Source organism: Pseudophryne corroboree, chromosome 10 (assembly GCF_028390025.1).
Source record: "Pseudophryne corroboree isolate aPseCor3 chromosome 10, aPseCor3.hap2, whole genome shotgun sequence".
In the NCBI taxonomy this organism is placed as follows: domain Eukaryota; kingdom Metazoa; phylum Chordata; class Amphibia; order Anura; family Myobatrachidae; genus Pseudophryne; species Pseudophryne corroboree.
In genome coordinates, this window is record NC_086453.1 from 362,323,913 (window position 1) to 362,396,001 (window position 72,089).

Below are 72,089 nucleotides of genomic sequence, written 5' to 3' on the forward strand. Positions count from 1 at the left end.
AGTATAATCAGTGCTCAGTATAATCAGTGCTCAGTATAATCAGTGCTCTGTTAGACGTGCACCCGTTATCCGCCATTAGTGCAGTGGGATTTAGACAATTGATAGCGAGATTTTGCCAATTAATTCCAGTGATTTGGACGTATGCATTACAGTGATTTTACCAATTAATATCAGTGATTTATAATTATTAATTACAGTGATCTTGCCAAATAATTCCAGTGATTTTGGACATATAATTGTTTGTGTCGCTTGGCTTAGTCATACAGCTACCTCATTGCACCTCTTTGACATCTTTGCATGAGGTGCTGTTTGGAGCCTAGTTTTTGAAAAGTGCCATCCTGTGTGACACTGCCGTATGAGTCCAGGGGTACTGCTGTATTAGTCCTGGGGTACTGCCGTATAAGTCCACCAATTGCATATATTTTTTTAAAGTGACTGGAGCATGCTGGAGATGCTGTCAGTGGACCGAACAATTGCGGCCCACTCTTGACATTCAGCCACTGCTTGAGACTACTTGATGGGTCAGGTGGTTGTGTCGTTTAGCTTAGGCCTACAGCAACCTTGGTGCACCTTTTTTTCGTCTTTGCATCATGTGCTGTTAGGGGTCATTTTTTTATATCTGCCCTCCTGTCTGCCACTGCAGTGCCACTCCTAGATGGGCCAGGTGTTTGTGCTGACCTCTTGGGTCGCTTAGCATAGTCATCCAGTGACCTTGTGCAACATTTTGGCCTAAAAACAATATTGTGAGGTGTGGGGTGTTCAGAATAGACTGGAAATGAGTGGAAAATATGGTTATTGAGGTTAATAATATTATAGGATCAAAATTACCTCCAAATTCTATGATTGAAGCTGTTTTTGAGGGTTTTTTTAAAAAAAACACCCGAATCAAAAACGCACCCGAATCCTACAAAAAATCTTAAGGGAGGTTTTGCCAAAATGTGTCCGAATACAAAACACGACCGCGGAACCGAATCCAAAACCAAAACACAAAACACAAAAAATGCCCGCTGCACATCTATAGTTGTATTATGGCCCACAGAACTATATCTCAAGGAAGCCTAACATCAATTAGAGGACAAACTGTGTTACCGACACATTACCTTTAACACCACTGAGAATTTCTCCATCCTTTATTATCAGATCATCAATAAGACCAAAGCAGTCGGCATTATAACAAACCTGAAAATGTATTTCTCCATGTAGCCCACCCCAAGATACCCACGTTTTACCTCCTGCTAAAGATGTATAAATATCTCACTGGCCCACCGGGTAGGACAATTGTGTCTGGCATACAGGGACTCTCAAAACAGGTGAGCATCCTTGTGGATACACATTTAAGGCATCATGTAACCACCTTACCATTTATGCCCAGGATACTGCAGACTTTCTAAAGAGGATAAAAAAAACCCATACTGAACAATGAACTCATGCTAGCCAGTATAGACATCAAATCCCTCTACACCATCAGCAATCATCTACAGGGAATGGAAGCCATCAATTATTTTCAGGATAGAGAAAAGACATCGGACTTCAATAATTTAATTCTGGATTTAATGGAATTCATAGTAAACAGGAATTATTTTGTTTTCAATAACAATTTTTTTCCTCCAAACTAGGGCATTGCATGCTCACCCACTTATGCAAATATGTTCATATGGTGGTAGGAACATGTTTATGTCTTCATTGATGACAGTGATGAATTTACCACACTTATACCAATGTGGATACATTACATAAATGACATTTTAATGATTTGGAATGGAACAGAACAGAAATTCCATGACTTCATGATGAAGCGCAACAGGAAATTCATCTATGCCATTCATTTTCTAGACATTTTACTTAATATTTATGAAGAGGGCAATCCCTTTTTTTACCAAACAGGAAGCCAACTGCAACAACAGCCTTCTACACTACAAAAGACATCACTTTCCACCACCAACACAAAATGTCATGAAGGGTGAGTTTATAAGATTATGGAGAAATTGCTCCAATGATCTCACCTTTAAAATGAAAAGCAAGATATTATACAAGAGGGGGTACCATAATATACTGATCAAAAAAGCCCAATACATGGTTACCAAAACATCAGAGTACTCACTTATCTTCACTTATAAAAAAAGAATGCTGAGAAACAAAATGAAGGTTTATTGATAACTACTGTAACAAGTGGAGAAGTTCACAGTGATCTCTTATGGGTTTTTTTTATTATATTATTTGAATATGCCCTTACTCTTTTTGTTTTTTCTTTTCTATAATTTCTTTCTTTTTTATCTTACTTCTCTTTTTCTTCTTTTTGCATTTCCCACCTGTTCCCACTCTTTCTCACAATTATATCCTGATTGGCATATATCTATTATTAGTATTCTACTTTCACTGTTCAAACTATTTTTTAAACACATGACTATGGCTTTGAATTTTGATTCCACAATGACAGGCCCATTATCTGTATACAGTATGATTTTGCACTAGAAATATTTAAATTAAATTGCTTAAATATTTTACAAGATTTAAATATAAATTGAAAAATAATTAGTATGATGATTTATTCTGCTTTAGGAGATGATCACACTGTCACCTGCATTCCCATGACATCTCCTGAGGCTGATACCCCATCATGTGATAACACGGATATCCTGGTTACTGATGAATATACATAACTGGATCCTAGTGAATATAAACAGAATTCCTGAGCCAGTAAATTAATAAACGTGAGCATCAGACAGACTGTGACACAGTAATACAAGATGGATTCCAGCGCCCATAAATTTTATTTTGTACACGGCATTGATTCTAGAGAACATCTGGAAACATATTTCTCTAACAAACCAGACATGGTCTTTGGAGAAGATATCATTAAATTTCCAATGGAATGTTTACACCATGTATTCAGTGAGGGTATGTATGTTATACTGACAGTATGTATACTATACTGACCAACTTACCCCTACTGTGAGTGATTGCATGTGTACATGATTGTGTGTTGGGGAATTTAGACTGTATTCTCTAATGGAGCAGGGACTGATGTGCATGACAAATATATTCTTTGTACAGCGCTGTATAAAATGCTTGGACTATATAAATAACTTGTAATAATGATACTTTATGATGGGTCTAAAATTATATATTTCTATGAATTTGTTAAAGTGAAGAATTACTTTTTTAATTTGCTAAATGCAATGTCTATGACTCTTTCTATGATGACGGAACATGACTGTGTACAGTACATACTGATTGCCATTGAGTGTTAGGAATATGCATCACATCATTATATCTGTCCACTGACATGTCTATGTAACATACAGTACTGTACAGTAAAGTAGTTCTTGCGCTATAGTGTATTTCAATGGAGACCTCTCGCATGTGCAATGGTGATTCTTGCACTATAGTATTTTATTGGACACCTCATACATGCGCAACAGTGATTTTTAAAAGCAAAATCTGGTGGATGATCACTAGTATTACACTCGCCAGTAATGTAATACGCCAAACGCCAGAGACGGATAGATGATTGAGGCTCCATCTGTATGTATTACATCATTAGATCTGCCCATTTACATACTGTAGTTACAGTGTATTGAGTGAGGATTGAAGAACCCTGTGTAATCACAATGTCAGATGACAAGGACTAGAATTGAGCACTTGAAATGGCCTCAGAAAAGATCAACTAAAAATAAGGTGGGGTTGACCAGGAACAAAACTAGGATTTTTGTCACCCAGGGCAAGGCAGCAATTTGACACCCTCATACCTTTTCTGACATAAAATTATTATCCATCCCCCTCCCTACCACACTTTCTAAAGGACAGAGCACAATGCAAAAAGAGGGAATGTGTGGTGGGAGGATCCCTGACAACGATGATACCCCCTGGTCTTACAGCAGTGTGGGAGGATCCCTCGCAGTGATGATTCCCCCTGGTCTTTCAAAAGGGTGGGAGGATCTCTGGCAGCCACGACGATCCCAGATCTTACTTAAAAGTAGGTCGGGTTGACCAGGGCCAAAACTAGGATTTTTGTCACCCAGGAAAAGGCAGCAATTTGGCACTTCCCCTTTCTGACATAAAATTAATATAACTCCCAATCCCTACCACACTTTATAAAGGACAGAATGTACTGCAAAAAGAGGGATTGTGTGATGGGAGGATCCCTGGCAGCGATGATACCCCCAGGTCTTACAGTAGGGTGGGAGGATCCCTGGCAGCCATGACAATCCCAGAACTTACCCCAGGGTCACAGGATCCCCAGCTGCTCAGCACCAGACCCCAAGACCTGATACAGGATCTCCTCACCTATGTGTAGCCACCAGTCCATGTGCAAGCTACTGTAACTCATCAGCTGGTTCCCTTGTTGGATGTAATTTCTGGTTACACCATCTGGGTCCCCCCTCAGAGCTCAAAGTCAGGGCAGTGGCAGGAACAGGGCCACCATGTTGCTACCAGAGCAGGATGTGGGACTGTACCATCACCAGGGAGTACAGAGTAGAAGATAGTTGAAGTAAAAGAAGGAAAATCACATGAGGGTAGAGGGCCCTGCTCATGAGAGCTTACATTCTAAATGGGATGGGCAGATAGACAAGGGTGACACAGATGGGGTAAATAGTAGGTGTGGGAAAGAAGGCCTAGGAGGAGAGTTTGCTGGGTTTGGTAAAGAAGTAAAGAAACAGGTGCACGATGTACAGTTTTAGCCCCCCTTAAGCTGCGTGGTCCCTATAAAAGAATGAAAAACAATGCTCAAAATTTTCTTACCTAGAGTAGAGCTGAGATAGGAAGGGCTGGCAAAAAATATGTGGGGCCCGGAAGATACAGGGGGTGTGGCCAAATCCTGGGGGTTTGGCCATGAACCTCTAATAAAAATGAATGAGGAACACTATGCATACACTATGGACAGGAGCATTCATCCTTCTCAACAGCTGGCCCAGGTCTCTGCCAGTACCCTCGGACAAGCCTGTGCCCAGATAATGAGTTTCTAAATCTGTTTTTGAAGCGCTACAATGCAGCGGCAACACTTTGTTTCCATGCCAAGTTCTGTTGTGCTTCACATACAGACTCATTTGCACTCAGATATACAGTGTTACAAATTATATTAATCAGCACAGTCTCCTGGTACGGGCTGGGTGCATTGCATTGTAATAGACACTAGCAGAGGGAACTGGTAACTCACGCACATCAGGCATCAGTGATATCGAAGGCTTGTATACAAAACTTTAAGTGATATAGAGACAATTGTGCAAAGCAGGCAGCCCAATAATGTAAATACTAGGAAAAAGTGTTTCTCCAGTACACTTTAAAACAAATCGAAAACAAGCAAGAAGGTATATGTGTCACAGGGTGCCACACCAAACAACAAATGGTACATGGATACAATAATACAAAAGAATAATAAATAAGTAGAAAACCTTAATGATACATCCCTTCTATTGATGTAGAAATTCCTCACGGTATACAGTGCTCTAATCCCATGTAGTCAGCACATAGGGAGAGAACAAATATACACCAGGGTCAGTATTTACTAAAAATCCGAGTTTGTCCTATTTGTGTTTTTTTTTCTAAGTGCCAATCCGGGAATTCACTAAGCACCAATCTCGGCAGTGTTTGCACTATTCCGAATGGTTTGAATGACAACGTTCAGAAATACGCATGAATAGCCCATCGGTCAAACGCGGCTGTTTTTTCATAGAATACGGGCATTCACTATTCATTCGTATTTGGGTGTTAGTTTCTGAGTGCTGAAGTGCGGGTCTGTTTTTTTTCGATTCGTTAAAAAAAGCAGCAAAAAAATAGACCTGTTTTTTCCAGTCGAGTTTGGATAACCATGCACGGATCAGTGAGATCTGTGCATGGTTATCTATGGGAAAGGGTCTGTTTAGTGTAGAAACTGGAAAAAAAAATTGCATGGGGTCCCCCCTCCTAAGCACAACCAGCCTCGGGCTCTTTGAGCCGGTCCTGGTTGAAAAAATATGGTGAAAAAAATGACAGGGGTTCCCCCATATTTAATCAACCAGCACCGGGCTCTGCGCCTGGTCCTGGTTCCAAAAATATGGTGGACAAAAAGCGTAGGGGTCCCCCGTATTTTTGAAACCAGCACCGGGCTCCACTAGCCAGGTACATAATGCCACAGCCGGGGGACACATTTATACTGGTCCCTGCGGCCCTGGCATTACATACCCAACTAGTCACCCCTGGCCGGGGTACCCTGGAGGAGTGGGAACCCCTTAAATCAAGGGGTCCCCCCTCCAGCCACCCAAGGGCCAGGGGTGAAGCCTGAGGCTGCCCCCCCCCCCCCCATCCACGGGCGGCGGATGGGGGGGCTGATAGCCTTGTGAAAAAAATGTGAATATTGTTTTTAGTAGCAGTACTACAAGTCCCAGCAAGCCTCCCCTGCAAGCTGGTACTTGGAGAACCACAAGTACCAGCATGCGGTGGGAAACCGGGCCCGCTGGTACCTGTAGTACTACTACTAAAAAAATACCCCCAAAAAAACAGGACACACACCGTGAAAGTATAATTTTATTACACACATGCACACCTCCATACATACATACCGTATTTGCCGGCGTATAAGACGACTGGGCGTATAAGACGACCCCCCAACATTTCCACTCAAAATATAGAGTTTGTTATGTACTCGCCATATAAGACTACCCCCTCTTCCGCACACCTTCCACACACCAAATAAAACGTAAAAGAACATCAGATTTGATTTGATTTCTCAGGAACACAGGCAGGCAGCCCACAACCCAGAGGAACTCTGGCAACACACTGTATTTTGCTATGCTATACTGTACTGTACAATGGTGCAGTACTGTGGTTGGCTGTTGGCTGTATACAAAGCCTGATTGGATTGGTCCCTGCCGTCTCCCTGTCACTAGCAGCTGTCTAGTCCGCCCATGAATCCAAGGTACCTGTAGTACCAGTATTAGTACCAGTATTAACCCACCACATAAAGCTTCCCTGCAGTGCTGCCGCTGTCCCCCCTGCCTAAGCCGCTGTCCCCCCCCCCCCCTTCTTATGCACCGCCTGTCACTGCTGAATGTCGGCTCCTGCTCAGTGACATGAGCCGGGTGCTGCACTGTAACAATACGTGCAGCACCTGGCTCCTGTCCCTGTGTAGGAGCCGGACTTCACACAGCTTCACCCGCCGGCAGCCGTACACTCACCGTACAGATAGAGGCACTTCACGGGGGAAGTGGGGTGGGCAGCCAACATCACCTTCTTAACCCCCTGGATTGCTGAAAACGGCGGTCCGACCTCGAGGCCACGCCCCCTCATGCTAGGCCACGCCCCTGTTTCGCGACTTCCCACAGCGCGACTTCCCGCCCGGCGTATAAGACGACCCCCGGCGTATAAGACGACCCCCCGTTTGGAGGCATGTTTTTCAGGGGTAAAAAGTCGTCTTATACGCCAGCAAATACGGTACATACATACATACATACATACTTACCTATGTTCTCATGAGGCTCGGTCCTCTTCTCCATGTAGAATCCTTGGGGTACCTGTGAAAAAAAATATACTCACATAATCCAGTGTAGAATCAGACCTTTGTATAATCCACGTACTCGGCAAAATAATAAAACGGAAACCCGACCACGCACTGAAAGGGGCCCCATGTTCACACATGGGACCCCTTTCCCCGACTGCCAGGACTGCCCCTGACTCCTGTCAAAGAGGGTCCCTTCAGCCAATCAGGGAGCGCCACGTCGTGGCACTCTCCTGATTGGCTGTGTGCTCCTGTAGTGTCTGTGAGGCAGCACACGGCAGAGATACAATGTAGCGCCTATGCGCTCCATTGTAGCCAATAGTGGGAACTTTGCGGTCAGCGGTTGACCGAAAGTAACCTCACCGCTGACCGCAAAGTTCCCACCATTGACTACAATGGAGCGCATAGGCGCTACATTGTATCTCTGCCGTGTGCTGCCTCACAGACACTACAGGAGCACACAGCCAATCAGGAGAGTGCCACGACAGGAGTCAGGGGGGGTCCTGGCAGTCAGGGAAAGGGGTCCCATGTGTAAACATGGGGCCCCTTACAGTGCGTGGGCGGGTTTCCGTTTTATTATTTTGCAAAGTACGTGGATTATACAGTGGCGCACCCAGGGGGGTTTCCGAGTACCCAGAAACCCCCATCCACTAAAAAAAAAAAAAAAAAAAAAAAAAAAGTTTTTTTCTTTAATAGCTGCATGAGTATTATTAATGGCTGTCTAGCGTCCTCTGCAGCCTGCTGTCTTCCTGGTGGCACTTGTAAGTGCAATAAAAGTTTACTTTATTTTAATTATAGTACATATATATCCATGTGCATACATATATACACATGTATATAAATACATACATATAAACACACACACACACACACACAATATATATATATATACATACATGTGTATATATATGTGTACTGTATGTGTGTGTACACATATATATATATATGTATGCATGTTTAATATGCTATGTATATGTGTATGTGTGTGTGTATGTGTATATATATAAATATATATATGTGTAGATATATATATATATATATATATATATATATATACACACACACACACAGACACACTAGTTTTACGGACCCAGCATATACTGGGTCACCTCAGTCCCCACCCCCGTGATTGGCTCCGCCCAGTTCTGGAAACCCCCCCATGCAAATCCTGCGTTTGCCACTGATTATACAAAAGTCTGATTCTACACTGGATTATGTGAGTATAATTTTTTTCACAGGTACCCCAAGGATTCTACATGGAGAAGAGGACCGAGCCTCGTGGGAACATAGGTAAGTATGTATGTATGGAGGTGTGCATGTATGTAATAAAATTATACTTTCACGGTTTGTGTCCTGTTTTTTGGGGGGTATTTTTTTAGTTGTAGTACTACAGGTACCAGCGGGCCCGGTTTTCCACCGCATGCTGGTACTTGTGGTTCTCCAAGTACCAGCTTGCGGGGGAGGCTTGCTGGGACTTGTAGTACTGCTACTAAAAACAATATTCAATTTTTTTTCACAAGGCTATCAGCCCCCCATCCGCAGCCCTTGGATGGGGGGGACAGCCTCGGGCTTCACCCCTGGCCCTTGGGTGGCTAGAGGGGGGGACCCCTTGATTTAAGGGGTTCCCACTCCTCCAGGGTACCCCGGCCAGGGGTGACTAGTTAGTGATTTAATGCCAGGGCCGCAGGGACCTATATAATAGTGTCCCCCGGCTGTGGCATTATTTCTCTGACTAGTGGAGCCCGGTGCTGGTTTCAAAAATACGGGGGACCCCTACGTTTTTTGTCCCCCGTATTTTTGGCAACAGGACCAGGCGCAGAGCCCAGTGCTGGTTGTTAAAATATGGGGGAACCCCTTTCAATTTTTCCCCCATATTTTTTCAACCAGGACCGGCTCAAAGAGCCCGAGGCTGGTTGTGCTTAGGAGGGGGGACCCCACGCAATTTTTTTCTGTTTTTTAACTCTTTAAACTCTTTTTTTTTAAGGTACAAAATGAAGCCCTGCACGGATCTCACAGATCCGGCCGGGATTCCTTGTGTTTTGTCAGGCAGTGTCTTAGTCATCACTCCCGTAAAACACTGCCTGACATCACGAATCACATCGACATCGGAAAAGACGAATGAGGAAATCTCGGCAGCTTAGTAAATGACCGTATCAGGATTCAAAAAGTTGCAGTAAAATGCACCCGATACCATTCGAGTTCAAACACCCTTAAAAACGGCTAAAACACGAATATTAGTACATTTTGGCCCATGTGTGGCAAAATCACTTTTAATCACACACTAAAATAAAATACAGGGATATATAACATAAAACAACTTTATCCCGAGTTCTGTAGAAATGTGAATGAACTGTACAATTACTAGAAATAAATGAGAACCAGTGGTAAACAGTTCTCAGTAAGAATTCTTATTAATATCACCAAATCGGACCACCCAGGTTGGAAATCTGAGACAAATTCCTGGCACGAGTCCTGTCCTTCACGTCTCCACAGCACTTCCGGGATCCTTTGTCTGAACTGACCAACGCGTTTCAACCCTGTACTTAGGGTCTTTTTCAAGGCAATGAATAATAATCTCTCTCCCCTAACTCCTTATAAAGGTGGCTGTAACCAACCCTAGCTTCTCATCTATTGACCTCTCCTCCCTAACCAATCCAAGATGTCTATGTTGAATCTGGTCCGGGGGGTGTTCCTCATACATGTCTAATCCTAATGTTATTGCTGTGACCACATCTCCGGCACCCCGCGGCATCACTTCTGGAAATCCCTGTGTAACAGGAAGTGCGTCCTCTTATGCTTAACTACTATTCATTTTATATTATTGGGGATTTTATATATGTGCATATTAATTTTGATGGGATGTTATTATTATTATTATTATTATCCTTTTTCTTTATGTGATTGATTTTATAAATATTAAAAGTATCAAAGTATTTGATGTATTGAGTACGTTCATGTCCTGTTGCCTCAAATTGATTGTATTAGTGCAAAGGGAATCTTTTTTTCTTTTTTGCTTTGAAAAAGACCCTAAATACAGGGTTAAAATGTGTTGGCCAGTTCAGACAAATGATCCCGGAAGTGATATCTAAGTGTGCATATTTCCTAAGAGGCTACACTATGGCACATTATGGCAGTGGTGCAAGTAGAAAAAATGTCTTACAGGTACTGTGTGCACGTGCCTAAGGCACGCGCACCCCCAAAAAATGGGTGTGGTCAAATGCCACATGGGGTGTGGCCAATGAAAATGGGGGCATGATGCACATATGGGGGGCAGATACACATATGACCCCAATAGTGCCATATATATATTGCCCCACAGTGCCAGATATATATTGCCCCACAGTGCCAGATTTACATTGCCCCACAGTGCCAGATACACATTGCCCCACAGTGCCAGATACACATTGCCCCACAGTGACAGATACACATTGCCCCGCAGTGCCATATACACATTGCCCCACAGTGACAAATACACATTGCCCCACAGTGCCAGATACACATTGCCCCACAGTGACAGATACACATTGCCCCACAGTGACAGATACACATTGCCCCACAGTGACAGATACACATTGCCCCACAGTGCCAGATACACATTGCCCCACAGTGCCAGATACACATTGCCCCACAGTGACAGATACACATTGCCCCACAATGCCAGATACACATTGCCCCCAGAGTGCCAGATATACATTGCCCCACAGTACCAGAAACAGAAATGCCTCCACAGTGCCAGACATGCCCCCAGTGCCAGATACATATATGTCCCCAGTGCCAGCTATGCCCCCAGTGCCAAATACAGAAATGCCCCCACGCTGCTGCTGTCCTGTTCCTGTGTGTGAGGGGAGGAGAGTGCAATGTGCACCTCTCCTGCCCCTCAGTCTCCGGTGGTGGTGTGGGTGTCAATCAAAGATTACGGTCCGGCAGCCAATCAAGAACCTTGGCTGCTGGTTCGCAAGCTCGAATTGGCTCACGGGCCGGCGCAAAATCGAAGGTAGACACTGAGAGACAGAAGAGGCGCACTCTGCGCTCTAATCCCCTCAAGCAGCAGCGGCGCGGTAAGCAGCAGCAATGGAGGGAGCGGCAACCTGGCAGTGGTGGGTATGGCGTACCAACGGCTAAATTTTTAAGGGTACGCCATACCCATGCATACCCGCTCACTTGAACCGCTGCATTATGGACACTTCTGAGCAGGGCCAGTGCTAGGGTGTTCGCGTGAACCCCTGCAAACTAGAAATTTGCACCCTCCCATAAGGTCTCACAAGGAAGCAGCGGTGCCACACAATAATACTCCTATTTGAAATTACGCCACACAGAAGCACAATCTTATTCACATTACCCCGCGCATAGAAGTGCTGTTTATACACATAATAGCCCCTGTAATAGTGCCACTTATACACATAATAGCCCGTGTAGTAGTGGAGCTTATACACATAATAGCCCCTGTAGTAGCACCGCTTATACACATAATAGCCCCTGTAGTAGCACTGCTTATACACATAATAGCCCCTGTAGTAGCACTGCTTATACACATAATAGCCCCTGTAGTAGTGCAGCTTATACACATAATAGCCCCTGTAGTAGCACCACTTATACACATAATAGCCCCTGTAGAAGCACTGCTTATGCACATAATAGCACCTGTAGTAGCACTGCTTATACACATAATAGCCCCTGTAGTAGCACCACTTATACACATAATAGCCCCTGTAGTAGCACCGCTTATACACATAATAGCCCCTGTAGTAGCACTGCTTATACACATAATAGCCCCTGTAGTAACACTGCTTATACACATAATAGCCCTTGTAGTAGCACTGCTTATACACATAATAGCCCCTGTAGTAGTGCAGCTTATACACATAATAGCCCCTGTAGTAGCACCACTTATACACATAATAGCCCCTGTAGTAGCATCGCTTATACACATAACAGCCCCTGTGGTAGCACTGCTTATACACATAATAGCCCCTGTAGTAGCATCGCTTATACACATAACAGCCCATGTAGTAGCACTGCTTATACACATAACAGCCCATGTAGTAGCACTGCTTATACACATAACAGCCCATGTAGTAGCACTGCTTATACACATAATAGCCCCTGTAGTAGCACTGCTTATACACATAATAGCCCCTGTAGTAGTGCCGCTTATTCACACAATAGCACCTGTAGTAGTGCAGCTTATACACATAATAGCCCCTGTAGTAGCTTTGGTTACATATAATGCCCTCAGAAGTGCCATTAATACAAATTATGCCCCCCCCCCCCTCCCTCACACACACACACACATAGATAGATACACACACACACTCATGGCCGGATTAAGGGAGGGGTGACAGCGGCAGCTGTTCAGGGGCCCCAACACACAGCACATTTGGAATTAGAGGAGTTTCCTTCCACTTGTCCCAGTGTCCCGCTTGTCTTATAAGAGTCCTGTGTAGAGGAGAGTGCCATCCCTGGCTGCCTGCCTGCTCCCTCTATATCAGTGTATCCTGCTGCAGCAGCGGTGGCTTCTCCCTGGCAGCAGTGACAGCAGCGCCGCTCATCTCACTCTCCTGCTGCTGCATGCTCTGGCACTGAGCGCTCCCACCTCTCTCGGCAATAAGGATCTGGCAGGGTTGGTACCTTCACACTCAGGGTAGGATGTACTGTGCTAAAGGAAAAATGCAATAAATCCTCCGTTTTCGGATATACTAACATCCGGCCGCCATGTTTTTGCCCATGAGGGTATCGCCATCTTTGGAAGGCGATACCCCTTAATAGCCTATGGGCTTCTTTTCGACACCCACCCACTCTGCCACCTCCCTTCCACTGACGCCGACCCCCCTCCCCCTGGCATACCTACCTCCAGGAAGCCTGGACCTGCAAGGTAAACTCCTCCTCCCCCAGCAACGCAGCCATAGGTACTTCCGGCTGCAGGGAGGAGGTTCCGGGGACAGCCTACTGCTGCTTTACAGCTAGGGAGGAGTGTACAGAGCCCTGGAAGGTGATGGAGACCTCCCGCACACCACCTCACAGGTATCGCCTCTGTCACAGCATTGAGATGTTGATCACATGTTAGTACATATGCTATCAACATCGCTGCAAAGGGTGGCAAAAGGCAGCGATGTAGGTTAATACATCCCGCCCTCACACAGAAGCACCTGCTGTGCACAGAATAGGGGGACTTATCTACTAGTGGATGAGGCGCCTTCCCTACCCGTCCCTCCAGATCATCAGGGGCACCACCTACCATTAAGACTCACTGGCAAAATGTGGAGAAGACTTTTATGGGGTCATGGCAGGAATAATAGAAGGGGGCACATATTGAGGATTAGTTGGGGGCTAGAGGCTTTGCCAGCAATAGTGAGGGCACCCACAACCTTCATTGTCCTGTGCCCCCATCTGCATAATCCAGCCATACACACACACACACACACATAGATACACACATATACACATACACGCGCACACACACATACACTTTCTCAGCCACTCTCTCCCTCAACATACTATGTGGCTGGCCGTATCTGTAGTAGCACTGCCACTAGCAGTTTATATCCTCATCTGCACTGCAGTCTGGTCCCATGTAGCTCCGACCATTGGCACAGTGTAGCTCCGCCTCCTTTTCAGACAACACACTGTGGTGGGGGAGTAGGAGGAGGCTTCAAGCTGGTGGCACCGCTGTGTGTTAAACGGTGTGACAGGCAGCGCAGTCAGTAGCAGCAGGGTCTCAGGCGCAGCACAAGGATGTAAAGCAGGGAGAGCGCCTCTCCTGCCATGCACCTACCTGCTCTGCATCCCTTTGCTAAGCGGGTAGCACCAAGTCTGCTTCTGAGGTGTGTAAATGTCTGTGTGTATATGCAGGAAAAGTGGCCTCAGTTACTGGAAATGCTGATCAAAGAAATACTTACATACCTCATACATTACAGTGAAGCAGCAACAGGTGTGTTGTGAGGAAGTGGCTTACCTGTATCTAGGGATGTGCGGGTTCTCACTTGTTTTAGATAACTAATAAGATAAATCTGGATAAATCCGAATGTGAAATAAATTTGGCAAAAAAAAAAAAAAGTACATCCGATTCCGCAGATCTCTACCTGTAATGTTATGTTACAGAATGATGTATAGAGTAGATGCTATATATTATATTACACTCTGTAATCACTGGGATCTTTCCCTGCAGGTCACATTAAGGGAGATCTTTTGATTGACATCAGTCCTGGATCCTTCATCCATCATCTGTATACAGCCAGTGGATATTTCAAACAGATCCTTGTGCTGAAGGTCTCTGAGCAATGTATTATGGAGCTGAACAAATGGATTAACACACGTACCGGAGCGTTTGATTGGTCTCACGTAATGGAATATATTAAATGCACAAAAGGAAACAGGTAAGAAAACATATTTTCCAAAACATCTATCAAGTGTAAACCCAGTGTCAGTACTCAGTAACCTATTCCAAATGCTTTACACTGGGTGTCATTTATCCTGTTGTACAGCTCATGCCATTGGGGGGAATTCAGATCTGATCGCTGCTGTGTATTTTCGCACAGCGGGTGTTCAAATCCTAACTGTGCATGCGCATCAGACAACAACAACGGGGATCGTCGATCAGTGACGGGATTGTGCGAAAAATCCATTTGCATGGGCATACGCAAGGTGATTGACAGGAGGAAGCAGTTTGTGGGTGATAACTGACCATTTACAGGAAAACGTAGGCATTCCCAAACATTTTCAGGGAGGGTGTCTGCCGTCAGCTCTTGCCCTAATCCGCCTGATTCAATTGCACTGGAAGAGTAAGTCCTGGGCTGCGCAGAGACGGCACACACATAATTTTATCAGCTCGGCGTACACATAGCATCGCACACATCCACAGCAAAAATACTCTCCCCTGTAGGTGGTGACAATCTGATCACAGGACAGCAAAAAATGCAGCCCAGTGATCAGATATGAATAACCTCCATGGTCTCCTGTTATATGTATTTCACCAGACTTAGCTAATATTACTACACCCATTACTGTTTAACTCATTTGAAATATACAACTTGCCTAAATCCCTGGGTTTCAATTTCATTAATCGCCTAAATCCATATGGATTCTTCTTCTCTTCTCTCCTGAAGGAGAGCAATAGTCAAAAATAAAAAAAACCTTTACTGAGGGACATTACAGTAAGTTGCTCTTTGCAGAATATAGACATGAATTAAAAGGAGCCTTAAAGCACAAACCAATCACAAGTCTGGCTGCAGTATGGGAAACCATACTGTTGGCTGTACATTATTGACCTCTTGTGGTCAATGAATGAGCATATTATTAAGTGAGATCAATTAAAGTACTGGCATCTACTTTTATAGGTGTGATGCAGCCAGTGGTGGGCTGGGATGGGGGGCATGGTGCCATCTGCCGTCTTAGCTCCTGGGCTACCTGCAGCCATGCTCTGCTTGCACATGGCCAGCTGTGGGAGGCAGGAAGGAGGTAGGCAGGGAGGATGCTCCATGCCTGGCTGCTCTGCACTATAACACAATAAGAGAACCTGGCCGGCAGCTCTACCTCCCTGAGCTCCTCTCTCACTGACAGTCAGGTGTGACTACACATGTGCATCAGGCTGCTGTGTGCTGCTGCTGGGCAGCTTGCCATCATCGGACAAGAAGAGCTGAGCAGCCATGTTAATAAATGGACCTCTAAATGAGGCAGCTATGGAGGGGACAGTCAGGAAAATATGTGGTACCCCACCAAAATAACACTTTCCATTTTCATAGTCACCATGGGATGTCTTATTAGTACTCATATATTTGTCTTATGTGCTGTTGTGGTATATTCAATTATTAATTTCTACAAATATACAGAGTGCCCCTCGTACATTGTAGACAGTGGACAGGAGAGCACAGTGCTGAAAGTAGGGTGGTCCTGGAAAAGTGGGCCCTGAAGGCGCGCTCAGCCTCAAAACTTTATATAATCAGACTATAAATATATTTTCAGACCCCTCAACACACAAAATTAGCAGCCTTACACATAATGCCCACAGTAGTGAACTTTAAACATAATGTCTCTAGTGTAGTGTGCAGTGCCAGGTACACACACGCCCCCGTAGTGCCAAGAACACATCCACCCCCAGTAGTTCCAGATAGACATTATATACTCCCACCAGTGGCAGATACACATATGTCCCAAGGAGTACAGTGCCAGATAAACTTACAGATATGTCCACATTTATCTTGACCTTTAATTGGATTAATTGAGACTGGCCAGTCAGACTTAATCCCCTGCTGTAATGACTTAATCCCCTGCTGTATTGTTCTCTGTATTGTATTGCAGTTGAGAACAATAGATGAAGGGTTTATGCTAATAAATCATGTTGTGCCTAGGTGCAGAAAACTTGTCAAGATAACCGTGGACCCATCTGTATATGCCCCCAGCAGTGCCAGATACACATTGCATGCCCCCAGCAGTGCCAGATACACAGTATACGCCCCCAGTAGTGCCAGATAAATATTATATGCCCCCACAGTGCCAAATACACTTTATATGCTCCCACATTGCCAGGTACACGTGCCCACCACAGTGCCAGATATACGTGCTCCCAGAGTGCCAGATACATGTGCCCCAGAGTGCCAGAAACACTTGTCCCAAGAGTGCCAGATACACTTGCCCCTGGAGTGCCAGATACACTTAACCCCGGAGTGCCAGATACACTTACACCCAGAGTGCCAGATACACAATGCCCCCACATGTGTTCGGCCATGGAACAGCTGCACTGAGTCTGCAGCAGCATCCATCCCACAGCCCGCTACTATCAGTGGCTGTGTGTACCAATGAGGGGGAGTGCTGTAGGTGGACTAAGGCAAAACTACTCTATGCGTGCTGTGCGGTCCCGGCATCTGACACAGACACAGCCAGTGCAGTGCTGCAGGACCTGTCCAGCTCCTGGCTCCAGGTAGGTTCCATTATGGCATCGCTAGCATTCGGCACCCTTTAAGAGAACATGGAACATGCTCTAATGGAACATGCTTGGAGCCAGCCCTGCATTGAAGGTAGATGCTGTGAGGTGGACATTAAAAGGGTTAGGGAGTGATGTGAGATGGACATTGTAGGGGGTGCTGTGTTGGGTGGATAGTGAAGGGGAAGTTCTGTGATAGATGGACAAAAAAAGGGGAAGGGTGCTTCGACGTGGACATGGAAGGAAGGTGAGTTCCGGGTGGTGTGCATTGAAGATGAAGGGGGCCAGTGAGGTTGTTATTAAAGGTGGGCAGTGCATATCCCATGTCCATCCCAGACAGTAAAGGCCCCAATGCGACAACTGTGAGTTGGATATTTATGGGGCCAGAGTGCTGTGGGGTGGTTGTTAGGAGGGACAGGGAAAGTGGGGGGGGGGGCAGCGGGGTGCAGAGAAGAAAACACCCCTTTTCACAATATTGTAGTAAAAATAATGTTAATAAATTGACCTCTAAATTAGGCAGCTACGGAGGGGTGAGTCGGGGTGTATATGTGGCACCCCACCAAAAGAACACTTTCCCTTCTCATATTCACTGTGGAAAGTCTTATTTGTACTCATATATTTGTCTTATGTGATGATGTGGTATATTTATTTATTAATTTCTACAAAATGTATAGATGCCCACTGTATATTGGTGACAGTGGACAGGAGTGTGCAGAGCTGAAAATAGGGTGGTACAGGGTAGTACGGAGTACCATTAAGAAATATGGTGGTGGTAATCAGTGCTACCAGCCCACATCTGCGGCATAATTTATAAGGGGCATTTTTGTGTGTGGGAAAAAAGTGGTGTCAGTGGCATAACTGTGGGTTGCATAATATGTAATAGGCATTATGGTGTGTGGTATAATGTGGCTATACAGTGTGTGGCATAATGTTTAATGGGCATTACAGTGTGTGGCATAATGTGTAATGGGTGTTACAGTGTCTGGCATAATGTGTAATAAGTATTACGGTGTGTGGCATAATGTGTAATGGGCATTACGGTGTGTGGCATAATGTATAATGGGCATAAGTGTTTGGCATAATGTGTAATAAGTATTACGATGTGTGGCATAATGTGTAATGGGCATTACGGTGTGTGGCATAATGTATAATGGGCATAAGTGTTTGGCATAATGTGTAAGGGCATTACGGTATTTGGCATAATGTGGCCATGCCCTATTGTCATGTAGCCACTTTCCTAGTTTTGTGTGACCACACCCCCTCATGACACGTGACCACGCCCATTTTTACTATCAGTACCACTAAGAAAAAAATTCTACTTGCATCACTGGGAGTGTGGCCTGTGTTATATGCACTGTACATTGATGGCAGTGGACAGGAAGGAGCCGGTGCTTGATTGAACCTGGTAGACTATCCACACATGTCGGCCACACCGGAACTCACGGCACCTGAAAAGTCAGTTGGGGGAACTACGCACTTAGCACTGGAATGGGGGAAGGCAGTGAAGGTGTGTTCTCCACCAGCAATGACCAGGCTGGACAAGGTGTGCAGCTCTGTTAACCCCCGGTGTATGGGGTTCATAGCAGCGTGATTTGTGTGACAGAGAGCAGCTCTGGCAGCAGTGAGGAGTGGCTTCCGTGATTGATGGCAGCAGTGAGAAGCTACCCTGGTGATTGGCCAGTGGGGCGGAGAGGAAGTGCAGCTTTCCGGCAGTAGTCACACTAGGAGGCAGTGAAAAGGTGGCGCGCTCTTTGCCTAAGCTATCCCGGATGTGTGTCCCACCAGAGATTGACAGCAGAGGGAGGAGTAAACCTAAGGTACAGCTCATCTCTGTACAGCCGAGGCAGACCGTCAGACTGGGCTGGGAGCTCCATATAAGTGCATTGCTGTCTAAGAAAGAAGTAGTACAATAAGCACCACACTTCACACCTGCACAGCTTAGTGGAGGAGAGAGACAGTGACCTATCACCTATTAATTAAGTTATAAAGCCATCTTATTGAGCACTAGTACTACTGCAGACAGAGGGGGTCATTCTGAGTTGATCGCATGCTGAAACATTTTTCAGCTCGTGCGATTAACTAGACGCCGCCTATGGGGTAGTGTTTTTTTGCATTGCAAGGATGCGATCGCTTGTGCAGCCCTGCTATGCAAAAATGTTTTGTGCAAAACAAGACCAGGGTATGACTTACTTACCCTGTTCAATGATTCCAGTATTGAAGGTCCCGGAATTGACGTCAGACATCCGCCCTCCAAACGCCTTGACACACCTGCGTTCGCCGCACCACTCCAAGAAAAAGGTCAGTTGACGTCCCGGAACGCCTTCCTCCTGTCAATCTTCTTGCGGTCACCGCTGCAACCACTTTCTTCAATAGCATCGTCGCTGCCCATCACCGCCCGTCACTGGGCAACGACGCGACTGCGCAATGTGGCTGCAGCGCATGCGTACTTCCGATCCAATCACCATGCTGCTAAGAACCGCTGCGTGCGATCGGATCGGAATGACCCCCAATGGTTATAATTCATAAATGATCACAGCAGCAAATTTGATAGCAGTTGGGCAAAACCATGTGCACTGCAGGGGGGGGGGGGCAGATATATAATTTACAGAGAGAGTTAGATTTGGGTGGGTTATTTTGTTTCTGTGCAGGGTAAATACTGGCTGCTTTATTTTTACTCCGCAAGTTAGATTTCAGTTTGAACACATCCCACCCAAATCTAATTTTTTTTGCACGTTATATCTGCCCCACCTGCAGTGCACATGGTTTTTCCCAACTACTAACAAATGTGCTGCTGCGATCAACTCTGAATTAGGCTCAATATTGTCAGCTAATAATTAGGCTGTAGTAGAGTGCTACACTATCTCCAGTTCACAATAACAGCACAGAGACAGTAATGGCAGTCAGATTACAGAAGGAGTAATGAACAGACTACAGGCTATAATAGATTTATTGTCTGCAAATTCCCAAACTATTTCCTCAGCAGCCAGCACTAACAGATGTGATTCTCATCTGTCATTTACCCTCAGCTTCTTCATCCATCTGCTTATTTACCTCAAGAGTCAGTCAGGAATATAATGTTGCTGATAATAGGCACTGAACTCTTAATAAAGCATTCATCTTCAAATACTCCTGTGAGGAGCAGCACTTACCGGTGTTAGTCAGGAGACCGCTACTTTACTATTCCCTTTTCTACTCTCTCAGTGAAAAGGCAGAGATAGAGCAGGGTTATATTCCTACATCTGCTATTATTGATAGAGTGCATTAACCCCTTCAATCTCTGTGGATTTATACAAGTAAAGAGAGATTGGGGCAGCCTAGTTAGTGTTGTTTAACCCTCTGGAGAGTTGTAACCGGGAACTATTTCAGAGGAGAACAAGACTCATTTAAAAAAGACATAGGCCCTCATTCCGAGTTGTTCGCTCGCAAGCTGCTTTTAGCAGCTTTGCACACGCTAAGCCGCCGCCTACTGGGGTGGTCATTCCGAGTTGTTCGCTCGGTAAATTTCTTCGCATCGCAGCGATTTTCCGCTTAGTGCGCATGCGCAATGTCCGCACTGCGACTGCGCCAAGTAAATTTGCTATGGAGTTAGGTATTTTACTCACGGCATTACGAGGTTTTTTCTTCGTTCTGGTGATCATAATGTGATTGACAGGAAATGGGTGTTTCTGGGCGGAAACCTGTCGTTTTATGGGCGTGTGGGAAAAAACGCTACCGTTTCTGGGAAAAACACGGGAGTGGCTGGAGAAACGGAGGAGTGTCTGGGCGAACGCTGGGTGTGTTTGTGACGTCAAACCAGGAACAACAAGCACTGAACTGATCGCACTGGCAGAGTAAGTGTGTAGCTACTCAGAAACTGCACAGAGATGTTTTTTCGCAATATTACGAATCTTTCGTTCGCAATTTTGCTAAGGTAAGATTCACTCCCAGTAGGTGGCGGCTTAGCGTGTGCAAAGCTGCTAAAAGCAGCTTGCGAGCGAACAACTCGGAATGAGGGCCTGGGAGTGAATCTTAGCTTAGCAAAATTGCGAACGAAAGATTCGCAATATTGCGAAAAGACATCTCTGTGCAGTTTCTGAGTAGCTCGAGACTTACTCTTCCAGTGCGATCAGTTCAGTGCTTGTCGTTCCTGGTTTGACGTCACAAACACACCCAGCGTTCGCCCAGACACTCCTCCGTTTCTCCAGCCACTTCCGCGTTTTTCCCAGAAACGGCAGCGTTTTTTCCCACACGCCCATAAAACGACCAGTTTCCGCCCAGAAACACCCATTTCCTGTCAATCACATTACGATCACCAGAACGAAGAAAAAACCTTGTAATGCCGTGAGTAAAATACCTAACTGCATAGCAAATTTACTAGGCGCAGTCGCAGTGCGGACATTGCGCATGCGCACTAAGCGGAAAATCGCTGCGATGCGAAGAAATTTACCGAGCGAACAACTCGTGATGACCACCATAAGCAAGCTTTATTACCTTTCCAAAGGATTCTTCACATGTGCACCAATGAGGGAGAAGGGGTACCCCGATAGACTTTGATATTGGTATTGTACTGTGAAGTTGATAAATTATCGCATACTCAGCTAAATAAGAGTTAATTGTTGTGGTGTATTTTGTTAATATAAAAGATACTGCACTAACCCTTTATGCCTGAGATACTCTAGCGGAACCGGGTAAAAGAAGACACAGTGACAAAGAGTTCAGGAACAATAGAACTCATTTATTGATTTTGGATGAGCAAACTTTATTGCATTGTTGTAATTCTGTTTAAATTATATATTGCTATTGCAAGTTTTAAATGTTATGGAGTCCTTGGTGGAGGAATTCAGTTAATAAATACACTGTGTAGCAAAATCTTCCAAGAAGTCCTTATTGTGGAAACCATCCTTGCCCCTCGGTGAAGAGTGGAGTCTTAAAGAAACCTGTAGAGTCAAGAAGAGGCACAGAACTTCTATAGAGACTGAGTACTTACCTGCAACTTATAAAAGCATACTTACATTCCGACAGCTACCTCTGGTACCTACCTGAGTGTGACAGTTCAAATTTGGCGTCACGAGAAAAAGGATCCAGGACCTAGTGTTAAGAACATTTTATATCAGACATGTCACTGGACCAGCAGCCGACAGGAGGTGCATCTAACCTTAGTTCTACCTCCAGGTATTCAGCTAACATTGAAGACAAGACACTCCAGTGATGTCACAACTGAACCATATAACGCTACTCTATGACTTTGGGGCCCCATGGATCTAAACTTACACAGGAGATGATCTAGATTCTGATGGCAACTCTCTGAGAGAGTTCAAGAACAAGATGAAAAGTATGTTTCATCTCTACCCCTTAATGGATGGTCAGCAAGTGGAAATTCTAATTGGACAACTAAAGGCCTCTGCATTATGAGAAGTTACTTCATGGCCACAAGAAGAACGACAGAATATTGATCAAATTCCACCTTTGATATTCATAGCATTTCCATTCTAAAAATGAAATTCTATGCGAGGAAACAGCCAGGGGAATCTCTGCATGGCTATGCTCTAGGCCTACAAGAGACATTACGGAAGATACAAGCGGTGGGCAACACCGAAGTAAGAAATGTTGGCGAAACCTTGATTAATAAAGTCATAAAAGTTGTAGATAGTGAAAATTTACATTTGTTAAGACTAGGGATGAGCAGTTTCAGATCTTCAAGATCCAAACCCCCCGGACTTCAGGATCCAAGCCCAGATCTGAGTCCAGCTCGGGTATTCCCACCATACTCGGATTCCAAAATGAGGTAAAATGTCATCATCCCGCTGTTGGATTATTGTGGGTTTTGGATTCCATATAAGGAGCCGTGTGTCGCTGCTATTTTCACTCCGACCTATGAGAGTGAGGGAGACAGACCTCTGTCTGTCTGTGGTTGGTGGTGTACAGGGGTGCTGCAGTCCTATGCTCTTCTGGGGTGGTGTCCTGCGCTGGTCTACTGTGCTGTTAGGGGTGCTGCTGTTCAGTGCTGTTCTGAGGTGGTATCCTGTGCTGGTGTACTCTGCAGTTAGGAGTGCTGCTGTTCTGGGGTGTTGTAGTGTGCTGTTGTACAGGGTTTCTGTTTTGGGGTGTCCTGTGCTGTTTGAGGTGCTGTACAGGGGTGCTGCAGTCCTGTGCTGTACAGGGGCTCTGTTCTGTGTGCAGTAAAAATAAAGTGGCACTGCTGTGGCCCTGAAAGGTGCAGTAAAAATACAAAGGTGCTGTGGCCCTGTCATGTATGCTGTAAAAATACAGGGGTGCTGTGGCCCTGTCCTGTATGCTGTAAAAATGCAGGGGTGCTGTGAAAATACAGGGGTGCTTTGGCTCTTTTCTGTATGCTGTAAAAATACAGGGGTACTGTGGCAATGTCCTGTATGCTGTAAAAATACAGGGGTGCTGTAAAAATAAAGGAACACTGTGGCCATGTCCTGTATTCTGTTCAAATATAGGGGTGCTGTAAAAATAAAGGAATGCTGTCTCCCTGTCGGGTGCTGTAAAAGTAATGGAACACTGTGGCCCTGTCCTGTATACTTTACAAATATACGGGTGCTGTAAAAATAAAGGAATGCTGTGGCCAAGTCCTGTATGCTGTAAAAATATAGGGTTGCAGCCTACTTGCTGTATAAGTCCAGAGGCACCGCCGTATAATTCCAGGGGTGCTGCTGTACTTTATCCTAGGTTTAAAGTTTAAATTACAGCCTAGTGCAGAATATGAAACAAGCTTCATCATCACAACCAGATTTGTGAAAACATATAGCCGCAAAGGTGGAAATGTAAATTCCAAGTTTGAAGAAGTGTTTTCCAATAAAGTGGGGTGAGACCACATTTGTGGCCAAAGTCAGTCATACTCAGAAGAGTCATAATCCAGTGGAATGTGACATGGCAACATTTTCTTTTGCAACTGCCATATGTCTGCCATATAATTCCAGGGGTGCCCTGTCTATCTCTAGTAGATATTTCTTCTAGTGTGCACTGTGAACCCAGCATCAGAGAGGTTATTCTCAATTATTTAATGTTAGGGACTCAAATGAATGGCTCGAATTAGTCAACCTTAATTTTGATTTATTAATTTTCCATATTTTGGGATTATTTACAAGATGCACATTTGTTGTACAGGGTTCCTTTTCCTTTATTTTGTAAATGTTTTCTCCTTAATAATTGTACAATCTTGTGGTGTTAGATGAACAGAGTTTAAGTCAGTGATTTTCAACCTTTTTTTACTCGCGGCACACCGAACAATATTTTAAAATTGCCAAGGCACACCATCAGTTCCCCACAGAAAAAAACAAAAAACACACACTGGCCCTCACAGTAAAAAAAAAAAACTCCACGCATTCATTGGCCTACACAGAAAAAACAATCACAATGCTCCCCACATAAATGCATAAATCCTATTGCTCCCCACATAAATCAATCACATTGCTCCCCACATTAATCCTATTGCTCCCCACATAAATCAATCACATTGCTCCCCACATAAATCATATTGCTCCCCACATGAATTATTCACATTGTTCCCCCCATAAATCCATAAATCCGTATTCTACCCACATAAATCCTATTGCTCCCCACAGGAGAAATAAAATAACAAATATTAGCTACTACCAGTCAGCTATCCTCCTTCCTGTCCCTCAGCGGCAGGGGTTGTTCCTAGTGGAGTGCTGCGAATACTGAGCAGCGGGCAGTCGGGCAGGTGTGGATGTGGGTGGACAAGGAAAGTTGTGTATGCAGGCAGGAACTGGAAGATGCGTAAGCAAGCGGGTGGGGTGGCTGGGTGGTGAGAAGCGGCGGCTGTGACCTATGATATCACACCGCCACGTCTTCAAGGCATAGGAAAAAAATTCTGTCATTTTAGCTGTGTTTATGTTTTTTTCAAGAAATACAGATCCAAAACTAAAACCCGAAAGGGTGGTTTTGGCAAAACCAATCTAGATCCAAATCACGAACGGAGATCCAGATCCAAAACCAAAATCAAAATACAAAACCCTAAAAAGTGTCCAGTCACATCTTTAGTTAAGACTACAATTTCCTGAGAGTTCCTTCTTGATTTAAAAAGAGGCAGCAATTACCGTATTTTTCGGACCATAAGACGCACCTGACCATAAGATGCACCTAGTTTTTAGAGGAGGAAAACAGGAAAAAAAATATTCTGAACCAAATAGTGTAATATAAGATTTTTCTGGGACAGTGTGTGACAGAGGCAGCCACACAAGCACAGCCATAGTCACAGTACAGAGCAGCTTTTTAAGGCAGATGAGAACCTTTTTACCTCACAACATACAGTATAAGGAACTTAAAAAAAAATCCCCATTCATTATAAATTGAAGCATCAGAAATATTGCTCATCATGGATCTTCACTTACTACCACTGATATACCAGTACTGTATGGTAGTATATGGGTACCTTATTACGGCAAATATTACGCTGCCCAAAGCACTCTGAGGAAGAAGGAGGTGAGGGGGGGGGAGTCACTTTATTGTGGCAAATATTATACATGTACTGTGTATACAAGGTTCCCCGCATCCAGCCTGTCAGTTTACGCTGCCCGAGGACTCGGAGGAGGTGAGGGGAGGGAGCGGGGGAGTCACGTGATGCCGGCGCTCTGCTGCCGCGCTCTCAGATGCCGGGCTCTGAGATGACGGCAAAGCAACAGCAGCAGGACTCGGAGGAGGTGAGGGGAGGGAGCGGGGGAGTCACGTGATGCCGGCGCTCTGCTGCCGCGATCTCAGATGACGGCAAAGCAGCAGCAGCAGACAGGACCCGCCGCTACCCGCACTCGATAACTGCTGCCTCTCCCACCCAGTGCGCTCCCACCCAGCGCATTGAGAGCGCTCCATAAGGTTTTTATTGCTCTGCATATGTATTATTCGGACCATAAGACGCATGTACTTTTCCCCACACATTTTTTGGGAGAAAAAGTGCGTCTTATGGTCCGAAAAATACGGTAAATTGATGGGCTCACAACGGAGTAGCGAAATTACCTTCCCTGAGTTGCCAGGCTTTTAGGAGATGGGCAACGGAAAGTCTTCTCGAACAAAAGGAGTTGTTTCTCAAGGTGAACAGAAGCCATTCCCTGATCCGCTACAAACATTGACGGGGTGAGTAGAGTAACTAAGAGCTGACATGGCAAAAATTTGCAAGGAATTAAAGAATTTTGCTAGACACGCCATGGAACCTCGAGAGGCCAGGTGACAGCCAGAGCGAAGGAGAGTGAACACTGACTGGTGGACTCCTTCATATTCAATGAGGTGTCGACCCACTGACAGATTTGATTCACAGGGGTGCCCAATTCACCGTCGATGCAACCAGAGTAGACACATCGGGAGAAATTGCGGTCAAGCCAGATCTTTAAACTCCTCTGCCCCAAGGATTGAGGACAACCCTTGGAGGAACCAGCAATTACAGACCCGACACCAGAAGGGTGCTGGTAACAGTACATAGGACAGTATCCAATTATAAACATCTTATTGAATGGCATAGAAATACCAGCCATGCTTGATACTGGGTCTAGGTCACCACTATACAGTTACAGACTTGCCTGAAGTATTGTGGAGCCGAACCAGTTCACCTTAAACCACTAACATGGTTACAATTAATCGCCAGTAATGGAATGGGAATATCTTTGCATGGATACTGGAAAGCTGATATTCAAATTGGCAATGTTCAACTGCCTAAGCAAGGATGTATCATTACTAAAGTAGATGATGCCAATGCTACTCCTGTAATAATAGGTATGAACATCCATCAATATTGTTCCAATGAAGTGATAGGGAACTGAAAAATGCATTTACCAAGAAGAGGACTACGGAGCAAAGAGCATTTCAATGCAGAATAAAAATCCTTCAGGTGCACCGGAGATTTGCCAATCAGGAGGTAGAGATAGGATAAGTACGGATATCAGATTACTGGCCTGTGATTTTAGAGTCTAATTCCAAAACAATTGTGTGGGGCAAGGCCCATTGTGGACCCTAGGGCATGAGTTACAAAGCTATAATGGAGCCTAATGAGAATAATTTTCAGGACGACATTGTTGTTGCAAGATCACAAGTTCAAGTGGAAGAAGGACGAGCCCCGTTAAGAATTCTAAATCCTCATTACCAACATATTTGGTTATTTCATAATTGCTCAGTTGCTAAACTGTTAAACACTTTTCAAGACAATATTGACCCAAGCATCAGTGCAAATCAGTGCAGTGTGATGACAAACCCTGATTTGAAGCGAGAAACAGAGGCATGATGGAAGACCATACAGATTGGGGATGAAAGAGTTCTCCTAGTTGTCAAGGAAAAGTTCAAAGCCTTCAGTAAAGACCCTTCAGATTTTGGGAAGGTAACCATCATTCAACACCATGGGGGTCATTCCGAGTTGTTTGCTCGCTACAGATTTTCACAGCACAGAGTTGAGGCTAAAAATCGGCATTTCTGCACATTCACATGAACCGCAATGTGCACGTGCGACATACAGGTACAGAGTCCATTGTGGTTGTGCACAGGTACTAGCGAATCTTTCATTCGCACTGGCGGCTGCAAGAAGATTAACAGGAAAGGTGTCGTTTCTGGGTGTCAACTGACCATTATCAGGGAGTATTTGCAAAAATGCAGGCGTATCTGAAAAAATGCAGGCGTGGCTGGGTGTTCACTGGGCGGGTGTATGACGTCAAATGCAAACACGAATAGGCTGAAGTGATTGCAAGTGCTGAGTAGCTTTTGAGCTACTCTGAAACTGCACAAACTGTTTTTACAGAGCTCGGCTGCACATGCGTTCTTCTGCTAAGCTAAAATACACTTCCCAGTGGGCGTCGGCAAAGCGTTTGCACAGCTGCTAAAAAATGCTAGCAAGCGATCAACTCGGAATGACCCCCCATATTCCCACGGAAGATGCAGTACCGATTAATAAAAAAAAGGCATCAAATCCTTGCACTGGCTCTATACCAACCAGTAAGGCAAATGGCTGAAGGACATGAAGCCCTGTGGGGTCAACAGGGAGAGCCATAGTCTATGGGCAGCTCCAGTAGTCTTGGTAAAAAAAAGGATGTGCATTTAAGGTTCTGCTTGGATTATCGCAAATTAAACAACGTCACACATAAGGATGCATACCCATTGCTGTGGATAGAAGAGTCACAAGGAGCCTTGAAATCAGACCCGTTTTTCTCTACACTTGACTAGTGGCTACTGGCAGATTCAGATGGCTCTTGAAGATAGAGAATACACTGCCTTTACTACTCTAATGGGGCTATTTGAGTTTGAGCGTATGCCCTTTGGGTTATGCAATGCTGTAGGAACCTTCCAGCAAGTAATTCAGTGTTACCTAGGACACATAAAGTTTGAGATGGTCTTATTGTACCTTGATGATATTATTATCTATTTTTAAATCTACCAGGATCACCTTCAACACCTGAGAGAATTTTTCAAGTAGCTAATAAAGTATGGGCTAAAGATAAAGCATTCTAAGAGCTACCTTCTCAAGCCAAAAGTTTCATACCTGGGCCATGTAGTGAGTGCAGATGGAGACACTCCTGATCCACAGAAAAATAGAGTCATGCAGGATTGGCCAACTCCTCAGAACATCAGAGATGTCAGAAGGATTCTAGGCTTTGTGGGATATTATAGGCATTTTATTGAACACTTTGCCAAAATTGCAGCCCCAATCATTAAACTTCTTTGAGGGGTTCCATATGTGGTCATTCAAGGAATATTTCTATTATGTGTACCCCACAGTGCCAGGAGGCATTCACTCAGTTGAATAAGATACTTACAGAAGGTAAGATTCACAGTAGAGGGAGGAGTAAGCCTTAGGGACAGCTCATCTCCATACAGCCGAGAAAGACTATTAGACAGGGCTGGGAGCTCCTTATAAGGACATTGCTGTCTACAGGAGAGGTGGTACAACAACCACCACACATCACACCTGCACAGCTTAGTGGAGGAGAGAGACAGTGATCTATCACCTATTGACTTATAAAGCTATCTTAGTCAGCACTAGTACTATTGCAGAGAAGAGTCTCAGCTAATAACTGAGCTGTAGTAAAGTGATACACTATCTCCAGTTCACAATAACAGCACAGAGACAGTAATGGCAGCCAGATGACAGATGAATACAAAGATGATCAAATATTGCTGGAGCTAGGAACATCAACCAATCAATCCCAGAACAAGCTGCTCACCACTGGCAGGGCGGGCACACCCTGAACAAGGAATATCAAATAATAGCAAAGAAGTGGTAGCGCTGGTGGGGTAAAGTATACCAACTTAATTTAAAAAAGCAGATATGTACAATACCTTTAAAATTGAATAACATGAAAATACAAGCAAATACACAATAATTATTAAAAATATGCAACAATGTAGCATGTATTGGAGACACAAGTGGGTGAACTGATCTACTTCCAAAGTGTTAGACAGGACACATTATTTTGCTACTGTAGCTGCAATATATACAATGAAGCCAGGAAGTGTGTAGTGTCTGATATAACAGCAGCATTTGAAGATCTGAACACTAGCAGTATTACCGGCCATAGTGATCCGTGATTACTGATCAGGACTGCAGCCTGTGATGGTCTTACCCAAAAGGTAATTTGTGATCCTTGAGCCATACAGTGTGTTCTGCTGGGCCCTGCTGTATGGTCTGTTCTAGGAGTAGCAGAGGGGGTTAGACAGTGTTTGCATTCAGTGCGTCTACGGCAAATGTTCAGACCCATCTCATAAGCAGATGATGGCGCGGCAGCGGCTCAAACCCATTAGGGTGTATGTCAGGTGTTACCTCTGTGGGAGATTTAAGCTGTAGATCACAGTTCACTTTGAAATAGGGCACACACTGTGCTTGTGTGTTATCCAAATGAGCCGATTCTCAATGCATTTCTCGGTCTATGTCACTGACCATTTCCTCAGGAGGGTTAGTGAAGAAGATTACAGAAGAAGTAATTAACAGACTACAGGCTATAATAGATATATTGTCTGCAAATTCCAAAACTATTTCCTCAGCAGCCAGCACTAACAGATGTGATTCTCATCTGTCATTTACCCCCAGCTTCTTCTTCCATCTGCTTATTTACCTCAAGAGTCAGTCAGCAATATAAAGTTGCTGATAATAGGCACTGAACTCTTAATAAACCATTCATCTTCAAATACTCCTGTGAGGAGCAGCACTTACCGGTGTTAGTCAGGAGACCGCTACTTTACTGTTCCCTTTTCTACTCTCTCAGTGAACAGGCAGAGATAGAGCAGGGTTATATTGATACATCTGCTATTATTGCTAGAACGCATTATTCCCTTCAATCCCTGTGGATTTATACAAGTAAAGAGAGATTGAGGAAGCCTAGTTAGTGTTGTTTAACAATCTGGAGCCTTGTAAACGGGAACTGTTTCAGAGGAAAACAAGACTCATTTAACAGAGACATACAGTTTATTGCACCGCAGCGATCAGGTTGGATATGCGCATGCGCCGGCACCGCAGTGAGCCGGCGCATGCTGGATGGCCGAAGGCTGTTGTTCACTAGAGATCGCCTCTGCCTGATTCACAGGCAGAGGCGGTCGCTGGGTGGGAGGGGGCAGAATTGCAGCGTTTGGCGGCCGTTATGGGGGCACGGAACGGTCAATGCAGGTGTGGCCGGACCGTGCGGGGGTGGGCTGCAGCGGATGCGTGACATCACATGCAGCCGCTGCGATTAGGGGCAGTGATGAGCAACTCTCGGCCAGCCGCAGGAGCTGCTCTGGCTGCGAGTTACTCAGCAAGTACAAAAGCATCGCAGCTGTGTGATGCTTTTGTACTTGTGCGCGGGGTGAGGGCGGCGGACAGACAGCTACAATCAACTTGGAATGACCCCCCACAACCTCCAAATGATTCTGCACATGTGCTCCAACAAGGGAGAAGGGGTACCTCGATGGACTGTGATATTGGTATTGTACTGTGAACTTGATGAATTATCATATAGTCATCTACTGTAAGTCAGTGATAATTGTCGTGGTAACCAAAGCAAGCATTGTATGATAAATACAGTTGAGGGTTTGGTATTGTGTTAATCTAAAAGATACTGTACCGACCCTTTATGCCTGAGATACTCCAGCAGAACCAGGTAAAAGAAGCCACAGTGACAAAGAGTTCCGGAACAATAAAAATTGTTTCAATAAAACTCTTCTTTTTTTGGGGGTATAATGCAGACCTGATCACTGATGAGCGTTTTCTCACAGGCTGCGATCAGGTCTGAACTGTACATGCGTAGGCACCACAATGCGCAGGTGCGATGGACCACAGCAACGGGGATTGCCGGTCATCGATGGGATGGTACGAAAATTCGGAACGCACTGACGAACGCAAGGAGATTGACAGGAAGATGGTGTTTGTGGGTGGCAACTGAACGTTTACTAGGAGTGTCCGGAAAAACGCAGGAGGGACCCGGTGTTTTGTGGGAGGATTTCTGATGTCAGCTCCGGCCCTGATCATCGCAGCATCTGAGTAAATCCTGGGCTCTGCAGAGACTGTACAAACTACTGTTTGAGCAGCTCTAAAGCAAAAGCGATCACACACCTGCACACACACCATACCCTCCCCCTGTAGGTGGAGACTACCTGATCACAGGGATGTAAAAGATGCACATTAGTGATCAGGTCTGAATTAGGCCCATTGTTGTAATGTAATTCTGTTTAAATGACATATTGATATTGTGAGATCTTTATGTTGTGGAGTCCTTGGTAAATCTTCCAAGAAGTCCATATTGTGGAACCATCCTTGCCCCTCTGGGAAGAGTGGAGTCTTCAAGAGACCTGTAGAGTCAAAAAGAGACAAGGTACTTCTATAGATACTGAGTACTTACCTGCAACTTATAAAAGCATACTTACCTTCCCACACCTACCTCTAGTACCTACCTGAGTGTGACAGATAAGAAGGTAAGGCCTGGTAGGAAAGCAGGGGCCAATTGGTTGCATTTGCCCCCCAGGCTGAGAGTTGACAGCCAGCCCCTGGATGCAGCATTCTGCATTAGTGGGAACCAGTATATGAGGGAATGATATAGGGGCTAATTCAAGTGAACTGAATTTTTACGATGGCCCCGGGGGGCTCATATGCAGTGCCCATCCTGTGCATGTTTCCGCACTTTCTGCGGGGGGGGGGGGGGGGCTCAGAAAATGCAATTGCCTCAGCCTGTCAATCAGGCAGAGGCGGTCATGGGGCGTGGATGGCAACGCTCAATTTTCAGGGAGGAGACGGAGCGTATCGGGGGCGGATCGACGGATGGACTAGTAGGATAACCAGCAATATCAGAGAATCACCCTGTTATGGGTAATGTATACATACTGACACCAGTATAAACAAATCACCATTTATTCTTGACAGCGATCTGGATTTGTGGAATAATAATTGAGGCTGCTTAAAATATTCCTCCTATTAAAGGACAATATGTACCAGTGACTATAGTGATATCTCCAATACAGATTTTCTTGCATGCTACACAAACCCAGGGAGATATTCAAGCCAGCATATATGCAATAAGAAAATCCTTGCATGTTTAAGTGTGTGCTGCATATTCTTGCTAGGTTATTAGAATCTGACACATCTGTGTCAACAACCTATTCAGTATATGAATTTAACTTATGTATGCTTTAATTTAGTAATTATCTCTGGGGTATGCATTGCAACATTTCTGACCTCAACAGTGAGTACTGTCTGAATTAATCAGCAGCCTTTTATATATATATATATATATATATATATATATATCTTTTTCAGAAATCAAATAAGGATATATAGACAGGCATTCAGTATTGGCCTGTGTAAGGCATATATTGTGCTATATTGTTCTATATGGATGATGCCCTTCTTTTGATCTTATGACGTCTCTGCCTGAGATATATATATATTGGAACAATAATAGCAATACTCATACTGATTATTTACCACTGCTTGAGAAGTAATCCAGTGTTTGGATACTGAATGTGGAGGTATTTTCACTGGTCTGGTTAAACTTTTTGTCTTTACGCTACTGTCTGGATGACACATATACACAGATATTGCTATACAAACATTTTTGCCTACTGGTATCAACAGCAGACTAACCACAAAAACCTATGTGGGTATCTAATGAGTGGTTGTATATAAATTATTGTTTTGGGGTACCTATTGTGAAATAATCTTCCAAATATCCAATAACCATCTCACTTAGTTCTTACACCTGTGGTCTATACAAGTCACATTACTTGTAAATACTTACCATTTTTTGTGCTTAAATATTGAGAAATAGTGTGATAATATAGGCGAGCATAAGGTCTGCAGGCATACCCCACTGGAGATGCCCAATCTCATATGATCTTGGAGGCCAAGCAGTGGAGGGCCGGGTCAGTACTTGGATGGGAGACCACCTTGGAACACCCTGGTACTGCAATTATTTGCCCCTATCCGTCACTAATATTGAGCACCACTTTGCACCCCGGTTGTGACCTACTGTATGATTTAGCTATTTGCTAAACAATCTTCCCAATTGGGATACAAGCAGTATCAAATGATGGTCACATTCTTCACAATATAAGGTCATTATTGTAACCACATTATGACTATCAATGAACCGCAGATATACCCACTTCGGCATACAGTATATGATAGTATTTGAACTATGAATTATATGTATATATTTTTCTTTATATTTTCACATTGTTATTGAATAGCATACATCGGCGCTTATTAAACTCCTCAATATTATTTTTAATGAGAATTATTAAAGTATTGTATTTTATCTAGTTATGGGCATTTGACCACAATAGATTATCTGTATTAGAGTGCTCCCCAACAAGAGTCTTCTTCTTTCTTTGTGTTCAACCTGAAGCATGCCAATGCTCAGTCTTGTCAGTACTGTAGACTATATAGAAATCTCTCAGGTACTGTTGTCATATACAGGTTGAGTATCCCTTATCCAAAATGCTTGGGACCAGAGGAATTTTGGATATCGGATTTTTCTGTATTTTGGAATAATTGCATACCATAACGAGATATCATGGTGATGGGACCTAAATCTAAGCACAGAATGCATTTATGTTTCATATACACCTTATACACACAGCCTGAAGGTCATTTTAGCCAATATTTTTTATAACTTTGTGCATTAAACAAAGTGTGTCTACATTCACAGAATTCATTTATGTTTCATATACACCTTATACACACAGTCTGAACTTCATTTAATACAATATTTTTAATAACTTTGAGTATTAAACAAAGTTTGTGTACACTGAGCCATCAAAACACAAAGGTTTCACTATCTCAGTCTCACTCAAAAAAGTCCGTATTTCGGAATATTCCGTATTTCGGAATATTTGGATATGGGATACTCAACCTGTATACAATTTATTGAGGAACGCTGTTTGTTGTGATCTACTGTAAATGCTGACACCTCCTATAATTTCCTGTTTTCTACTTTGAGCAGTTACAGATGTAGCCACACACATTGTGGCTGCACCTAGTCATGGTTGCCACCAAGCTGCTGCGATGCACGTGCACGTCTGTGTGCGTGTGTGTATATTCATGCATGCTATGCATACACATTGCATGGACTTAAGCATGGGTGTGAATAAGTGTAGCCACGCATGGCTAGTCATTGCTATGATGTGTATGCATGTACGTACACATTGCAGCAGTAATGAGCCTGGTTATATCTGTAAATCTCCTAATCCAGTGGTTCACAAACTTTTTTGAATCATGGCGCCCTACAGTACCAGAAATCTTTTCATGGCACCCATAGGCTAAAAGTTTCTTTATAGAGTTATTGAGAAAGAAATAGTAAATGTAGTAAATTGTCTTTATATGTTATACTTAGGTTCAATTGTGTGGTGAGAGGCAAGAGCTGCTTCAGTTTGTCCACATATATTATGATTAGCAGCCACCAGCACTGGTTTTTGCCTGTTACATTTACCATAAATAATTTGAATTAGTTCTGGACCATAAACCAAGGATCCCCTGCAAGTTCCCTGAGGCACACCAGGGAGCCACAGTTTAAGAACCGCTGTCATAATTGTGGAAACATCTCAAACAATGAAATGGACCTGACTTTAGTCTAGTTCTAATGTTTTTGAAAATAAAAACAATTGTAATACCTGCCGGTGCTAATGCTTCATATCTAACTGGTGCAATCTGTATTGACATTTTTCTGACCTGGCGAAAGTCAGACTGGCCCACAGGAGTTTAGGGAAAACCCCCAGTGAGCCCCATTGCGTGTTGGCCCACCTCTTCCTCTAGGGATCATGTTCCAGACTGTGCACTTGAATTTTGTCATGGGCATAAAGGCGCAGCAGACCGAGCCGGCACGTGGCCGTAGGGGACACTATGACACAGTAGTTTGATTAAATTCTCTATTGTATAATACTAGGAATGAGCAGGTTCAGTTCTCAGATAACCGAACCGAACTGAACTTCAACATTCAAGTTTGGTTCCGAGCCAGGCTCAGGTTTTCCCCCTGACACGGAAACCAGAACGAGGCAAAGCATCATCATCCCGCTGTCGGATTCTCGCTGGGTTTGGATTCCATATAAGGAGCCGCGTGTCCCTGCCATTTTTACTCTGGCATTGGAGAGTGTAGAGAGTGGACTTGTCTCTGTTCTCTCTGTGTCCGTGTCTTGTGCTGAATCTGTCCAGTCACAGTGCTTGTGTCCTCTGCTGCCATATGTCCAGAGCTGTCCAGTGGTGCTGTGTTGTGCTGCATCAGTTCAGTGGTGGTGTGTTGTGCTGAATCAGTCACAGTGGTGGTGTCCTCTGCTGCCATATGTCCAGTGCTGTCCAGTGGTGCTGTGTTGTGCTGCATCAGTTCAGTGGTGGTGTGTTGTGCTGAATCAGTCACAGTGGTGGTGTCCTCTGCTGCCATATGTCCAGTGCTGTCCGGAGGTGCTGTATTGTGCTGCATCAGTTCAGTGGTGGTGTGTTGTGCTGCATCAGTCACTGTGGTGATGTCCTCTGCTGCCATATGTCCAGTGCTGTCCAGTGGTGCTGTGTTGTGCTGCATCAGTTTAGTGGTGCTGTGTTGTGCTGCATCAGTTCAGTGGTGGTGTGTTGTGCTGCATCAGTCACAGTGCTTGTGTCCTCTGCTGCCATATGTCCAGTGCTGTCCAGTGGTGCTGTGTTGTGCTGCATCAGTTCAGTGGTGGTGTGTTGTGCTGCATCAGTCACAGTGGTGGTGTCCTCTGCCGCCATATGTCCAGTGCTGCTGTATAATAAGTACCTTACAGTGTTGCTGGGTTATGCCGCATCAGACCAGTGGTAGTGTCCTGGCCATCAGTCATTCCAGTGACCAGGCAGTCACAGTGGTATACGCTGCAGCTATATGTCCACTGCTGCCATATTATAATAATAATAATAATAATAAGAAGAAGAAGAAGAAGAAGAAGAAGAAGAAGAAGGAGAAGAAGAAGAGGAAGAAGAAGATGAACAACAACAACAACAACAAGTCCCTTACAGTTTTGCTGTGTTGTGCTGCATCAGACCAGTGGCATCTTTACATGAGGTGCTGTTTGGTGCCTAGTTTTTGAAAAGTGCCATCCTATCTGACACTACTGTATGAGTCCAGGGGTACTGCTGTATTAGTCCTGGGGTACTGCTGTATAAGTACACCAATTGCAGATTTTTTATAAAATGACAGGGGAGTGCTGGAGATGCTGTCAATGGACTGAACAATTGCTGCCCACTCTCGACATTCAGTCACTTTGTGACACTACTAGATGGGCCAGGTGGTTGTGTCGCTTAGCTTAGTCATACAGAAAACTCGATGCACTTTTTTTTCTTCTTTGCATCATGTGCTGATTGGGAAATATTTTCTTAAAGTGCCATCCTGTCTGACACTTCTGTATATGTCCAGTGGTACTGCCATTTAATTCCAGTGATTTTGCAGTATAATTCCAGTAATTTTGCCATTTAATTCCAGTGATTTGGACGTACAATTCCAGTGATTTGGACATATAATTCCAGTGATTTTGCCGTATTGGACGTATAATTCCAGTGATTTGGACATATAATTCCAGTGATTTTGCCATTTAATTCCAGTGATTTGGACATATAATTCCAATGATTTGGACGTATAATTCCAGTGGGGCCTAGTTTTTGAAAAGTGCCATCCTGTCTGACACTGCAGTGCCATTCCTAGATGTGCCAGGTGTTTGTGCCGCACACTTGTGTCGCTTGGCTTAGTCATACAGCAACCTCGGTACACCTCTTTTTCTTCTTTGGATCATGTGCTATTTGGGGACTAGTTTTTGAATAGTGCCATCTTGTCTGCAACTGCAGTGCCACTCCTAGATGGGCCAGGTGTTTGTGCTGCACACTTGTGTTGCTTAGCTTGGTCATACAGCAACCTCAGTGCAAGTTTTAGGCCTAAAAACAATATTGTGAAGTGTGAGGTGTTCAGAATAGACTGGAAATGAGTGGAAATTAATGTTATTGAGGTTAATAATACCATAGGAGCAGTCTTCTGGTTCCGGGGCATGGGAGAGTGAACAGCTTCTCCTGACAGCTCCGCTCCTTGATTCATCCGATACTGCCGTAGCCCTGTCTGCCAAAGGAAGACACCACTCCCAACCACTGCGCAGGACAGAGGGGACGATGGACAAGTTCCTGGGCACATCCTTTTCTTCTAAGGTGCTCCTTCCACCACAGCCGCCGAGACAAGAGAAGCACCGGGGAGACCACAACATGGCGCCAGACAGCGACAATGCTCTGGGAACGCCAGCGCACAAGAAGCCTATAGCAGACCCTATGTTGGACTCCTCTGTGTCTACAGGTGGTACAGGTACTTTTTCTTCCTCTTATGAGGAAATGGTTATGGCTTTTCAATCCACTATAGCGCTGCTGTTACAAAAGGCAGTATCTGATATCACCTCTCAGTTACAGGCATTATCTAGTCGTGTCTCAGAAGCAGAACAGCATATACGTGATAATATGGATGGTGTTAATGTTTTACAAAAATCTGTCCGAGCTCTGGAGATTGATAATAAATGCCTGGCAGATAAACTTTATAGTTTTGAAAACAGAGCCAGACAGAAAAATCTAAGAATTGCAGGTCTCCCTGAATCACTTAAAGGAGTTCATTTGGAACAATTTGTTCATACTACGCTTCCTAAGCTATTGCAAGTTGAGGCGGAATGTGCTGATATTTCTATAGAGCGAGTTCATAGAGTGCGAGATATTTTAAAATACTCTGCGCAGAGACCGAGAGTGGTTATTTTTAAAACCTTAAATTTCTTACACAAGCAAGCTATATGGAACGCGTCTCGTAAATTTCATCCTCTTCAGTGGGAAGGACATAATATCCGTACCTATCAAGACTTTCTAGATTACGACGTTCCTTTTCTGATGTCTGCACTGCTCTAGTTCAAGCGAATCAGAAATGTATTATGTTATTTCCAGCACGTCTCCGCATATTTACAGGAACGTCTTTCTCTGATTTTACGATTCCGGAAGATGCGGCAGAATTCCTTAAAGAAGAGTCCTTTGGGAAGAATGACGGTGATATTACTGACGTCTTGGAAGAGTGAGAATGAGACTGTCCTGAATAGTCATAATATTATACTTTTATATGATATGTTTTTCTTGCTCAGGGGGTGTTACATTTAATTCCTCGCCTGTGCATTACCCTAGAGGATATTAGGCTATAGTTTTGTTGAAATCCTTTTAGAATATATTTTTGAAGTCTATCTTTGACTAATACCAATTCTTTATTGCGAAATGAAGCAGCAGGACTGTGCCGTTTACTACCTTTGTTGTTGATTTATCATGCTAATAGGTCTACTATTTGTGACCTTAGTGTTGCAGATAGTTGGCAATTGCTGGAAGTCCAGTTTGGTTAGAATTAGCACTGCTCGAAGTAATTTGTTATATATGTTTGTCTATTTTATATTTATTTTTTCATCGTGTTTTCCTTTCCCTTTTTCCCTTTATCTACAATTGTAAACAGTATCATGTGATTTATATACCTTTTTGTGATAATGCCTCTCAGGATAGGATCACTTAATATTAAGGGTATTCATACACCTGCGAAAAGACAGAAACTATTTGTATATCTTAACAAGTTATCAATAGATTTAATATGCCTACAAAAGACCCATTTAAAAACTCCAGAAGCAAATAAGATGAGAATGCTGGGTTGGGATTTACTAGCCTCGGCTTCCTATAATACTAAATCACGAGGTGTAGTTATACTTGCGAAAAAAATTTTGAACAGTCAGCTTTTATCTGTTTTTCTCAGATCCAGAAGGAAGATATGTGGTGCTTACTGTGGATATACAGGGAATCACTTTCTCTATATGTAATGTGTACGCCCCAAACCAGTATAGTAAACTCTTTTTTACCTCATTATTAGCTAAACTTCATACTTATGACCCTGCTTCTTTAATAGTTTGTGGTGATTTTCATCCTCCTTTCTTGACCGCTCCCCTGCTCCGAAGTCTCCAATTACCATTATAAAAATAGGTGTTCCATTTTTTGTTAAAATTCTAAATCTTGTGGATACATGGCGAGCAGTTTTCCCTGTTGAAAGAGAGTTTACATGCTTCTCCATGACTCATAATACCTGTTCTAGGATCGATTATGTTTTAGTTGCGGAACCTTTCTTCTCTAAAATCTCTCCCGTAGTTATTGAACCTCCTATATTGTCAGACCACGGCCTGGTTTGGATTACTTTGAATTTTAAGAAGTCTGTTGATACTAAGCCTTTGCGGAAATTACCCTCGTATCTTACTAAAGCTAAAAGCTTTAAATTACAATTAGAAAATATGTGGAAGAACTATCAATCGCATAATTCTGACTGTGCTGTGTCTAACCCTTCTACTTTTTGGATGGCGGCTAAAGCTGTATTACGCGGAGAACTGATAGAATATTCTTCACGGATCAACCGGCAGCGAAATGCCTCCTACTTGGATTTACAAGCCAAGCTTTCCAATGCTTTTTAAATGTTTAAACAGGCCCCTTATTTAGAGAACAAAATTCGCTATAATACTGCTAAGACCCACTTTTCAGAGCTTTTACAGACAAGTGGCGATAAATATTATTTTAATGTGAACTCCAAATATTAGTTCGGTAATAAAAATGATAGACTTCTTACTAATTTATTACATGGTTCTAGGAAGCAGACAGTGGTTAGGCCTTTATTGAGGTCAGACGGTACTTTTACTGATTATGACTCTCAGGTTGTTGATTTAATGAAATCATTTTATGAAGATCTTTATTCTGTCCCAACACAATCTACAAATGCCTCCTCTATCCCTTGTATCTCGGAAATCACACCTTCTACTTCTGCTTACTTTTCTTCTTATTCTGCCTCCTCTTTTTGGAATTTACTTCAGCTTCCTTAACTCCCAGCTTCCTTTCTTTCTGCTTTGACAGCTCCTGTAACCCCATTAGAGGTAATAGGTGTTATAAAAAAGTTGAAATTGTCTAAATCACCAGGTCCTGATGGATTTTCGAACAAATTTTTTCATATGTTATCTACAAATATTGCTGACCCATTAGCCACTTGCTTCAATTCAATTATAGACCATGGGACTCTCCCTACTCACTTTTCGGATGCCATTATCAAAATTTTGCCTAAAGAATCAGAATCAGAATCAGCTTTATTGGCCAGGTGTACTCACGTACACTAGGAATTCTTTGTGGTACAATGCATCGCCAAGCAGCAACATGGAGGAAAAACGTGGCATACATTACAAACATTACACATATGAGTTCATACTGCACATATGCAACTGTACAGTAGACATATTATACATTTAAGACTAAAAACTAAAGCTGCTTGGCAGAGCAGCACCGAGGCAGCCATCTGCGGCGCCAACTAGAACTCACACAATGCACATAATACAGAATATTTAAGTATTACACCAAAAGATAAACCACACAGACAAAGACACAGAAAGAATAATACATGATTGGTGTAGGCATTTTGAGTAATAACCTCCAGGGGTTGTGTATTCCACCATTACAAGGCACCAGGTGCGGCAGCCATCTTAGGCGCACTGCGTAGGATTACCCAGGGTGGAATAGTCCACCCCTAGAAGAGAACACAAAATGGGGAGATTGTAGAGTCCTTAAGTTCAGAGTAGGGTTCCAATAAAAACATTAGGTCCACGCATTTTTCATCCCATCCACAAGCGCACCAGATAAGGCAACCATGTTGGGCGCACTACAAGGTTACACAGTGGGAGATGATCCATACAGGGGCCAAATGCATGTATGGGAGAACTGACACGTATGTAGGAGTATGCTATACCCTGTATGGAAAGATCCAAATGAAGCACACCCCGCCCACAGAGGAACCATCCGAGGCAGCCATGTGGGGCGCACTGCATAGGTTACTGCTGGCAGGGTGTGCAACCAAAGGAGGTACACGTTACGGGAATAGCACACAGTGGGGTGGAAGTACCGTGTAAGAAGAAAGAAGAGAAAGACACATTTGCAGGAAAACTGTACTAACATGAGAGCAGTGCGGGTGGGTGTGAGAATGTGGGGTGCACACTAATGTCCAATGGAACTGACCCAGCAAAGCCTGGTCCTGATGCGCACGTCCCTCAGTTCCCTGCTGAGCTTGATGGGTAGTCCCGGGGGCAGTCATGATGTTCTTGGACACAGAAGTAGTAGGCATTGGTCCTGGTGTTCTCATGGCAGAGGTGAGGAGAGGACACATAATGTTCCAGATTTCTTTCTTGATGCTGTTCAATGTTTGTTCAACTGTTTTTTTAACTGTTCATTTTCAAACGCTTAGAGAAGGAACACTTTGAGTATTGGAACGCACAGCTGACATGCACAGCTGTGCATGGTTGAAGTTACAGATATACTATGGGAAATTGACCCAACTACAGCTGAGGCAAATGTCCCACTAATCAAAGGTGTTACATTACACAGTGTTTGACTAAACAAACACCAGCCCAGTCAGCCTTAATTAAATATGCGGCACTGACCAAGCTTTGAAACGCAGGTATTTTAAATTACAAACAAAAGCATAAATCACAAAACTGTCTAACAAATGATTTGAACATACATTTGGAATATAGATGATTTGCATAGGTGCAGATAGCAATAGGCAGATTACATGGGGAGATTTGAACATACATTTGGAATATAGATGATTTGCATAGGTGCAGATAGCAATAGGCAGATTACATGGGGATATTTTAACATACATTTTGGAATATAGATGATTTGCATAGGTGCAGATAGCAATAGGCAGATTACATGGGGAGATTTGAACATACATTTGGAATATAGATGATTTGCATAGGTGCAGATAGCAATAGGCAGATTACATGGGGAGATTTGAACATACCTGAGGATGAGAAGAAAAAGGAAGATGGTTAAGTTCAGTCCAATGCAGGAACTGTTTTTTTAACTGTTCATTTTCAAACGCTTAGAGAAGGAACGCTTTGAGTATTAGAACGCACAGCTCACATGCACAGCTGTGCATGGTTGAAGTTACAGATATACTAAGAAGGATGCTATCTTAATCTCCCGGGGTCTTATAGACCAATTTCACTCTTAAATACTGACTATAACATTTTTACAAAAATTTTAGCGGAGAGACTGAAGCCTATCTTTCTGGTTTTGATCCATAAAGATCAAATCGGCTTTATAACAGGAAGGCACTCAGTGGTGAATGTACAGAGAGTTCTCACAGCTATATTTCATGCTACATCTAATCACTCTCTAAGGTTATCCCCACATATGATAGTGACGTTAGATGCAGAAAAAGCGTTTGATTTAGTTTTATGGCCCCATTTATTTCGTACTATGGAGAAATTCAGCTTTCCTAATCACTTTATAAATATATTACGTACTTTATATTCCTCCCCACAGTCACAAAATAGCATGTAATGGGCTTTTATTATCAGCTTTTAGACTAGAGAGGGGTACTCGTCAAGGGTGCCCCTTATCCGCTCTCCTTTTCACCATTACCATAGAGCCCCTCGCTGTAGTTGTACATGCTTCTCATTTGATTCATGGGATTAAAATTGGAGTGGAAGAGCTGAAAATTGAACTGTTTGCTGATGATACCCTTTAATTTCTTTCTAAACCTCAACACTCTTTACCTGCTTTGTTTCATTTACTTGATTCTTTTGGAGGGGTTTCCTGATATAAAATCAATAAATCCAAGTCAGAAATTTTGCTGTTGGTAAATTCTATTCTAGACTTCTTAAAATCTATACATATGCCATATTCAATAGCCCTATATAGATTTAAATATTTAGGGGTTCATATATGCTTGGATCTATCCCAGTTATATTCTGCAAATTTTTCTACTATAATTAGTAAAAATTTCCATGAAACTTGAGTCCTGGAGACTACCTCTCTCTCTATTAGGACGATTAGCTATAATACGGTCTATTATTTTTCCAAAAATATTTTATTGTATGCAACAATTACCAATTGCTATACTTAAATCGGACACCAAATGACTTGATACTTTATTTTCTAAATTTACTTGCCAAAAATAAACGTTCAAGAATTTCAAGGGCTAAATTACTTACGCCCAAAAGTGAAGTTGGACTGGGATATCCTGATTTGGAAGCGTATTCTCAGGCAGCTTTTTTCCGTTATATAAGTGCTTGGATACTTAATAAAGACCAATATATAGATCTATCTTTAGATTTAGCAGTTTTTTGCCCCTACTCCCCAAGTGCGCTCCTACAAACTAAACGGCTTTCTATCCCACTTCATATTCGAATTCATATTTTATTTTCGGATACATATATAGCTTGGATTGGGCTAAATAAACACTGTCATTCCAATCCCTATGTTACCCCCTTTATTCCCCTATGGGGAAATCCGTCATTTCCTCCATCACTCTCGAACTCATTGTTTAATACTTGGAGAACTAAGGGGTTGGATTTATCGTGTAAGGTTTTTGATCTGGGGGCTCCTTGTTTACTTTTCAGGAGCTATGCATTCAATTTTCCCAACCAAGTTCACATAGGTTTATGTATTTTCAAATGCAGCATTTTTTACTTTCTATTAATGCACCTAAACCCCTCACTGGGACTCAAAAGATTACTGTGGCTCAGATTAAATCTATTGATACATTGTTATACTTTCTCCTGGAGAAAAGCTATAAAGTGAAATATGTATACAATGTTATAATCATCTCAGTGGAACATGTACAATGGAAGTTGTTACAGAAATGGAATTATGATATTCCCTTGTTGACAGATATTTATGATTTAACCGGGTTATACTCTTATTCGCTTAAGGTATTAGCGTCAGCTTATTTACAAGAAGTTCATATTCGAACATTACACAGAGCATATATTACTCCATATCAATGAAGGTACATGGTTAAGGATGAGTTAGGGCATTGTATTAAATGTAGAACAGTAGTTGCATATTTTTACCATTGTATTTGGGACTGCTTTAAACTGCGTAAATTTTGGTATAAGATACTGATTTTCCTTAACAAAATGTTTGGTCTCACTTTACAACCTGATCCTATCGCCTGTTTAGGGTTCAGTTTTAAAAACTGGGCATTAGCTGGTAAAAAAAAAAAAAAATTCTCCCATTGTTGATTACAATTATTTCGATATGCAAAAAGTGTATATTATGTCACTGGACCAAGAAATCGGTTCCTAGTCTTATGGAAGTCCGACAAAAATTACTTCAGATACTGTACTATGAGAGAAAATATGCGTGTCCTGATTTATACTTAGGAGCTCAAAAGTTTTATTGTAAATGGGCTCCGTTCATTACTACTTTGGACAGAGAATCACGACTACATATATATAGCTCTTTTGACAATTTTAATTTTGATGTGAATACTCTATCTTTTACTCATTGAGCTTTGACTTGGGTAAATTCTGAGAGTCATTCATTCTATTCACTTTATTTAGGTACCGTTTTAAGTGTATGATGAATATTACTTATTTGTTACTTCCCTTTTCCCTCTTTCCCTTACCTCACTCCCTTGTCTTTGTCGTTTTGTCTTTTTACATTTTTATTTTTATATAGGTATCCCTGTATCACTTTAACTTGTATTTTTTGTATGTGAGACTATGTTGATGTATATTGACGAATGTGTCAGTGATATATGGGATTATTGTATTACTATATATTGGTTTCCCTTTTCTTTTTGCTGTATGTGGAAAATCTCTAATAAACACATTTGAAAAAAAAATACCATAGGAGCAAAATTACCCCCAAATTTTGTGATTTTAACTGTTTTTATGGGGTTTTTTTTTCCAAAAATCATCAAGATCCAAAACTAAAACCAAAACAAAAACATGAAAGGGTGGTTTTCGCAAGTGGGAATAGTCCCTGTTAGCATGCCGGCTGTCGTCCTGTTCAGCGCTTGGGATTCTGACATCGTTATAGTGACCGGCGTTCTCTCATGACCACATCCCAATAGCAGCTATATTATTACACAAGTCTAATGAAGTTCTCTAATGTATAATAATGATAGCTGTGATTAGAATGTATAGACTGCAATAATTAAAAACAGCTGACTAGTATATATTCACTCAATAAAGTTGTTACTGAAATACAGTGAGCTTATACAGTAGTATACTATATATCATCAATAGAAGCTACATTAACTGACTGTGACTATAGATACTCCCAATAAAAGCCACCTTATAGCCTATAATGATATCAGACACTGAGAGATACATTGTGTGATAATAGAACACTTCAGATAGAGTTTGTGTATGAATCTGTCACACCAGAACCAGTTGCAACAATTGTTACCCCTTATGCAAACTGAAGAACATTAATAGGCAGGCCCGGCGCTGACCGCTCAGCAAAAGGATGCAGAGCAGGTAGATGCCAGACATGGAAGGCTCTCTCCCTGCTCTGCATCCCTGTGCTGAGTTCCCCTGCTGCTGCTGCCAGATGCTGCTGCGCCTGTCACCCTACAGACACAAGCAGCTGCGTCGGCAGCTTGAAGAGTCCGTCCTCCTTCTCCTTGTCAAACATTGAAGCAGCAGTGTTGTTGATGAGAAAAGGGGGCAGAGCTAAGTTGGACGGAGGGGTGTAACTACACAGAGCAGGGAGGTGGAGCTACACACCCCAGGCTGCTGTGAGTGAACTGTAAAGAGGGGGAGAATGCTGCTCCTGGTCAGGCCAGACAGATCTCGGACTGGAGTGAGTGAGTGAGTGAGTGTGTGTGTGTGTGTGTGTGTGTGTGTGTGTTTGTGTGTGTGTGTTTGTGTGTGTGTGTTGGGGGGATTGCCAAACTACTGGGGGCAAGCTACAGGAGGCTAACTACTGGGGGCAGACTACAAGCGTGCAAGATACTGGGAGCAAACTACAAGGGAAAAGCTACAGGGGCAAACTACTGTGGACAAGCTACAGGTGGCAAACTACTAGACACAAGCTACAGGGGGCTAAATACTGGGGGCAGACTACAATGGGGGAAGATACTGGGGGAAAACTACTGGGGACAAACTACAGGGGTGCATTACTACTGGGGGGATAACTACAGTCATGCATTACTACTGGGGGCATAACTACAGGGGCGCATTAATACTGGGGTCATTACTACTGGGGGCATTACTACATGGGCATTACTACTGGAGGCTAAGCTACTGAGGGCATTACTACTGGGGGCATAACTACAGAGAGTATTACTACTTGGGGCAAATTACATAGGGCAAACTACATGGGGCTAAACTACAGGGGCTAAACTACTGGGGCATTACTACTGGGTTGCTAAACATGGGACAAACTACATGAGGACTAAACTACAGGTGCTAAACTACAGGGGGCATTACCACTGGGATGCTAAAATAAGGTGGGGGTAAACTATTGGGGTCATAACTGCAGGGGCATTAACACTAGGGGCTAAACTACTGGGGGTATAACTACTGGGGCTAAACTACAGGGTGCTAAATGACTGTGGGCATTACTACAGGTGACATTACTACTGAGGGCATTACCATTAAGGGCATTACTAATGGGGGCACTACTAATGAGGGCATTGTAAAGGGGGCACTTCATAAGGGGCATCACTCCTGGGGACATTAGGGTACTACTACTGGGGCATTGCATAAGGGGCACCATTACTTTGGGCTCTATATAAGGGGCACTACCAGTACAGTGGACATTGCATAAGGGGCACTACAACTGTGGTGATTGTAAAAGGGGTGCTACTGCTGTGGGCATTTTGTATTATGGGATGCTACTACTGTGGCCATTATTACTATTGTGTGACCATGCCCCTTTCTTTTTGAGACCACACCACTTTTTTGGGCGCGTGTTTATTGCATGAGCGCCGGGGGGATGGGGGGTGAGTTCCACCACCTCTCTAGGACCACTTTAAGCACTGCCTCTCAGGATACCGGACCGAGATCAGAACCGGTAAAACCCAGGCTATAACTGGATTATGGTGGTTATTTCTGGGTATAGTGGTGTAATGGATTGAGTAAATCTAAACTAGGATCAGAGTTGCTGAGACAGTCTAAGTGCTGCGAGGTTGAACTGAACTGGGAACTGAGTAATAGGAACTGGAATAGCTTGTATTAATGTGCAGAGTAATACTGGAATAATCAGAGACACAGAGAAACATGAACACAGTACTGAGCAAATAAAGTCCTCTAGTGTGAACTTACTGTAACTGTAAACTTAGATTACTTGCTTACAGAAGTGCAGGATGTAAAGAAGTATCCACTCACATCTAGCCTCCCTGCAAGGTAAACAGCCCTTCTAGTCGGGTGTGGTTCGTTTTATCGACAGTGTCTAGGTCGACAATGTTTAGGTCGACCAGTATAGGTCGACAGTCACTAGGTCGACATGGATGGAAGGTTGACAGGGTTTCTAGGTCGACATGTGCTAGGTTGACAGGTCTAAAGGTCGACATGAGGTTGTTGTTGTTTTTTGTGTTGTTTTCTTCGTAAAGTGACCGGGATCCCAAATTAGTGCACCGCGTCCCCTCGCATGGTGCCTTCGCTCCGCTACCGCTTCGCTCGGCACACTTTACCGTTCCAATCGTAGTCCACGTGGATCGTTAAGTATGAAAAAATAAAAAAATAAAAATGTGAAAAACTCATGTCGACCTTTAGACCTGTCGACCTAGCACATGTCGACCTAGACACCCTGTCGACCTTCCATCCATGTCGACCTAGTGACTGTCGACCTATAGTGGTCGACCTAAACATTGTCGACCTAGACACTGTCGATCTTCAGACCGGATCCCCTTTGCGTGACTCGTAGTTCTGACTGTCTTTATGTGTTACTATTCCATTAAAATGCATCTTATTTAAAACAATGTGAATAGGACAAACAAACATGATTAAAATGATATGCAGCATGCCTATATTCTGTGTGCGACTGCGGCTGTATCTGCACATGAAATGCTACATTACAGTGTTTCCTAGTAAAAACTGTAACATACCATTTTGTATGCAGATACAGCTGCAGACACACACATATCATTCTAATCAGCAGTGTTTGCGAATGCATCATATTCACATTGTGATGCAAAAAAGATGCATTTCAGCAAAAAAGATGCCCGATGCAAACAGAGTTGCACGAGACCTGTCAGAGCACTCATGCCAGGGATCTCCCACTACATGGCATATTGAGGCAAGATGTTTCAGGACATATCTGTAGTTATGGTTAGTGATGAGCGGGTTCGGTTCCTCGGAATCCGAACCCCCCCGAACTTCACCTTTTTACACGGGTCCGAGGCATACTCGGATTCTCCTGTATGGCTCGGTTAACCCGAGCGCGCCCGAACGTCATCATCCCGCTGTCGGATTCTCGTGAGATTCGGATTCTATATAAGGAGCCGCGCGTCGCCGCCATTTTTCACTCGTGCATCGGAAATGATAGTGAGAGGACGTGGCTGGCGTCCTCTCACTTTGTTTCAGGGGGGTGCAGTGCAAATATCTTTATTCTGGGGACCAGCAATATTATAGGAGGAGTACAGTGCAGAGTTTTGCTGACCAGTGACCACCAGTATTATACGTTGTCTGCCTGAAAAATGCTCCATATCTGTGCTCAGTGTGCTGCATATATCTGTGCTCACACTGCTTTATTGTGGGGACTGGGGACCAGCAGTATTATACAGGAGGAGTATAGTGCTGAGTTTTGCTGACCAGTGACCACCAGTATACGTTGTCTGTCTGAAAAACGCCCCATATCTGTGCTCATTGTGCTGCATATATCTGTGCTCACACTGCTTTATTGTGGGAACTGGGGACCAGCAGTATTATATAGGAGGAGTACAGTGCAGAGTTTTGCTGACCAGTGACCACCAGTATACGTTGTCTGCCTGAAAAACACTCCATATCTGTGCTCAGTGTGCTGCATATATCTGTGCTCACACTGCTTTTTTGTGGGGACTGGGGACCAGCAGTATTATATAGGAGGAGTACAGTGCAGAGTTTTAGTGACCAGTGACCACCAGTATTATACATTCTCTGCCTGAAAAACGCTCCAAATCTGTGCTCAGTGTGCTGCATATATCGGTGCTCACACTGTTTTATTGTGGGGACTGGGGACCAGTAGTATTATATAGGAGGAGTACAGAGCAGAGTTTTGCTGACCATTGACTACCAGTATTATACGTTGTCTGCCTGAAAAACGCTCCATATCTGTGCTGCATTGTAGTATATAGTAGGAGTACAGTGCATAATTTTGCTGACCACCAGTATATAATATATAGGAGTACGGTACAGAAGGCCACTGCTCTACCTACCTCTGTGTCGTCAAGTATACTATCCATCCATACCTGTGGTGCATTTCAGTTTTGCAGAGTTTGCTGACCACCAGTATATAATATATAGCAGAACGGTAAAGTAGGCCACTGCTCTACCTACCTCTGTGTCGTCAAGTATACTATCCATCCATACCTGTGGTGCATTTCAGTTTTGCACAGTTTGCTGACCACCAGTATATAATATATAGCAGTACGGTACTGTAGGCCACTGCTCTACCTACCTCTGTGTCGTCAAGTATACTATCCATCCATACCTGTGGTGCATTTCAGTTTTGCACAGTTTGCTGACCACCAGTATATAATATATAGCAGTACGGTACAGTAGGCCACTGCTCTACCTACCTCTGTGTCGTCAAGTATACTATCCATCCATACCTGTGGTGCATTTCAGTTTTGCACAGTTTGCTGACCACCAGTATATAATATATAGCAGTACGGTACAGTAGGCCACTGCTCTACCTACCTCTGTGTTGTCAAGTATACTAATTATCCATACCTGTGGTGCATTTCAGTTTTGCACAGTTTGCTGACCACCAGTATATAATATATAGCAGTGCGGTACAGTAGGCCACTGCTCTACCTACCTCTGTGTTGTCAAGTATACTATCCATCCATACCTGTGGTGCATTTCAGTTTTGCACAGTTTGCTGACCACCAGTATCTAATATATAGCAGTGCGGTAGAGAAGGCCACTGCTCTACCTACCTCTGTGTCGTCAAGTATACTATCCATCCATACCTGTGGTGCATTTCAGTTTTGCACAGTTTGCTGACCACCAGCATATAATATATATCAGTACGGTACAGTAGGCCACTGCTCTACCTACCTCTGTGTCGCTAAGTATACTATCCATCCATACCTGTGATGCATTTCAGTTTTGCACAGTTTGCTGACCACCAGTATCTAATATATAGCGGTATGGTACAGTAGGCCACTGCTCTACCTACCTCTGTGTCGTCAAGTATACTATCCATCCATACCTGTGGTGCATTTCAGTTGTGCGCAGTTTATATAGTAGTAGGCCAATGCTATTGATACTGGCATATAATTCCACACATTAAAAAATGGAGAACAAAAATTTGGAGGGTAAAATAGGGAAAGATCAAGATCCACTTCCACCTCGTGCTGAAGCTGCTGCCACTAGTCATGGCTGAGATGATGAAATGCCATTAACGTCATCTGCCAAGGCCGATTCCCAATGTCATAGTAGAGAGCATGTAAAATACAAAAAACAAAAGTTCAGTAAAATGACCCAAAAATCAAAATTAAAAGCGTCTGAGGAGAAGCGTAAACTTGCCAATATGCCATTTACGACACGGAGTGGCAAGGAACGGCTGAGGCCCTGGCCTATATTCATGGCTAGTGGTTCAGCTTCACATGAGGATGGAAGCACTCATCCTCTCGCTAGAAAAAAGAAAATACTTAAGCTGGCAAAAGCACAGCCAAGAACTGTGCAGTCTTCTAAATCACAAATCCCCAAGGAGAGTCCAATTGTGTCGATTGCGATGCCTGACCTTCTCAACACTGGACGGGAAGAGGTGGTGCCTTCCACCATTTGCACGCCCCCTGCAAGTGCTGGATGGAGCACCCGCAGTCCAGTTCCTGATAGTCAAATTGAAGATGTCACTGTTGAAGTACACCAGGATGAGGATATGGGTGTTGCTGGCGCTGAGGAGGAAATTGACAAAGAGGATTCTGATGGTGAGGTGGTTTGTTTAAGTCAGGCACCCGGGGTGACACCTGTTGTCCGTGGGACGAATATGGCCATTGACAAGCCTGGTCAAATTACAAAAAAAATCACCTCTTCGTTGTGGAATTATTTTAACAGAAATGCGGACAACAGGTGCAAAGCCGTGTGTTGCCTTTGTCAAGCTGTAATAAGTATGGGTAAGGACGTTAACCACCTAGGAACATCCTCCCTTATACGTCACCTGGAGCGCATTCATCAGAAGTCATTAACAAGTTCAAAAACTTTGGGTGACAGCAGAAGCAGTCCACTGACCACTAAATCATTTCCTCTTGTAACCAAGCTCCTGCAAACCACACCACCAACTCCCTCAGTGTCAATTTACTCCTTAGACAGGAACGCGAATAGTCCTGCAGGCCATGTCACTGGCAAGTCTGACAAGTCCTCTCCTGCCTGGGATTCCTCCGATGCATCCTTGAGTGTAACGCCTACTGCTGCTGGTGCTGCTGTTGTTGCTGCTGGGAGTCAATCATCATCCCAGAGGGGAAGTCGGAAGACCACTTGTACTACTTCCAGTAAGCAATTGACTGTCCAACAGTCCTTTGCGAGGGAGATGAAATATCACAGCAGTCATCCTGCTGCAAAGAGGATAACTCAGGTCTTGGCAGCTTCGGTCTTGTTAAACGTGTGTCCGGTATCCACCATTAATTCACAGGGAACTAGAGAATTGCTTGAGGTACTGTGTCCCTGGTACCAAATACCATCTAAGTTCCATTTCTCTAGGCAGGCGATACCGAGAATGTACACAGACGTCAGAAAAAGAGTCACCAGTGTCCTAAAATATGCAGTTGTACCCAATGTCCACTTAACCACGGACATGTGGACAAGTGGAGCAGGGCAGACTCAGGACTATATGACTGTGACAGCCCATTGGGTAGATGTATTCCCTCCCGCAGTAAGAACAGCAGCGGCGGCCCCAGTAGCTGCATCTCGCAAACGCCAACTTGTTCCTAGGCAGGCTACGCTTTGTATCACCGCTTTTCATAAGAAGCACAAAGCTGACAACCTCTTACGGAAACTGAGGAACATCATCGCAGAATGGCTTACCCCAATTTGACTCTCCTGGGAATTTGTGACATCAGACAATGCCACCAATATTGTGCGTGCATTACATGTGGGCAAATTCCAGCACGTCCAATGTTTTGCACATACATTGAATTTGGTGGTGCAGAATTTTTTAAAAACGACAGGGGCGTGCAAGAGATGCTGTCGGTGGCCCGAAGAATTGCGGGCCACTTTCGGCATTCAGCCACCGTGTGCCGAAGACTGGAGACCCAGCAAACACTCATGAACCTGCCCCGCCATCATCTGAAGCAAGAGGTGGGATGCAATCCTCTATATGCTTCAGAGGATGGAGGAGCAGCAAAAGGCCTTTCAAGCCTATAAAGTTACCTACGATATAGGCAAAGGAGGGGGAATGCCCTTGACTCAAGCACAGTGGAGAATGATTTCAATGCTGTGCTAGGTTCTGCAACCCTTTGAACTTGCCACACGTGAAGTCAGTTCAGACACTGCCAGCCTGAGTCAGGTCATTCCCCTCATCAGGCTTTTGCAGAAGAAGCTGGAGACATTGAAGAAGGAGCTAAAATGGAGCGATTCCACTAGGCATGTGGGACTTGTGGATGGAGCCCTTAATTCGCTTAACCAGGATTCACGGTTGGTCAATCTGTTGAAATCAGAGCACTACATTTTGGCCACCATGCTCGATCCTATATTTAAAACCTATGTTGTATCTCTCTTTCCGGCAGAAACAAGTCTGCACATATTCAAAGACCTGCTGGTGAGAAAATTGTAAAGTCAAGCGGAACTTGACCCGTCAACAGCTCCTCCTTCACATTCTCCCGCAACTGGGGCTGCGAGGAAAAGGCTAAGAATTCCGAGCCCACCCGCTGGCGGTGATGCAGGGCAGTCTGGAGCGAGTGCTGACATCTGGTCCGGACTGAAGGACCTGCCAACGATTACTGACATGTCGTCTACTGTCACTGCATATGATTCTCTCACCATAGAAAGAATGGTGGAGCATTATATGAGTGACCGCATCCAAGTAGGCACGTCAGACAGTCCGTCAATTTGGAGGCCCTTGCACAAACTGGCTTTATTTTACCTAAGTTGCCCCCCCCCCCTCCAGTGTGTACTCCGAAAGAGTGTTTAGTGCAGCCGCTCACCTTGTCAGCAATTGGCGTACGAGGATACTTCCAGAAAATGTGGAGAGGATGATGTTCATCAAAATGAATTATAATCAATTCCTCCATGGAGACATTCACCAGCAATTGCCTCCAGAAAGTACACAGGGACCTGAGATGGTGGATTCTAGTGGGGACGAATTAATAATCTGTGAGGAGGGGGATGTACACAGTGAAAGGGGTGAGGAATCGGACGATGAGGAGGAGGTGGACATCTTGCCTCTGTAGAGCCAGTTTGTGCAAGGAGAGACTGATTGCTTCTTTTTTGGTGGGGGCCCAAACCAACCAGTCATTTCAGCCACAGTCGTGTGGCAGACCCTGTCGCTGAAATGATGGGTTTGTTAAAGTGTGCATGTCCTGTTTATACAACATAAGGGTGGGTGGGAGGGCCCAATGACAATTCCATCTTGCACCTCTTTTTTCTTTAATTTATCTTTGCATCATGTGATGTTTGGGGCCAATTTTTTTTAAGTGCCATCCTGTCTGACACTGCAGTGCCACTCCTAGATGGGCCAGGTGTTTGTGCCGGCCACTTGGGTTGCTTAGTTTAGTCATCCAGCGACCTCGGTGCAAATTTTAGGACTAAACATAATATTGTGAGGTGTGAGGTGTTCAGAATAGACTGGAAATGAGTGGAAATTATGGTTGTTAATGTTTATAATATTATGGGATCAAAATGACCCACAAATTCTATGATTTAAGCTGTTTTTGACAGTTTTTTGAACAAAAACACCCGAATCCAAAAAACACCCGAATCCGACAAAAAAATTTCAGGAAGGTATTGCCAAAACGCGCCCGAATCCAAAACACGGCCGCGGAACCGAATCCAAAACCAAAACACAAAATCCAAAAAAATTTCAGTGCACATCACTAATTTCAATGTGTCTTCAATCTATACTGTATCTGTGTAGCTGATTTCTTCCCAAATTATGATTTTCCAATTCGGTATGCTTAATAACTTATTCTCACAATAGAGGAGATCCCTAAGGTCAGTCTAGATGGAGTTACAACAATCCTCATACACAGTGACCTTTCAGGCATTCATTTGACAAATATATTTAACATCCTTCTTGATGTAGCTCAGTTTGACAACCCCCATTCATAGTATCCTCAGAATACAGATCATTAAGCGCTATGGAAATGCATAAACCATATGGAACATTTTTTCCGTCCTCCGTAAAGACATAAAAGGCAACTTGTCTGAATGGAAGACATTACTAATCTTGTGTTTTACCTCAGCTGTCAAATGAGATATTGTTACCCAATTAATTTGGTCAGTGGGATGAGGGTTTGATTGCCACGAAGACCCTTTGTGGAGTTTGATTGTCCTCCCCATACTTGCATGAGTTTCCTCTGGGTGCTCCGGTTTCCTCCCACACCCCAAAAAATATATTATTTGGCTCCCAACCAAAATGAACCCGTGTGTGTGCGTGTGTGTGTGTGTGTGTGTGTGTGTGTGTGTGTGTGTGCATGTGTGCGTGTGTGTGTGTGTGTGTGTACATGGGCAGATGAGATTGGCCAAGTGCTTCTTATCTTCCATCACATTCTATGTTTCTATATTTCTTTAAAATAATACAGATACTGTAGTTATGTAATTTCAGCGGGTAAGGTAAATTTAGCTTGTTATTTTATAATGTATTTTATTGTATTCTCATTATTTCTCCATTCACTATGACAGTATCCAAAATATATATTCTTCCTCAATCATATCTATAAAGCAGAATGAAATAAAAAGGTTCTATGCATTTCCTGAGTAGAAATTTGTCAGAATTAGCAATTCCCCAATATGTGGGAAAGGCCGCCTGATGCAGTTATGGTCCACTCATAACGGGAGCCAATCATGAGATCACCTGTCAGGATCCCAGCGATCACAATTTTGATGCCGGAATCCCAACAGGTGGTGAAATGCAGTTGCTGGAATACAGGCACAACAGGCTTTTCTCCCTGTGTAGGTGTCCACGACACCTGTAGAAGTAGAATAAAATCTGTGGTGAGTGCAGAAATCCTGCAAGGGGCTGTCTTGCGCTCCCTTTGCATTTTATAACACTGAGGAATCCGCTGACACCAAGTTCAGAGGCAGGGAAATGTGTTTGCTACAGGACAGGGCACTATTCCAACTATTGCAGCATTCCTCTGCTTGTTGTAAACATCTCTCAGCCGGCCAGCCAATTTCTTCACTGCCATACCCCAGTGCTAAGGGGAGAAAAGCAGGAGTTCATTCACCATCGTGTGATCCCGGGTAGAAAGCTGCTTGCTGTACAGCCACGGGGAGAGGTATTAAATTGAATGCATTGCATGGTGTATCCTAAATGTTTGCTGGATCTGATTATAGCATTTATGCTGCTGGATCTTATTATAACCTGTATTCTGCATTGCACGAGTGCACATAAATGAATTACTAACCAGTTTTAAAGGGTTAATATCTTGGAGAAAGCTGCATGCCATACTAACTGTGCTTCACTAACCCATTATTAAGCATGGATTCAAAGTTGGAATTATTTTGAGCGGAGGCCTCATTGGGACTGAGAGTTAATTAAATATCTTGTTTGAAGCCACAGGATCTAATAAGAACTGTTTCTGGAGAAATCTTGTGTTATATATGCTGCCAAGGTTTAGGGGCTCATTTGGTTCAATAGTGTGTTAATATTGTGCTTATATTGTTTTTATGTGCAATTCTATGATACTGGCCAGTATCTGTGTGTAGTATATGTTTTAATTATTGATGAAATTGTCATCAAAGTTAGAAGCGCAGTCTAATTATTTTTGTATTATTTTTTTATTGCTCTTGGTGTGTGATTAAGGTTATTGGGTGCTGTGAGAAGGGGAATTAATAAGTGCTGGGAATGAATTGATTAATAAGTGCTAGGTGACAGGGTTAATGGGTGTTGAGCATGAAAGGATAAATAGGTGCTGGGAGTGGTGTGGGGTAATTTTTGCTGTGAGGGGGTTTAATGAGTGCTTGGATTAAAATTCTTAATATGTGCTGGGAAGGTGTGGGGTAGGCGGTGATTTTTGCTGTGAGGGGCTTAATGATTTCTCTGGATTAATGGATTAGTAGGTCCTGGGTAGCGGGAGGATAGGGGGTGCTGACAGTGTGTACAAATGTGTTAATGGGTGCTGTGAGGGTGAGTTGATAAATGGATGTGCATATGAAAAATGACTCCGGCCCCATTGTCATAGACCAAGTGTGGATTTATGTAAATGGACTGAAGGATTGTATTGGGGAAATAGGGCAGTAATGTAAATCTTGCCTGGGGTGCCTAGAAACCTAATACAAGCCCACATGCCACTAAATTCTTCCACTAACCCAAAAGTGGCAAAAATGCTCTGAGATCCACATATACTACTTCTATTGTATGAGGTTAAGCAATAAAGAAATCTGATGCTCTGATCTTGTTCAGTCTTATGCTCTGATTTATAATTGTTTCTAGATGGGTTTTATGCAGAGAATAAGTCTGAGGAATAAAGGAATAAAGCTGGAAGGAGCTGAGTGTTCTGGATAGAGGTATCCAATGACCACCTCTTTCCCACCACCGCCATATAAAATGCACCTGGAAGATGAAACTGGTGTCTGATTGAAAGTGTAGAATAATATCCAATCTCTGCCACTTTTGAGGAACCCTTCTAGAAAACAAAAAAATGCCTCTCTAAATTATACCTTCCAACCAATTGAATCTCAATATAAAACTACAGTATATCTTATTTCTCATGTGGTGGCATGGCTAGTCCTAGATCCCAATGAACTTTATTGTGTTTGTATATTTCAGTGACCAGTGTCAGTACAAAGACATGACATTGAAGACGGCACTAACAAAGATCATGAAATGTGACATTGACAATGAGAATCTCACAGACCCGGATGTGTTCCCACCAGCAGACTGCGTTATCAGTGCATGGATGTTGGATTTCATCAGCAAAGACAAAGATGATTATATAAGGAGTTTCAGAAAAATTTTGATGCTACTAAAACCTGAAGGATACCTGATATTGGTGGGGGTTTTAAATACAACTTATATGATGATTGGGCAGGACAAGGTTCTTGTGTTCAAATATGATGAGAAATTTGTAAAAAAAGTTCTCACTGATGAAGGGTTTATTATTGATCACTGTTTAGTCCAGAAAAGAACAGCAGTGAGTGACCTTTCTGACTATGAGGCAGTTATATTTATCACAGCTCACAGAGAGTAATAAGGGCCTGATTCTGAGTCACATGCTGTGTCGGGTGCAGTTGAGCATTTTCTTTGTACTGCGTATGTGTATACATCCTGATTGTGTTTGTACAGAAATGATGAAGCTTTGACACACGCATGTAGAAGTGTATTGAGAATGCATTGGGTTTTTCCAGGCGTGGTTTCAGAGAGGAGGGGGCCCGTATACATGTTCTGTGTGGGACAGGGGCGTATCTAGAGAGGAGGGGACCTGTGTTCAGTCTCCAGGTGTGGGCCTCCTCCTCTCCTGTCCTGTAGCTGGCAGCAGCACTGTTAGTGCTCTGTCTGAGCTCTAGACACTCTGGCACAGTGCCAGTGTCTACAATACATGCGCAAGTCTCCGAAAAAAATGGTGCAGAGGCCATTTTTTTAGAGATCTGCACATGCGCTATAGACTCTGGCACTGTGCCAGAGTCTCTAGTGCTCAGACAGAGCACTAACAGTGCTGCTGCCAGCTACAGGACTCGAGAGAGGAGGGGACCCAAACCCAGACATCAGAAAGGAAAGTATACAGAAGAAATGGGTGCAATGTGTGCGGTGTGGGCCCCCTCTGGACCCAGCGGCCTGTGTGAATCACATACACTGCACCCATTATAGATATGCCACTGTTATGGGCCCCCTCCTCTCTAGCATTGCAGTAGACTCTGGCTTTGGGCCATAGTTTACTCTGCATGTGCAGGTCTCTGGGAACATGGCACCTGCGCCTTGTTCCCAGGGACAATCTCTACTGCTCGTGTACAATTCACAAGGATAATGGCTACGGTGGACACTGTCACGGTGATTTCTGCAGCTCTGCAGCCAGCGTCGGGCCAATGGAATGGTAAATGTAATTATATGGGTGCAGGCTGTCTGGTGTGTGGGCATGAAAACAGGGGGCATGTCTCATGATCACATCATTCCTGTGAAGCTATGCCCCCACTTTGCCGTATCCATGTTGCCTTTTTGGGCGCAGGAGTCACTACTTCACCATGGAGAGTGTTGGATGGTATGTATGAGAATGTCATGGAAGTGTTGCAGGCACATTACTAAGGTAGCTGCATACACAGACATTTAGACACTCACATTGGATGTCACACTGCGATGGAAACTCTGCATCTAGCATGGTGTTGGGGTGTCCATGGTGTGACTGATGGTGATGTGTAATGACGTACTGAGCGGTGTTACAGTGTCTACAGATACTGGAGGTCAGCGTCTCAGTCCTGGCACAGTCAGACGCAGCTTGTACACCAGGGGAAAGACGTCTGCCCGCATTAGAATATAGTCACAGATACAACTACACCAACAGAAGCGGCCGCAGCGTGTGACTCAGATCAGCCCCTACTGTAAGTCTGAGATACAAATAGACATAATTACACCAGATCTTCCTGACAATTTGCAAATGATAAACCTTAATAATAAATAATCACATATATTACTGTACATTTGTATTGCACTAATCAACAGATAAAGTAATTAATAATTTTTTGCAGTTTAATGTTTGAATAAAAAGTATGAAATTCATGTGTGATCTGTGAGTGGTTCTATCACACGGGAAACAATTGATATCCCGGCTGTCAGGATCCTGGCGCTCAGCATAACATCGCTGGGATCCTGGTGTCCATGACACCCCTAAAGGGAGAAAAGATAGCATGGTGTGGGAAGAGCGCTCACCCCACATGCCGGCATTCCAGTGTCGGTATCCCAGTGCCGGTATCCCAACAGCTGGGTTATCATAGTAGACCCCCTGTCACCCAACAGGGATCATTGCAATCAGTTGCTCAGCAGACTCATAGTTACAACAATAACCCACATATCATTTTATTATCCCACTGATATCTGACATAGAGACAAGAAATAAATTAGGATTCATGGCACAGAGAACAAGAGACTGTTTGTGGATTACTATAATGTAAACTTTAAACATTTTTAATTGAAATATGTTGTCAAAATACTGTAGAACTTTAATCCATCTAAGTAACTCCATGGTTCTTCCAGCCAACATATATTTACAGCAAGACCCCACGTCTTTCTTTTTTCCGCATCTTTTTTTAAAATTAATAATAGAAAGGTGTAATATACAATGATACATGGTATTGATTGTTTCAATGTTTACAGCCAATGGTAACATAAAAAAGATATGTCACCAATAGTACAGACATTTGAAACACTACGCATAATAAAATATTAAAAAATGTTTCAATGTATGCGACATTGTAATGTGTGAAAAATCAATCAAATCACCAAGTATCTGAATACCTAGTGGTATACCTAGGGGAGATATGAAAAAAAAGAGTATAAATTTGAGGGCAGGATTAAAATGAAGAATGAGAGGGGAACTCATCATTGTGGCATTAGGACGTAGGAGGTACAACTTCAGTCATATGGTTTTTATAAGTGGGAGATTCTTTAAAAAAAAGCCACTCAAACCATGTAGCCATAAAGAGAGAAGTGGATGATAGTGGGTCTATAGAAAGTTCTTCAATTGCCATATAAAAGTCAACTCTTTGAAACCAACAGGAAATGTGGGGTCGTTGAGCAGATCTCCAAAAACATGGTATAGTGGCCCTAGCCGCGTTCACCAGATGTTGTAATAGTGATCTCTTATATTAAGAAAGAGGGATTTCAATCAAGTCTAAATAAGCCCACGTTATTCCATGTAAGTAATATGGACTGAGTAAAGGCATTTGGAGGAAGATCAGGATGGTGTAAGTGGGGCAAAGGCAAGGAAGGGCCTGGGCTAAGCATCGGCAAATACTGAAACTTCTTCCAACAACGTATTGTTGGCTCTAGAGTAGTATGCCTAATTTGAGGAATTTTGCTCTTCCAGAGGAAAACATGAGGGATTAAGCCAGTGGAGAACACCACAGAAAGTGACTATTGTTTTGTCGGAGGGGATTTTGACATTTCAACAACCCAGGCTTAGTAAACTGCATGATAATAACTAATAAAATGGGGGAGAAGAAGACCTCCCTCTGTACGATTATGAATCAGAATGGACTGTGCTAGCCTATGACCGCCCTTACCCAAGACAAAACGACCTACCGTAGCTTGGAGATCTCTAAAAAAGTTCCAAAGTTGGGTATTAAAATGGATAGTGCCTATCGGAGATAAAAGATTTTAGGTAAAAAGTTAATTTTTATTGTATTGATTCTACCCCATCATGATAAGTTACGGGACAACCACTTATTAAAACCCATTTTTTTTTTTTTTTTGCAGTAATGGTAGTAGATTAAGTCTATATAAATCTGAGGTATTATGGGAAATTATCTTCTAAATATTTCAAATGTGAAGGATGCCATAGAAATAGGAACGAGCCACGGAGACCCTCAATCATTCGCTGTGATGTATTAATGTTCAGAGCAATCGATTTGGCTTAGTTTATTTTAAAATTAAACAAAACGTTGAATCTAGAAAATTCAGTCATTAAGGCCAGAAAAGAAACAAAAGGATTAGAGAATGTAGCCAGTAAATCATCAGCATATGATGCTAATTTATATTCTAGGCCACCCACTTTTATGCCATGGATGTTCTGATTCACTCTGATTGCTCTGGTTAACATTTCCATATTGAGCACAAAGATGATTGGGGAAAGGGGACACCCCTGTCTTGTCCCATTTCTAATCACAAAGGGGACCAAAAGAAACCCGTTCACCCACACCCTGGCTGTGGGTAGACTGTATAGGGTTAGTATAAATTGAAAACAGATGGGGCCCATACACAGATGACTAAGGAGACATTCCAGAAAAGGACAGTAAATACTGTTAAATGCTTTCTCCACGTCGGTGGCCAGAAGAACTGCAGGAGTCGATCCGGAGCTGGCAAAGTGAAAGAGGTCAATAACCTTGGACATATTATCTTTTGCCTTCTGCCCGGAATGAAACCCACATGATTCCCATGTACCACCTCCAGGAGAAAGAAGCATAAGCGGATTGCAATCATTTTTGCATAAAGTTTTAAATCGCAATTTAATAAGGAAATAGGTCTGTAGCTCGAGCATTGTGAAGAATCTTTACCTAATTTGGGCATTACAGAAATATGGGCCTCCAAAGTTTGTTTGGAAAATCCATTTTCTCATGATATCGAGTTACAAGCGATAAGAAATAGGGGTAACAAAGATGTTTTGAAAGCCTTATAATAACACACTGGGAAGCCATCTGGGCATGGTCTCTTACCAACTGGGGTATTAGATAATGTCGCCTCCAGCTCTTATATTGCAATTGGCTGTTCCAAGGAAGCTAGATCTGTCTCTGAGAGTTGTGGAAAGTCTCTCTCTTTTAGATAATGCAATTTTTAAGTAAATTTTCCAGCTCAAGGGATTTAGAGGGGAATTGTACTGGTTTTAAGTTATACAAAACAGCATAGTAGTTTTGAAAGGATTCAGCTATTTGAAAAAGTGTATGTACCATCTGTCCTGAAGGGTTGTGGATGGTGTGAACATAGAACTGAAGTCTCTGAGTGGGTAAAGCTCTAGCTCCAATTTATGTTCTGAGGAAGCCGCCGACTTGACCGTAAGGCGGGGAAACGCGTTAACTACCGGTACGTTACCAGCCAACTCTTATTCATTCCCCCACATTGGGGAGAGGAATGGGATGTTTGTGCCTTGCACTTTGTGTGGTGTTCAGGGTGGGAGCCGTGCCTGTGGTGTGGACCGTGTGTGGCATGCAGCCGACACAGGGAGCGGAAGAGTGCTCACCATTCTATTTGCTTTCCACCTGGGACAGTGTCTAAAGCAGGAGCTATGTTCTTTTACAAAAGACCACCAGCAAACAGCCCGAGACTGGGGAGAGGAGAGTGTTCTTTACTCTACATGCCTGCGGTGATGTGCTCAACAATAGCGTAATGCTAACGAATATCATCAGTGAGTCACTGCAATTTTAATACTAACTATAGCAAGGCAGTCTTATTATTCCTCTGGATATGTCCACATTCAAAGCATTAGCTACCAGTGGCCGGGAGGACTTTTTATATTTAAGACTGTGATCGGGCTCTAAGGATCCCATTTAGGTGATACAAATCATCTGTATTTGGACACTCTAAGCTCTTAAGAAGAACAGCTATATTGTAGTTCTACTGTGAACTCTCTAAATGTGCTTTTTTAAAGTGGGGCATATTTTGTTTACTGGACGGTAATTTACTTAATTGCATTACAAAAATATTGATTGTTTTTATATCCATGTATGATGCATTATAATTATTAAAATTAATAGTATTTAAATACCAGCGCTTCTTTTTTCTTCACTTTATGGAGATTTTTTGTTTCTAGTTTCACGTCAAGTGGGAAGAGTATACTCACTAAAGAGGCAGCAGGTATTTAAAAACCATCAGCTGGCGCTGGGTAATTTTATATATATATATATAAATATATATATATATATAGATATATATATATACATATATTAATCCGGCCCTGCCCAGACTCTCACTAGCTAGTTCACATGAGTTTGCGGGCAGATTTAGGAGAGATAAACCTAATCTCCTGGTCATCTCACACTGACACATGGCCATCTCCTGATCATCTCACAGTGACACAAAGCCATCTCTTGATCATCTCAAACTGACAAAGGGCCATCTCCAGTTCATCTGACTTTACCACAAGGTCATCTCCTGATCACCGCACACTGACATAAGGCCATCTCCTGATCATCCTACACTGACAAAAGGCCATCTCTGTGTCATCACACACTGACACAAGTTCATCTTCTTATCGGTTCACACTGACATAAGGCCATCACTGTCATCTCACACTGACACAAGTCCATCTCTGAATCATCTCACACTGAGACATGGCTATCTCTGTATCATCTCACACTGACACAAGTCCATCTCTGAATCATCTCACACTGAGACATGGCCATCTCCAGATCCTCTCACTTTGATAAAAGTACATCTCTTGTTCATCTCAAACTGACACAAGTCCATCTCCTGATCATCTCATACTGACACAAGGCCATCTCTATCATCTCAAACTGACGGAAGTCCATCTCTGTATCATTTCACACTGACCTAAGGCCATCTCCAGATTATCTCACACTAACCAAAGCCCATCTCCTGATCATCTCACACTGACACAAGGCTATCTCCAGATCCTCTCACTTTGATAAAAGTCCATCTCTTGTTCATCTCAAACTGACACAAGTCCATCTCCTGATCATCTCACACTGACATAAGGCCATCTCCTGATCAACCTACACTGACAAAAGGTCATCTCTGCGTAATCACACACTGACACAAGTTCATCTTCTTATCCTCTCACACTGACAAAATGCCATCACTGTCATCTCACACTGACAAAAGTCTATCTCTGAATCATCTCACACTGAGACATGGCCATCTCTGTATCATCTCACACTGACACAAGTCCATCTCTGAATCATCTCACACTGAGACATGGACATTTTTGTATCATCTCACACTGAAATAAGGCTATCTCCTGATCATCTCACACTGACACAAGGCCATCTCCAGATCCTCTCACTTTGATAAAAGTACATCTCTTGTTCATCTCAAACTGACACAAGTCCATCTCCTGATCATTTCACACTGACCTAAGGCCATCTCCAGATTATCTCACACTAACCAAAGCCCATTTCCTGATAATTTCACACTGACAAAAAGGCCTTCTCCAGATACTCACACTTTGACACAAGAACATCTCCTTATCATCTCACACTGACACGAGACCATCTCCTCATCATCTCACACTGACACAAGACCATGGACCTAATTAATTTTTGTTCACAAATGCAATAGCAATTATCTAGGATACAAAGCTGCTGATAGCAAGTGAATCTGCCACTTAGAAATGAAAAGAGTCACCCACTGGAGCCATCGCAAACTCACTCACAATTAGGTTCACATTTGTGATATACAAATCACAAACAAGAGGCACATCAAGGTTATGGGTATTCCTATAGCTAAGCAGACTGGATACAGCAGTAGTAACTCAGACACCATGTTTTAGCATGTATGGACTCGCAGCTGACTGCAGATACATGCCCTACAAAAGGCCATGACATGCCTGTGTTTTTCCTACCACTCTCCGTTAACAACTCTAAGTATTCACTTCCTCTCAATCCCATTTCCCTAAAATCCTCATTGTGAGAAAAATCGCAGTGAAACATTGGCGAATTGCGATCACAGCACATGCACATATATATATGCACACACACTCATGTATATACATGCATATACATGTATACACAAATACACATATGTACATGTTTATGTATGTATAATACACTGATAGAGTACATTATATTTATGAATTAATTGCTTCCCGATTCTGCAGCAGCATCATCAGCACCACCAGTGTTACTCACAGTCACTTCACACTGACTGCTGCACAACACATCACTTAATTTCCGGGCCGCCCGCCACCTGGTGAAGAGACATGGGAGATGAAGGACCAGCAGTGCCACGTTGAGCGGAAGTATTGTGAATTTGTTACCCACACACTCCTTGTGACACCTGCTCCCCGTCTGCCCTCCCACCCGCCGCCTGCCGTCTGGAACCCGCACTGACAAGTAAGTCTCAGCAGAATGTGTCTGCCGGCGGCTCCCATTCCCTCCTAGAGGAACACTGCCAGTGGTGTGGCGGCCGCTGCACACTAGGACTGAGAGACCGCAGCGGGAGGAAAGCACAGGTGGGCGGGAGGAGAACATGGGCGGACATCACCACGTCACATTGCAAGGTGACACCAGTCCCCCCAGTGAGGCCGCCGACAAATGCACTCAGCATAGTATTAGCAGCAGGCAGAGGGGGGGCGGGTGCAGCGGTGGTGGGAGGTACGGAAATGAGCTGCAGGCTAGGCTCCACCGATCACACACTCAGCGATCACTGTGCTACAGCAAGCGTGGCGTGCAGCGGTGCTGGACATTAGGGAGTGCCTGTGCGCACCAGGCACCCCTGTACGCACGCCTATGCGCTACCACCCCCATATGCCACACTACATCACTATGCTATAGCCCTCCCATATGCTGCACTTCATAATTACACTATACCCCCCATACAACATACTACATCACCACACTACACTACTCACAATAAAATTAAAACATCCCAGTTCCTCATTCTTAATGAGCTCACGTGAGTTCTCTCCCCAACGGAGCTCCAGACCAAGTAACAATGAAGACACCAGCAGCGTGTAGGGGGCAGGCCTGGTCCACTTGTCAGGAGAGAGCAGTCACTGGAGGGTAAGAAGGGGGCGGGGCCTAGTCCTACAGACGGGAGAGAGCACAGACAGGAGAGAGCAAGGTACAGGGGTAGAAGGGGACGGCTGATGTGAAGAAGGGGGCGGGGCCTATTCTTACAGGCTTTCAAAATTCGACTTTAAAATTCGACATTTGACAAATTCGACTTTTCTGCAATGGTACAAATGCGGCAATTCGACAAAAGTATATTCAATTGAAGTTTGTAAATTCGACAACAGTGCTTTTAAACAGTATATTCGTCATTTTCAATCCGCCACACTTTGCTGGCGGAATCTAATAAAAAAAATTTAAAACATGTTTTTTTTGCTGTTTTTTTTTTTTTTGTAATAGCATATCTATTTATATTAGAAGGGATTAGGTACTTGGTTTGTCTTTTTTGGAGGCACAAGTATTATTTATATATTTTTTAAAAGATTATTTATTTATTTTTTAAATGGAATGTGAAAAACCCGAAAAAAAAATTGCGTGGGGTCCCCCCTCCAAAGCATAACCAGCCTCGGGCTCTTCGAGCCGGTCCTGGTTCTAAAAATCCGGGGGACAAAAAGAGTAGGGGTCCCCCGTATTTTTTACACCAGCATCGGGCTCCACTAGCTGGACAGATAATGCCACAGCCGGGGGTCACTTTTATACAGTACCCTGCGGCCGTGGCATTAAATATCCAACTAGTCACCCCTGGCCGGGGTACCCTGTGGGAGTGGGGATCCCTTCAATCAAGGGGTCGCCCCCCCCCCCCCCCCGGCCACCCAAGGGCAAGGGGTGAAGCCCGAGGCTGTCCCCCCCATCCAAGGGCTGCGGATGGGAGGCTGATAGCCTTGAGAAAATTGAAAGAATATTTTCTAGTAGTACTACAAGTCCCAGCAAGCCTCCCCCGCAAGCTGGTACTTGGAGAACCACAAGTACAAACATGCGGGAGAAAAACTGGCCCACTGGTACCTGTAGTTCTACTGGAAAAAAAATACCCAAATAAAAACAGGACACAGACACCGTGAAAGTATAACTTTATTTCACACCTGCCGACACACACATACTTACCTATGTTGACACGAAGCAGTCGGTCCTCTTCTCCAAGTAGAATCCACGGGTACCTGAAAATAAAAGATAATTATACTCACCTGATCCAGGTTCCAGATTAAATCCACGTACTTGGCAAAACAACAAACCGAACACCCGGACCAGACGGACTGAAAGGGGTCCCATGTTTACACATGGGACCCCTTTCCACGAATGCAGACATCCGAATCTCGCGAGAATCCGACAGCGGGATGATGACGTTCGTGCGCGCTCGGGCTAGCCAAGCAAGGCGGGAAGGTTCGAACCTGCCTCGGACCCGTGTAAAATGAAGTTCGGGGGGTTCGTATTCCGACGAACCGAACCCACTCATCACTAGTATGTACGTGTGTGTCAGGTGCCGTGCGCATACGTACGTGTCAGTGCCGTGCGTGCACGTACGTGTGTGTCAGGTGCCGTGCGTGTACGTACGTGTGTGTCAGGTGTCGTGCGTGTACGTGTGTGTGTGTGTGTGTCAGGTGGCGCGTACCTACATGTGTGTATGTCAGGTGCTGTGCATGTGTGTACGTACACGCGTGTGTCAGGTGCCGCGCGTGTACATGTGTGTGTGTGTGTGTGCCAGGAGCCGCGCGTGTACATGCGTGTGGGTGTCAGGAGCCGTGCGTATACGTACATACGTGTAGGTGTCAGGTGCCGTGCGTATATGTACATACGTGTGTGTGTCAGGAGCCGCGCGTGTACGTACATGTGTGTGTGTCAGGAGCCACGTGTGTGTGTGTCAGGTGCCACACGTGTACGTACGTGTGTGTGTGTGTCAGGTGCCGCGCGTATATGTGTGTGTGTGTTAAGTGCCGCGTGTGTACGTACGTATGTGTGTGCCTGGAGCCGCGCGTGTACATACATGTGTGTGTGTGTCAGGTGCTGCACGTGTATATGTGTGTATCTCAGGTGCTGCATTTGTATGCATCAGCTGCCACGTGGGTGTCAGGTGTTGAGCGTGTATGTGTTTGTGTCTGGTGTCGCATCTGTATGTGTGTGACTGTCAGGTGCTGCGCGTGTATATGTGTGTCAGGTGCTGCATGTATATATGTGTGTGTTAGGTGCTGTTCATGTATGTGGGAGTGGCAGGTGCTGCATGTGTATATATGTGGGAGTGGCAGGTGCTGCATGTGTATATATGTGTGAGTGGCAGGTGCTGTGTGTGTATACGAGTGTGTGTGAGGTGCTGCGAGTGTATGTGTGCGTTAGGTGCTCTGAGTGTATATGATTGTGTGTCAGGTGCTGTGCATGTGTGCGTTAAATGTCACATGTATATATGTGTGTCAGGTGCTGCGTGTGTGTGTGTGTGTGTGTGTGGGTGTGTCAGGTGCTGCATGTCTGTGTGTGTGGGTGTGTCAGGTGCTGCATGTGTGTGTCAGGTGCTGCATGTCTGCGTGTGTGTGTCAGGCGCTGCATGTCTGCATGTGTGTGTCAGGCGCTGCATGTCTGTGTCAGGTGCTGCGTGTGTGTGTGTGTGTGTGTGTGTCAGGTGCTGTGTGTGTGTGTGTGTGTCAGGTTCTGCGTGTGTGTGTGTGTGTGTGTGTGTCAGGTGCTGCGTGTGTGTGTCAGGTGCTGCGTGTCTGCGTGTGTGTGTCAGGTGCTGTGTGTCTGCGTGTGTGTGTCAGGTGCTGCGTGTCTGCGTGTGTGTGTGTCAGGTGCTGCATGTCTGCGTGTGTGTCAGGTGCTGCGTGTCTGTGTGTGTGTGTCAGGTGCTGCGTGTCTGCGTGTGTGTGTGTGTGTCAGGTGCTGCGTGTCTGCGTGTCTGTCAGGTGCTGTGTGTCTGCGTGTTTGTGTGTTAGGTGCTGCGTGTGTGTGTGTCAGGTGCTGCGTGTCTGCGTGTGTGTCAGGTGCTGCGTGTGAGTATGTCAGGTGCTGCGTGTGAGTGCGTGTGTCAGGTGCGTGAGTGTGTGTGTCAGGTGTGTGTGAGTGTCAGGTGCATGCGAGTGTGTGTGTCAGGTGCTGCGTGTGCGTGTGTGTTTGGTGCTGCGTGTGCGTGTGTGTCAGGTGCTGCGTGTGTGTCAGGTGCTGCGTGTGTGTCAGGTGCTGCGTGTGTGTCAGGTGCTGCATGTGTGTGTCAGGTGCTGCGTGTGTGTGTGTCAGGTGCGTGAGTGTATGTGTGTCAGGTGCGTGAGTGTATGTGTGTCAGGTGCGTGAGTGTGTGTGTATCAGGCACTGCGTGTCTGTGTGTGTCAGGCGCTGCGTGTGTGTGTGTCAGGCACTGCGTGTCTGTGTGTGTCAGGCACTGCGTGTCTGTGTGTGTCAGGCACTGCGTGTCTGTGTGTGTGTCAGGGGGGGGGCGGCCGGACACACAGCAGGGAGGAGGAGGGGGAGGGGGGTGGTGGCTGGACACACAGCAGGGAGGGGAGGGTGACCGGACACACGGCAGGGAGGGAATGGGGTAGGGGGTGGCCGGACACAGCGGGAGGAGGGGGGGTGGCCGGACACACAGCAGGGGAGGGGAGGGTGGCCGGACACACAGCAGGGAGGGGGGGGGGTGACCGGACACACGGCAGGGAGGGAAGGGGGTAGGGGGTGGCCGAACACAGCGGGAGGAGGGGGGGTGGCCGGACACACAGCAGGGGAGGGGAGGGTGGCCGGACACACAGCAGGGAGAGGGGGGGTGGCTGGACACACAGCAGGGAGGGGATGGTGACCGGACACACGGCAGGGAGGGGAGGGGGTAGGGGGTGGCCGGACACAGCAGGGAAGAGGGGCGGGATGGCCGGACACACAGCAGGGGAGGGGAGGGTGGCTGGACACATGGCAGGGGGGGGGGGCTGGACACACAGCAGGGAGGGGAGGGTTACCGGACACAGGGCAGGGAGGGAAGGGGGTAGGGGGTGGCCGGACACAGCAAGAAGAGGGGGGGGTGAACACACAGCAGGGGAGGGGAGGGTGGCCGGACACACAGCAGGGAGGTGGGGGGTGGCCGGACACACAGCAGGGAGGAGGAGGTGTGGCCGGACACACAGCAGGGAGGAGGAGGTGTGGCCGGACACACAGCAGGGAGGAGGAGGTGTGGCCGGACACACAGTAGGGAGGAGGGGGGGTGGCCGGACACACAGCAGGGGAGGGGGGGTGGCCGGACACAAAGCAGGGAGGGCTGGGTGGCCGGACACACAGTAGGGGAGGACGGATGGCCCGACACACAACAGGGAGTGGGGGTGACCGGACACACAGCAGGGAGGGGAGGGGGTGGCCGGACACAGCGGGAGGAGGGGGGGTGGCCTAACACACAGCACGGGAGGGGAGGGTGGCTGGACACACAGTAGGGAGGGTGGGGGGATGGACGGACACACAGCAGGGAGGGCGGGGGGGGGAACGGACACACAGCAGGGAGGGCGGGGGGGGGGGAACGGACACACAGCAGGTAGGGCGGGGTGGGGAACGGACACACAGCAGGGAGGGCCGGGGGGGAACGGACACACAGCAGGGAGGAGGGGGGGGGTGGCCGGACACAGCAGGGAGGGTGGGTGGGGGACAGACGGACACACAGGAGGGAGGGCAGGTGGGGGACAGACGGACACACAGCAGGGAGGGCGGGGGACAGACGGACACACAGCAGGGAGGGCGGGTGACAGACGGACACACAGCAGGGAGGGCGGGTGGGGGACAGACGGACACACAGGAGGGAGGGCGGGTGGGGGACAGACGGACACACAGCAGGGAGGGCGGGTGACAGACGGACTCACAGCAGGGAGGGCGGGTAGGGGACAGACGGACACACAGCAGAAAGGGCGGGTGGGGGACGGACGGACACACAGCAGGGAGGGCGGGTGGGGGACGGACGGACACACAGCAGGGAGGGCGGGTGGGGGACGGACGGACACACAGCAGGGAGGGCGGGGGGACGGAAGGACACACAGCAGGGAGGGCGGGGGGACGGACACACAGCAGGCAGGAGGGGGGGTGGCCGGATACAGCGGGAGGAGGGGAGGGTGGCCGGACACACAGCAGGGAGGGGGGGGCGGGCACACAGTAGAGGAGGGGGTGGCCGGACACACAGCAGGGGAGGGGGTGGCCGGACACACAGCAGGGAGGGGGGGAGGGGCGGACACACAGCAGGGAGGGGGGGAGGGGCGGACACAGCAAGAAGGGGAGAGGGCCGGACACACAGCAGGGAGCGGAGGGGGTTCACACAGCTGGGAGGGCGGGTGGGGGACGGACGGACACACAGCAGGGAGGGCGGGGGGACGGACGGACACACAGCAGGGAGGGCGGGGGGGGCGGACACACAGCAGGGAGGGCGGGTGGGAAACGGACGGACACACAGCAGGGAGGGCGGGGGGACGGAAGGACACACAGCAGGGAGGAGGGGGGGTGGCCAGACACAGCGGGAGGAGGGGAGGGTGGCCGGACACACAGCAGGGAGGGGGGGGGCGGACACACAGTAGAGGAGAGGGTGGCCGGACACACAGCAGGGGAGGGGGTGGCCGGACACACAGCAGGGAGGGGGGGAGGGGTAGACACACAGCAGGGAGGGGGGGAGGGGGGACACAGCAAGAAGGGGAGGGGGCCGGACACACAGCAGGGAGGGGAGGGGGTTCACACAGCTGGGAGGGCGGGTGGGGGACGGACGGACACACATCAGGGAGGGCGGGGGACGGAAGGACACACAGCAGGGAGGGCGGGGGGGACGGACACACAGCAGGTAGGGCGGTGGGGGAACGGACACAC

The 72,089-nt window shown here is 44.8% G+C and overlaps 1 protein-coding gene and 1 pseudogene across 1 annotated transcript; both read left to right on the plus strand.

Annotated features, from left to right (window-relative positions):
• Positions 1 to 2,747: 2,747 nt before the first annotated feature.
• Positions 2,748 to 58,383, plus strand: LOC134965665 (nicotinamide N-methyltransferase-like). The gene is made up of 3 exons (XM_063941992.1): positions 2,748 to 2,898; positions 14,640 to 14,847; positions 57,736 to 58,383. Exons 1-3 carry the CDS (start codon positions 2,748 to 2,750, stop codon positions 58,154 to 58,156), a joined length of 780 nt encoding a protein of 259 aa, XP_063798062.1. The 3' UTR covers positions 58,157 to 58,383.
• On the plus strand, positions 33,641 to 33,760 carry LOC134968435 (5S ribosomal RNA; annotated as a pseudogene).
• Positions 58,384 to 72,089: the final 13,706 nt, after the last annotated feature.

Excerpts from the sequence above, each read along its gene's own strand:
- LOC134965665 (XM_063941992.1), top strand. The coding sequence starts at position 2,748 with ATGGATTCCAGCGCCCATAAATTTTATTTTGTACACGGCATTGATTCT. Across the intron at positions 2,899-14,639 it reads ACACCATGTATTCAGTGAGG|GTCACATTAAGGGAGATCTT; the intron begins GTATGTATGTTA and ends CTTTCCCTGCAG. Across the intron at positions 14,848-57,735 it reads AAATGCACAAAAGGAAACAG|TGACCAGTGTCAGTACAAAG; the intron begins GTAAGAAAACAT and ends TGTATATTTCAG.